General features: G+C 36.7%; 1 protein-coding gene across 1 annotated transcript; it reads left to right on the top strand.

Annotated features, from left to right (window-relative positions):
* Positions 1 to 25,059: 25,059 nt before the first annotated feature.
* On the top strand, positions 25,060 to 69,603 carry Rpn10 (regulatory particle non-ATPase 10). Its single transcript, XM_081762723.1, has 9 exons — positions 25,060 to 25,216; positions 29,336 to 29,476; positions 32,297 to 32,408; positions 37,489 to 37,644; positions 41,380 to 41,511; positions 45,535 to 45,621; positions 49,542 to 49,656; positions 56,331 to 56,483; positions 69,166 to 69,603. The coding sequence occupies exons 1-9, from the start codon at positions 25,191 to 25,193 to the stop codon at positions 69,420 to 69,422; spliced, it is 1,179 nt and encodes a 392-aa protein (XP_081618849.1). The 5' UTR covers positions 25,060 to 25,190; the 3' UTR covers positions 69,423 to 69,603.
* Positions 69,604 to 72,089: the final 2,486 nt, after the last annotated feature.

The raw sequence follows: 72,089 nt of genomic DNA, 5'->3' as shown, positions 1-72,089 counted from the left end.
AAAGTGTTTGCAAATATGATTTTTGTACAACAAAGACTGTGTTTTCAGGAACAATTTTAGTCACGCCTACATTTCACGAGACTGGTTCTGTATTGTCGCCTAGATTGAAAGTCATGGACCAACAATCTTCCTTTTGAGAAATTTGGCAGTTAAGATTACAAGTAGAAAACTGCAATTCCCTATTGAAAAGCGGGGAACTGTTTTGGTACGTCTCTATGAAGTCTCGAATCACATTACGAGACAAACTTATTACGTATTTAAGATTATAGTCAACTGTTTTTGTATGGAATGTGTTTGGTCCTTAACAAATCACCAAAACCCAATCAAGTGTCTTGCCTTTGGATAATAATCTCAACCAGTGTCAAATCAGAGCAAACAGTTTAGGACAAGATTATGAATCTACAGGGACCGAGTTGATGAAATTTGGATTCTTGCGAACAAAGACTGTTTTATGAATTCCTCAGAAATATCTTCACGGATTTGCATTTTATGAATGCTGTGTTGCCATCCGGATGTAAACTGGTACCGAACAATGTGTTAAGAAGATTTCAAGTATGGATTTTGTTTTGTGTTAAGCACCAAAATGTTTCTGACAATTGAGATGGTGCCGCACACATTGAGTACAACGTGTTTGCTTTTCATCAGATCATCAGAAACCGCACGGGTGTCTTCACCTCTGGACTAGGAAAGAAAACATGGTGTCATCATGTACTCTAACAATGTGTATCTGTTTTAGAAATGAAAAGAAAAAGGAAAGATAAAGGAATAAATACAATTGAGGGAGCTTTGATTAAGTGGGGTGGCTGAATCAATAGATGGATGGGGTATGTCTACCACCAATCTTCCTAGAATCTCTAGGAAGATTGGTGGTGACTGGATGGGCAGGCAGGGGAGTAGACTGGCGGACAGGACGGGTGTTTGGGCCGCTGGGCAGACGGTCCGGTAAGGGGGAGACGGGCAGACGGATGGGTTGACGGGGCCTTGGAAGAGGGGAGGATGGGAGTGTGGGTGTTTGGTCGGATGGGCCGATAGACACAACATATACACGTACACACATCCAAATGCCTACATTCCTCATCATCACAGACACAGATGCAGCGAGGACCCCGCGCTGCGATCCGGATGGGTAAGTATTGTAGCATTTACAGACTTTTACACAATAATTTATCTTCTTCGGATAATTCTTCTGTTTCAGATTCTTTTGCTTTCTTCAATATATGAATATGCCAGCTACACATTGATAACCTCATCACTTTGCGGTGCAAGTTTCGGGTGCGGGAAGATCACACACACTAACGTCATATGCTCCTGTGCATTTTTCCTTGTTGCCTATTATGTGCCTTTTCTCACACTATTTTCAGCCTGTTACCACAGGGATTCCGCCTCCCACCAATATAGGGGGCGTTCAGAGCACAAGGTAATCAAGGAATAATTACTAAAGTTGTGAGAAAAATAGACGAAGTTTGTAATGAACATTTTATTACATGGGAAAGTTTATGCTGATATTTATCTTATATGAGTTATTTACAATATCTCGACATGAATCTTTTAAGCTCTGAAAGAAGCTTTAAAAAGAGATCTTAAAGATGAAACACCAGGGGTGTAGCCAGCATGTTTGTGTAGGGGGGGCCCGTCGTTTTTGAGGGGGGGCCAGCTACAATGTACAAAGCCAAAAAATATATTGCTGCTAGTCTGCAAAACTAAAAACACTATTTTAGCGTATTATTATTATTATTATTATTATTATTATCCATAAATTATATTCAAGATAGTTTTTATTATGCTTAATCCAGAACTACTGCCCGGGACCAAACGCTATACTTTTGTGCATCACTATAAAGGTAACCAAGAAAGTTCTGTCCCTTTTCGTGGAGGTCTGTGTTCAATTGGACCTCACATCGTGAGTTGAATGCGAGTGGAGATAAGGCGAAAGTCAGTTGTTGTTGTAGGTATATCCAACATACTACCTGGTTGTGGCAATTCAGACACACCGTGAACTTGCATAAAGACAGAGGGAACATGGGACTTCCACAGAGCGTCATAGGAGCATGTATGTTGAACGAGTTCAAATGGAGGTCAAACGCCGCTGTAGCGGGACAGAAGATATGCCAGGCCTTTGGTGAGGGTGTCGTGATGACGCAGACATTGCAGCGATGGTTTAACAAGTTTAAGGACGATGACGAAACACCCGAAAACACCACGTGCCAGAAGACCAACACATGTACAAAGAGGAACTGGGACTACAATTCAGTGTGTGGAGAAACCATTCGGCAGCACATCCAGCAACTTGTGAAGCACTACAAGTTGGGTCGATGGCTCTCATATTTTGACTCCGGGTCAGAAGGCAACGCGGCAGTCGCCTGTGTTTATTTACTTTTTCGGAGCCATTTCTGGACAGGGCGTTAACATGTGATAAAAAGTGGGTCCTATACGAAGCTCCACGGCGTCGTCATCATTGGTTAGTGTCCCATGAACCGATTTCAAAACAACCGAAACCAGCACTGTACCAGAAGAAGGTCCTTCTGTGTGTTTGGTGCATCGTGCATCGGGAACTGCTACCAGCTGGTCAGAGTATCAATGAAACTGTGTAATGTCAGCAGTTGAGCTGTGCTCAACAAAAACCCAAAACTCTGGAGCCATCACTTCTGAATTGCAAATGTGTCCTCGTTTACGGGACAACGCTAAGTCCCACGTGGCTAGGATGACTCAGGACACCATTTTTCGCCTTGGATGGGAAACAATATTGCAACCACTATATTCCCCGCGTATTGCACCGTCCGATTATCATCTGTTCCATTCTTTGGACAATCACATTAGAGGACGCCATTTCAAATCCCTAGTAAAAGTCCAAAATGCACCTGATACTTTCTTCGTTTCACGGCCCACCACGTTCTACCGCGATGGATTCCATGGCCTTCCAGAACGTTTTCAGAAGGTCGTCGATGCTGATGGGGACTATTTTTCATCTTCCAGGTTAGGTGACATATCGATGTTCGAAGGCGGTGAGTGAAAAAGCAACAACACGTTTCTTGGTTACCTTTATGACATTGTATACAGAACCTATCTACACAAGATTGATTTTCTTTTGAAATTTCACTTAATTTTTTTACGGTTTCCTGACAAATATACTTATTTATTATTCATGACTAAAAAAACATAATTATTTTATTACACTGACGAGGAAACGGTCTTAAGTGTAAACAACTGATTTGGCTGAGGTCCGGATATGTGTTACGGGGGACCAAAGTAGGAGACACGTATTTTGGCGTTTGGGCCCATACGCAGAAATTTCCGAAATTCGGGACCCCAAAGTGGCCCTACATGCTATAACTAGGAAGCGAATGACGTTACTTGTACACAACCGATTTGGCTGGGGTCCGGATATGTATTATAGGAGACCAAGGTAGGAGGCACGTGTTTTGGCGTTTGGGCCCATACGCAGAAATTTCTGAAATACGGGACCCTAAAGTGGCCCTACATGCTATAACTAGGAAGCGAATGACGTTACTTGCACACAACCCATTTGGCTGTGGTTCAGATATGTGTTACGGAAGACCAAAGTAGGAGAAACGTATTTTGGCTTTTCGGCCCATACGCAGAAATTTCCGAAATACGGGACCCCAAAGTGGCCCTACATGCTATAACTAGGAAGCGAATGACGTTACTTGTACATAACCGATTTGGCTGGGGTCTCGATGTGTGTTACGGGGGACCAAGGTAGGAGACACGTAATTTGGCGTTTGGGCCCATATGCAGAAATTTCCGAAATACGGGGCCCCAAAGTGGCTTTACATGCCATAACCAGGAAGCGAATGACGTTACTGGTACAGAATGTTGGCTTGGGTTGGAATGTTATAATATATCCAAAAGTATGAGACTTGTGTTTGTTGTTAGGTCCCACAAAAAGAAATGTCGAATGTACCGGGTCCGATATTGCTAGATTTTCAATAATGCCATGAAGTTGGCGTATGTGGTACCCATGCAATTCTGAACAGATGTTCAGCTGGCACGAGCCGTCGAGGGGGATCTGCTGACCACGAGGGTGTCAACGGAGCGAAAGAATGTTTGCGTTTTTCGCTTGTATTTCTAACTTCATGGCCTTATTGAAAATCTAGCAATATCGGACCCTGTACATTCGACATTCCTTTTTGTGGGACCTAACAACAAACACAAGTCCCATTCTTTTGGATATATTATAACATATTCCAACCCAAGCCAACATTCTGTACCAGTAATGTCATTCGCTTCCTAGTTATGGAATGTAGGGCCACTTTGGGGCCCCGTATTTCAGAAATTTCTGCGTATGCGCCCAAACGCCAAATTACGTGTCTCCTACCCTGGTCTCCCGTAACACACATCCGGACCCCAGCCAAATCGGTTGTTTACATTTAAGACCGTTTCCTCGTGAGTAGAAATAAAAGAGAGAGCGAATGAAACCCAAATTGAATAAAAGCATTGTTTCTCACCAAATTTTCCATCCTCTATGTCTTTTAAAACACTTGTTAAAGCATATAAAAATACACTGTACTTACAAATCAGTTTAGTACTTTGTTTTATGGCTGTATTTGTAGTACCTTGTTAAAACGTTTGTCTTCAAACTGTCAAATATAAATCGCAGTAAATTGTGTAATCTGCTGTCACAAAAAGTATCCTATTTTTCGATCGGTATAAGGAAGAGATACTATATTATTTTTCGATCGGTATGGAAAAACAATATTTCTCCATGCTATTTTACCATAAATTATTAATTGTCAATAAACTTTGTTACTTTTAAATGAATGAAGCGAAATAATTTTACTATGATGTTTTAAAAGTTGGTCATTTGGGGGGGGCAGGAAACCATTTGGGGGGGCCCGGCCCCGATGGGCCCCCCCTTGGCTACACCCCTGTGAAACACGTCCAAAATGACCAAAACTGGACTTCATTCCCTTGTGCATCAAACGCCCATATGGCTAGTTGTCCGTGTGACATATCCTGCAAACTACATTACTCTTAACTTTGTACACGAGTGTAATTACCTTCCTCCGTCCCCATCGCTGAGAAAAATCATTGTTTTCTTTTGGAAAATGTTTGAACTACATGATTTCGTAATAATGTTGATTTCTTCATTTTCTTTTTCGTCTTTATTATTATTTTAAAGATTTTAAGAAGTCTTTCTTTCTCAACAGGTACTGGAGGCAAAGGTATTACCTCAGATAAGTACTTCTATCTAATCCATCATCACCATCTGTTGCTCAGACAACATTTCTATTAAACAGTTCTTAAGATTAACTGAAGGTGATTTCTTCTGCAAAGACTGAAATTTTAAATCCTTGTTCTGACTTCAGTGAATACGTCCTAGACGTAGACAACCTCAATATCAAATCAGAACACAAACTAATTGTAACTTTTATTCAGTCAAGTTAAAGTGTCAAAGCCAATGTAGACATACATCAATCGCACCAGTCACAGAAGATAGTGGTAACATCTGAATACAAAATGGAATAAAAAAAAAAAAACAAAGTGTTTGCAAATATGATTTTTGTACAACAAAGACTGTGTTTTCAGGAACAATTTTAGTCACGCCTACATTTCACGAGACTGGTTCTGTATTGTCGCCTAGATTGAAAGTCATGGACCAACAATCTTCCTTTTGAGAAATTTGGCAGTTAAGATTACAAGTAGAAAACTGCAATTCCCTATTGAAAAGCGGGGAACTGTTTTGGTACGTCTCTATGAAGTCTCGAATCACATTACGAGACAAACTTATTACGTATTTAAGATTATAGTCAACTGTTTTTGTATGTAATGTGTTTGGTCCTTAACAAATCACCAAAACCCAATCAAGTGTCTTGCCTTTGGATAATAATCTCAACCAGTGTCAAATCAGAGCAAACAGTTTAGGACAAGATTATGAATCTACAGGGACCGAGTTGATGAAATTTGGATTCTTGCGAACAAAGACTGTTTTATGAATTCCTCAGAAATATCTTCACGGATTTGCATTTTATGAATGCTGTGTTGCCATCCGGATGTAAACTGGTACCGAACAATGTGTTAAGAAGATTTCAAGTATGGATTTTGTTTTGTGTTAAGCACCAAAATGTTTCTGACAATTGAGATGGTGCCGCACACATTGAGTACAACGTGTTTGCTTTTCATCAGATCATCAGAAACCGCACGGGTGTCTTCACCTCTGGACTAGGAAAAAAACATGGTGTCATCATGTACTCTAACAATGTGTATCTGTTTTAGAAATGAAAAGAAAAAGGAAAGATAAAGGAATAAATACAATTGAGGGAGCTTTGATTAAGTGGGGTGGCTGAATCAATAGATGGATGGGGTATGTCTACCACCAATCTTCCTAGAATCTCTAGGAAGATTGGTGGTGACTGGATGGGCAGGCAGGGGAGTAGACTGGCGGACAGGACGGGTGTTTGGGCCGCTGGGCAGACGGTCCGGTAAGGGGGAGACGGGCAGACGGATGGGTTGACGGGGCCTTGGAAGAGGGGAGGATGGGAGTGTGGGTGTTTGGTCGGATGGGCCGATAGACACAACATATACACGTACACACATCCAAATGCCTACATTCCTCATCATCACAGACACAGATGCAGCGAGGGACCCCGCGCTGCGATCCGGATGGGTAAGTATTGTAGCATTTACAGACTTTTACACAATAATTTATCTTCTTCGGATAATTCTTCTGTTTCAGATTCTTTTGCTTTCTTCAATATATGTTGAATGTGTCCTCGTCCTCCTGTCTCCGTATCTAATAGCCTTTACTTCTTTATAATCTCTCTCTCTATGATAACAATCATTGGCTCCTTAATTGTTACATTTGTTGTATTACTTGTTTTTACATTTGTTCTTTTACATAATGTGATAATCATCACTCGCTTCTCAATTCACACTTGTTCAATATTATTCCTTTCCCCTTCCGCAGCTTCCATTGGAACATCTCTCCATCAGAATGTAGAAAAGAGTGAAGAAATGAAGAAAACAGGTGTCACTGTTGGCCATATTGAATATATATTCTACTAGAATGTTATGATGGGAGTATAATGTCAAAGTCTGACTAGTATCGAGATATGAGAAAAGGTTGAAGAGGGGGGCACGTCCCACACAATGTCGCTAGAAAGAAGTCAATAGATACAATAGCTGTAATTTAAAATTGTGCAAAGCAGGAAGAAAACTGGAATGAAGGGGTGATAAAAGGGTGGAGACAGTGTGGTGAATCAAATTAACAAAAAACATAAATAAATAAATTAAATAAATAAATTACTTAAATAGATAAGTTATAGTAGGTAAGAAATATAACTAAAGCAAACAAGTTAAATATAAATAAATAAATAAATAATTATAACTTTTCTCTATCATCATCATCATCATCATAATCACCGACTACATTGTCTCCAGTTTCCTTCTACCCGAATCTTTTCTCTTTCTGCAGTTTTACATATTACAGTCGTTGGATCTACCTGCGTCTCTAGTGATATTCTCAGTGGCGTGCTTCATCTTGAATGTGTTCTCTTCTCTTAACACCTACTCAATACTTTGATCTTGCCACACCTCCTTCCATACTAACCTTTTAGCATAGTCAATATGGTCATAGTGACAATGTCTAGTAGTCTTCCTTTTCTTCGGTCTTGGATGCACCCTGATGACGAGGAACTGAATCTTGAAAGCTAGTGTACTTTTTGTTCATAAGCATCACACCTACTTTTTACGTCTACAGATCGCACAAAAACATTGTTTATACATCAGAAGTGGCTCGTGAGGAAAGTCATTGGTAGAAGTTAAAAGTTTTATGGCCTGAAACTCAGAGAATAAAAGTTGTCTGATGTATTAACTGTTGTATACAACAATTAGTACATTAAGAAAGTTTTCTTCTTTTATTTTCAAGTGAAAAAACTTAATTTTTACCGGTGCGACTTCCTTCACGAACGCCTCTGTTCACACACCCACAAACAGTTAGTATTTCTTTACCAGTTCTTTCGACGAAGAAGAAAGAAGAAGAAGCCTTACCACTACATATTATCTGTCTGTCTGATTGGGCGCTTGTGTTTCTGTCTGACCTGACGCTGGGGTTCTTGATATCTGTCCTGACGCTTGAATCCTAAATGTTGATTCCGACCTGATGCCCTTTGTGCCCTTATACCCGTCCCGAAGCCAGCCTTCTCCTCTGCCTGCTTTCCCCCTATCTATCTATTCTTTCAGCCACCCCATAAAGCTGATGGGAAATAATAATAATAATAAAAAAAGTTGCTTCTTTTTATTTCTTGATGCCTTTTGCAAATTTGAAGCCGATAAAAATGCTGAATGGAGAATATTTAATATGGAATAGGAGCTAATGATAATCTTTAGTTTCTACAATGATTATTTCTAGTGGTAATTTGTTTTGTCAAGGATCAGAATGAAATAAAATGAAATGTTTAACGCTCCACGATTAGACTAAACGAGATGGATGATTAATGAAAGTAAATTATTGTCGCTAGACAGATAAGCGTAGTTGTCTTAGATTACTTTGTTTACGTATACAAGACACTAACATTTATATGCGCCTTATGAATTCTAATCGGATCAGAGACGCCCGAAGAAAATTTTCTAGGAGGGACATCTCCATGGTTGTTATATTACGTCTGTATTTTTGGTATTTAATGTACGTAGTTTACTATATTGCGTATACATTTTCGTGAGCCAGGGCGGCGGGCCCCTCCTGTCTCCCCTTCGGGCTCCCATGAATTGGATGGTTAGCAAAATGTGCCAGATTTTATTTTTGTAAAACTGCCTAGGTATAATTTATTTTCAAGCAATATCTTAACCGGTTTCTTTTTAATTGTCCGTTTCTCCTGACTTTCTGCAACGCTTCGTAACTGGTTTTTATTACGCTATTTCTTCATATTCATACTTGAATTGCTAGTATCTCATGCTCTTTAGCAAAGTCATGGGCGTGCCAGCAGGGGGGGATGAGGGGGACGCGTCCCCCCAGAAATTTTCTAGAATGGGATTGTCCCCCCCCCAGAAAATTGTATAGCAGGAATTCTTCCCCAAATATCTCGGCAAAAATGATAAAATACTGGAATGGGAACGTCGATTGTCAATTAATAATTCCTGGAATTGAAAGGAATTACAGTTTCATTGAAGAAAATTCTGTAACAACTACCAAAGTATATAAATGAAGTACAGAAAGTAGCGACACTATATTAGCTACGTCGAAAACTACCATAAAGCGTTCACATATTAATTTGCAGTATTAAAATGCTACGTTTATATATTTGTGGTCAAGAAAAGTTTACACTGTATGTTTGTGGCAAATTCTTTTAACAATGGTATTTCGAAAACTACAAGCTCTGGAAAGATGCCGTTTTCACTGATCGATTGCAAATTTTGTGAAGATTGTTTAGTTATAATTGAATATTTTTTTAATGGACGTTATTTCTTTATTACATTTTTTAGGAGTACGCGGAAGTATTGAAAATTTAAAAAGTAAAGCATCATATCACAACGAGTTATACATCAAAACACCGCACATTTGTATACGAGGTTAGTATATCTCTCCGGCATTTGTTTCATGGTCAAATGATAATGAAAAACGAAGCATAACTATTTCTCCAGTGTAAGATGAATCTTTATTGTTTGGAGTATTTGGCCCAATGAACACCATATAGCCTATCACTGATATTATAATTAATTGTGTGTGTGGGCTAATATCTTTATGAAAATAGTAGATTCTAATTGAAAGTACGCAATTCTTAGTGTGCCTTTTCATTTTGAACAACTACCACTTTGTGAAAGATTTACAACTTGGTTCCAAGGCAAAAATATTTCGAATTTGACATAGTACTTATCAAAAGTGTCATGCTCTTTCAAATATTTCTGCCTTGAGATTTTATTTTTGTCTTCCAAGAAAGCGGTAGCTGCAAGAAAAAAAATTGTCGGTTTCTAAGTATCTAAAAAGATTCTTTTCCCTCTACACTTATAGCATTACAAAGAGAAAAGAGAAAATGTGGAATTATTATTATTATTATTATTATTTTAATTTAATATACCGACTCTTGTTGTATCGGCTTCGTGTAAAAATACCACCACTATTGTGCCAACCTGGACAATCGATGGAAGACTTACAACACTGTTTAGCTTCGGAAATATAACTCAAAACCTGCCTAAAAAGACTTTTTTTCTTCGTGTGCGGGTAACCTAGGTCTCTTTGCGTGTTCTTTCTAATGTATTGTTCAACTTCGTCAACTGGGCTGTGCGCAAGTGCGCCACTGTTTTTGAAAGGACATGTTTTGCAGCGTGTTTTCTCCAATAATAACGTTATTTAAACAGCTGTGTTTATGTGTGTTACTGTGAATATAACTTTGATATGAAGTTTTTCATCTCTTGTTTCTGTTTAGTGTTGTTTTATTGTTTGAAATTGATCAATTTGTCATAGAAAAAGAAAAGAAGACAGCACGTGGGCCAAAGCAATGCCATTGTTGAAGAAAAGAAGAGATAAATTAATTCAAATGATAGTTCAGCTGATGGATTACAACCTGAAACTGACCACGGAAATTCAAATCTTGTATCGGTCACCATCACCATCAGTGCCTATAGAAGAAACCTCTCAATCTCCACGTCTATCAAGTGGTTCATATTTTTCCCCTCCCTTCGAACCTTTCAAAGCCCAATTAGACTTTAGTGTTACCTACAAATTTTCCACAACAGCCTCTAAAAAGGTCGTGCCAACTTGGTTCCTTCCGTGGCTGCACGTCGATCCAAACAAAATTAACGTAATTTTCTGTTTTTACTGTAAGACATCTTGAAAAACATTTTTAAAAAAGTTCTTACTAAAACCATGGAAGACGCTTTCTATACTGTAGGATTTTGCAACTGGAAGAAAGCTAAAGAGAAATTAAGTATATACGAAACTTCAGAATGCCATAAACTGGCTGCACGCTGCACCCAGAGAAAAATTCAAATAGAAAACCAACTAAACAGACAAATTTTAGATGAACAACTGAAAACCAGGAAATTCCTTTAAAAAATGTGATCTCAAGTATACGTTATCTTGCAAAACAATTCACATTTAGAGGACATGATTCCCGGTTCAGGAATTTATTTCAGTTGATGAGCCTTTGCTCTGAAGATTTTCCACAATTGAAAAGCCGGAGAAAGGGAAACATGAAGATATGTAATTTCATGGATGTTAAAATCCAGAACGAAATCTCGAAACTATGAGCCAAGAAATTGCTTTTCATATATGTAACAAAATCAAATTTCAAAACTCTTCTCTGTACTCTATCGTGTCTGATGGTTCCCGTGATGTGGATGGCGAAGAATAATTACATATTTGTGCCAGGGGAGTTGATGAACATCTCTGTTCAATGAAAGTTTTCTTGTGTTCTACAGTATATCAAAAAACTACTGGTGAGTTTATAGCTTCAGTTATTCTGGATGAGATGGTGAGACTCCAGTTTTCCATTGCTCAACTCAGCGGACAAGTTTATGATGGCTCTGGAATTAGTGTTCCATCTATTATATGTAAATAGCAACTTCTTGCCTTATACGTACATTGTGGAGCTCACAGTACTAATCCTATGATTAAGGGTGCCTGTAGTGCGTCAGAAGTAGTGAGAAACTCTTTGCAGTGGGTGTACGAACTATGACTACTATTGTTGCAGTCACATTCAGTGAGGTCACGATGTTCTGCTCTAATCGAGGCTAATGCTTGTGGTCTCGTCTTAAACATTGTAAACATTAAATCCTTGTGTCCCACTAGGTGAATTTGTAGACTTAGTCTAATAACGGGAGTTGTTTAACATTATGAAGAAATTCTCTCTACGTTGGAAAGATGAAGACTGACGGAATTGTCAATACATCTTCAGGATCAGCAGCTGGGCTTTTGCGGCTTTTTGAAGAAGGATCTACGTTTCTTGGGCTCATATGACTAGATATATTATCAGAGGTTGAACCTTTTTAACAGGACACTTAAAGATCCAATTTCAGTGTCAAAATGGGAAACGATACAAATCATAAATGAAAACATGAACTTGAATATTATGCTTAGTCACTAATCATAAGTTAATTGTACTGTCATGAAACCTACAAATTAATATCATCGCCCTGGAAATGCCATTAATTATAATAAATATTGTCAACAGTACCATAAATAGGACTTTTTGTGTTGCTGCAATAGAACCTGTTATCACCATTGATAGGATTTATCTATCTTAAATTGCGGCACTTTAATTCATGTTATGTGACATTTTGAAAATTAAGGGGTGTGTGCAATGACATCAGCCTTTCTTTAAATTTGGCCCACAATGTTGAGTGAAGGGTACTGTCCCCCCCCCCCAGAAAATTTTTGGTGAGCATGCCTATGGCAAAGTCCACATTTTTCTCCATAAAGTTTAGTACAGCACAACAAAGGTGCGTTTTGTTCTGCAATTAAGTTTTGGGGAAAATGAAATAACGCCATTAATGAGAAATGGTGTGGACTATTGTTTGTAGTTCTCTGCCATCCCACCACACCACTTAAGGTACAGTTAAACAAGCAGGTTATGAAATTGTCCCCCTAAGAAAAAAAAAGGTAAGGTAAGGTAAGACGTAGGAAGGGAAGATTCGTGTTACTGCCGAAGGTCATGCTGTATGTTGTACTGGTGTGGTAGTTCAATCTAAGGTAGACAGGACAGCGACTCGAATCTCTTTCCTAGTCTCCGAAGAACACCCAGATTGGGTTGGTGAAGGCGTGGGATATATCAGAGGTATTGGTGCACCTCATGGGAAGTGATATTGCCTTAACGCTCTGGTATCGACACTGGATAAGTTATTAAACTTCTATTCAATAATCCAGTAAATATGGCCGGAAAATAGGCTTTAGTCTATGCCAAATTAGTCTGTCCTATTACCCTTCTTCAGAAATGGCGGGAGATCTCTTTGAGTGAAAGGAGAAAGCAGACTCCGAATCGAACCGATCACTGATTAACTAGTAGGTTTTCCTTTTAAGAAGATTCGTTTTGTTTACATCTTTATACACCAACGAGGTTGTGATGGATAAGATTTACTATTAATGTTAGGTTCCGACGAACGACGACTGGGGCTTGATCCCATGCAGTTAGTGGATGTGTCCTCCATCATGTATCATCATTATAGGCCGTTCTCCACCACACTATCTCAACTCCCACGAGAACTGGACTACAGGACCACGCCAACTGGTAGGAGGACATCTGTATCCGTGCACGCGTGGCAGATGGGTCTCTCGGATTAACACACGGGAGATGCCTTACTTGGCACATCCATCTTACTCTCCAGATGGGTCTCCCTACCAATTACATTTGTTTCCAAGCATGAAAAAAAGACCTTTATAGAAAACAACTGCCAATAAAGTAATTGACGTTGTGAATGTTTGATTTGAGAAACAAGAAATATACTGCATGTGACGAGTACATTGTAGATGATGTTTATATTGGTACTCCAAATTGTGAGTTGGTATGTGTGTGTGTGATCACTAAAAATTTTAAGAACTAATTTTTGTTATTTGTGTGCAAAAGGGCTATATTGAATAAAATGTGAAAATGTGTATGAGACCTGGAAGCCTCATCATTAAGTCTGATTCCTGAAGGCAACAGACTGGTTGCTGGAATCATACTAGGAACATAACAATCCCTTTAGAATTTCTAGAGCATATTAGAGGTGAGTGAAGTTAATCAATCCTTACTAATATACAAAAGAATGTGCGTCTGTCATCAGATGTAGAAAAAGTCGCCTAAAGCCACAGATAAATCTTCAGCAGATCTAATCGCGTATGAAGCTGTTTTTTTTATTTTGGACATGAGAGGATATTAGAGTAACGCTACGAATAGAGTATTTAAGAAAACCTCAAGTTAGACAATTCAATTTACTCTACTGTGTTGCAGGCTGTATGCTATTTCGTCCATACGAAGATCATGTACTTCTGTTGGTTTAATGTTTGTTACAAGTACAAATGTCAATAAATGTATTAGTGTTGCCACGAGACGAGATATTTCTCGTGTCTCGTCTCGTCTCGTCTCGTAAACGAGACAAGACACGAGACGGGACAGAACCCTTTTACACGAGACACGAGACGAGACAGACTACTTGTCCCGTCTCGAAAACGAGACGAGACACGAGACGAGACGGGATGTCTCGTGAAATGTCTCGTCTCGTCTCGTGTCTCGAAAATGAAAATGCTGGCGGGAAGGGCCAAGATTGATATTGTCAGTGGTCATATAGATTGCAAAAGGAAATTCCCCTTTGTGAGAAAACATGTTGAAAAGTCTTCACAGAAAAGTGTCCTCTGTCTATTGAATGAAACAATCGTGATACATGAGCTTCCAGGAATATCATCCTTAATGTCTTGTCCCAATTCCTCTTGCTGTAAACTGAGGAATTCTCATTTTTTTCATTTCTGGCTGGAATGATGAAAAACCAAATCAAAGACAGGGAAGATTTTTACAAGGTCAAGAAACCGAACTACCACCACCATCTATTCAAGTTGAAAACTGAGTAAGGTCTACACTCATTACAGGCTGTAGTTGAAAGTTCTGGCTGAGATGGCGGAAGAGAACAGAACAGACTACACTTGTCTTTATTCTCTGGAGGTGGTATTCTTTTTGCTATATGAACCGAAAACGGCAATTGAAGTATGTCATCTTGCAATTAAAATTTTGTCTTCTCTCTCTCTCTCTCCCTCTCTCTCTCTCACACACACAGATACATATACACATAAAAACACACTTTTACCATTTTACCAATCGCTCGCTTATCATACAGCAGTCATGTTGTAAAATTCACCTCTTCTTTTGGAAGGCGGGCGAAGGACAAAGAAAGCAAAGATATTATCGACGAACCCTTCAAATTGTTTGCTTTCAGCAAATTTATGATACTAATAATAACACTTTAGGTGAAGAGGTTTCACAGGGGGACCTTCGTTTTGTTACGCGGAAATGTTTGATCTGACCAGGGTGTGAAATTGCACTCTGCTTCCATGTTGAGAGGAGGGGAATACTTCCCTTTCCTAGTGAATAATATTCATTAGGACCTGAATTATCTTCCGAAATGGTTTCTTACAGAGTGTAAAGAACATTTGATATAATATTCATGGAACTCCGTTGAAAGCAGAAAATATCATGAGAATGATCAAAATTCGAACATTGAAGAACATAATTAACAGAAAAGAAATAGGATACCCAAACCATAATTTTAAACCTGCTATAAAATATATATCCTATATTTTTACTAATTCCTTACTCCCATGAAATTATCCTGGGGAGGGTATTCTCTCCAATTTTTTCAGACTGAAATCCTTTTATCCCGTACGTTTCCCCCCCTTGACACAATACGAAAAAACAAATGCTGTTAAACTCCATACACATGACCCTTCCGGGACTCAACCTGGGGCCTTCAAGCCGATGGTCTATCGCCGCAGACCGCTCGGCTTGGTCTGAAGATGTACGTTTTATGATTGGGAATAGATCACGACAATATAAGAAACTTTAATCCAAAATGGCCACCCAAAAATCAACTTTTTTTTAGACCACTAGCTAATCTGGGTGTACTGTCATGAGTTTGTTACACAAACGGGACAACCACCACATCGTAGCACATACCCCGCGGTTATGGGAACAGATTTGAACCATGGAGGTGAAGACTGGCCCCAAGCATTCTTTCGTCCGATGTGTCGTTCAGCTTCCATTACTATGTCACTTTAAGTAGAGCTTACTGTGCAGTAACATAAAAAATTTCAATCAAATACTTTCCATTACTCAATAAAATTATTTCGTTCCGACCTTTTTTTTAAAAAAAAATAATTGCAACAAATCTAAATATGCTAAAATCGAAAGTAGTTTTTGGATTGGTATGGGTTAACACTGTGAAACTTAAAGGCTGGAATGAAATCAATGTGTACACACATATCTATCTCTCTATTTATCTATTTATCTATATATCTATATATATATACACAGACACTACAAAGCAAGTGGCCTGATAGTATACGATAGTGTCAGAAATGGTGACACCTTTACATCGAACTTTGCTTGTCGTGTAAACATTATTTGACATTAGTGTCTTCATCTTCAACGTACTATTAGCAATTTACTTTATATTCGTGTATTGAAACTGGTGAAACAAATTTCAATGTTTCAGAATGTAAAAAAAAGAAGCCAGGGTCGAGAAGCCTCAGACAACTAACAGCAGAGATATATTATCTTGTAAACTATTTGTCCTTGCCTTGTGAGCTTATTTGAATTTATTTTTAAGACCTTTAGGCAACTTTGGCCGAATGGATGATGATGGGAAAATTAGTGGAATGAAGAAGTGGTAGGATACTAGACAACTTCGGGAAAACACACACATTCGAAAAATGAAATGAAATGAAATCTTTGAGTTTTACGTCCACGGTTATGCCGGTTAGGCTAAAGGAGACAGTGATGATGAGTAATGAATGAAATGGTGGAATGAAGAAAATGGGAGGAAACGGAAGAACCCCGGGAAAACCCACGCGCACGATGTTTGTCCACCACAAAGTTCACTTGGCGGGGCTGGGATCGAACCCGAGACCCCAACCAATACAGGTGAACGCTCTACCACTTAGCCACCGCGGTCCCCACACACATTTAATGTTTGTCCACCACAAAGCTCACATGGCACTAACCGAGATCGAACCGACTACCACATACACCAGAGGTGAAGGCTTCACGGTGTAGTTACCGTGACATTTGTTGTCTTGTGTGTTCTGGGTAATACTTGTAACTTAGTTGTATCTTGATTAGCATGGTGCAGCCTGCTATATTTTACTTTCGTTCCCATTGTATGCTGCTATATTTTTTACGAGACAAGACGAGACAAAACGAGACGAGACGAGACGGGACGGGACAGAGCCTCTCGAGACGAGACACGAGACAGGACGAGCACATTTTTTCGAGACGAGACACGAGACGAGACATGCTTTGCACGAGACGAGACGAGACAGCCTAAAGTCTCGTCTCGTCTCGTCTCGTGGCAACACTAAAATGTATAGGTCTAATATTTTTTGAAGATGAAATAACATTTGTGATGAACATACAGTGGCGTATTTAGGGGGGCTTCCGGGCTTAAGCCCCCCGAAATCTTACTTACTATAGTAAAGTATATCAAATATATAGCAGAATTTTTACATTTTCAGGCAAAGCCTCCCCCGAAACAAAATCGTAAATACGCCACTGACTCACACAGACACACATATTGACAATTCAAATCAGAGTACAGTTAATATAAAATGTTAGTAATAAAATTACTTAAGAAGTAATATGAGAATGCATATTAGATAATCATAACAAAAATTGAGCATTCATGAATAATGCAAATAGCGATACGAATACAAACGTTTCAACGACATAATCCCGCCAACTTCTGTACCTATCTCTTTAAAAATTAAAGTGGTTAAGGAATAGATTTATTTTAGTTTTAATAAATAAGTGTACACTCTGGTCAAAAGTGTTAATGATTATTCCATTATTGTAAACTATATAATGAGTACGATTTACTAAATAAGCTTTTAATAGAGCTGTGAACTGATTGAAAAAAAAAATAGATAATTTTAACATCAAAATTGAATGTTTATCAAATGCTTTAGAAAAATCAAAAATGACGTGTCAACATTATATGCATTGTAATACAGTGCTAAATGTATGAAAAAGGACGAAATAAATACAATATAATAAAATACAAAATATATGAAACGTACAAGTGATCTACGTAATACAGAATATATATTGTTTATATGTCATTAAGTTGGAAATAGTTGACTTTTTTGGGAAGAAACAATGCTGTCAAATATCAATATATGATTTAACATAAGCAAAAATACGATTATATAAAATATGTTCTAATAATTTAGACGGAGTACATAAAATTGCAACTAAAGTCTATTCAATGTAAGAAACACACTTGGGATAAACAAATGACGTACTACAAAGAAATGTAATTGGCTGGAGTTATAAATATAGTTCCGTGATTGAGGTAATTGCTTATTTGTAATTAGTTAAAGAGAGGAACTATTTTTTCACATTGTTTCGTATAATTAACTTCACACATTTGTTAGACGAGACAAAAAAATATTAATTTACGGAGCAAAATATACTACTACAAATTACTGACAAAATATATGCCATATTCTGTGATTTTTACCTTCTGTTATCGAGAAAAAACAATCGTCACAGTGTTGCTAACATGAAAACTGATAAGTATCTATAACAACAAATGTTAAACACTTGAGAGAGAGAGTAGATAGTAAATGTAGTAGAGAATAAACATTTATATAATATGTTTCGGTACAAATTTAATATATTTTGAATTGCTCTTAACAACCATAATAAAGAAAAACCGTTTTAAAAAAGTGTAATGGCTGTCCTTAAGAAACGCAGAGATTGCAACAGTCATTTTGTCCCGCCCCCAACAGTCACCTTACAATTTGCAAACATGGCGGCTACATGTAGTGCTTCTGTTCAATGTCAAGTTATGAAACATCCAAAAGGAAAACCATTGAAGAGCGGGGAAAAACGAATTGTTTTAAACGTGTTCAATAAACTGCTGGAAAACAATCCTACTGTGTTAGTGAATGATATAGTGAAATTAACGGCAGCATATACTGGTGTCTCTGAGTCGAGTGTTGTGAACGTACGTAAAGAGTTCAAAGAAACGGAGTTGTTGAAAACACCGGGTAAAAAGAGAAACAGACTGAAAACAGAATTAGTGAAGGCGGATGACTTTGTGAAATGTGCTATTCGGAGCAAAGTGCATAATTTCTTTCTAAGAAATGAACTACCTACACTAAACAAAATTTTGAGTTCTGTAAATAGTGACCCTATGTTGCCTAGTTTGAAACGAACTACGTTCTACACATTGTTGTTGGATATTGGTTTTCATTCAACTAAAGCGGGCTTTTAAAAGTTAACCGTTCATTTTTCCATCTTTCTTTTCGCTGTACAGTTTGCTGTCCACACCAACAATGTTGTTTGGAAAACTTCAACGTAATGTTTATACTTTTTTTTAGTAACGTAGCACATACAGGCCCGTATCCACGGGGGGGGCAAGAGGGGGCCGGGCCCCCCTAAATTTTGGCTGACCCCCATAAAATTTCATGATAGGCTTGCAAATTAACTATAATATGGTGATGAAGTGTAATATGATTGGCTCGCCCCCCCCTAACTTCTACCGGACACCCCCTAAATTTTGGGGCTGGCTACGGGCCTGAGCACATAGTGAATCAACTAATATGTAATCTAATAGTGAAGTAATTGTAAGTGTTGACTACCTGAACTCCGTCACGGGATCGATATTTAAAAAGCGGGGAGTAGAAGCGCAAGCACGAAATTTGAATTGAAAGTTTTTAAATATTTGGTCTACGATTTGACCTTGATGCCAGAAATCGGAACCAGCGACAATCTATTTCTCGTATGATAGGCTAATACCTAGAACTTTGCTTAAAAAGAAAGTAAATCCGGTTTAACTGTACTGATAATTTTAGTGGTTTTCATAATACTGAAATAGGTTTTGTTTGCAAGCTGTGTGTAATAACGCAAAGTGGAAGATTTCAATATGAGTTTAAAAATGAACATATGGTTGTGATCATAGCTATTGCTCGGGCCTAATTATTAAGTAAATAAACCTTAGAGAGCTACGGATACAAGAGTGAGTACATTTAAACACATTCAGAACGGTTAGGTGTGATGTGGGCATGTCAGACAATATATACGTACATAGTTCTCCAGATTAATTGAATTAATAAATCTCTTATTTATTACAGATGTCATGTTTATGTGGGGGGGTGGTAAGACATTATTTTCTCATTTTGAATTATTGCATCTTCAAACTTTACGTCCTGTAAGCCTAATTTTATCCCCCCCCCCCCCCAATATAGATTATCTAATTCGCACACTGCAGGAATGAAATATTATATTTTGAAGATCATCATAAGAACTTTTCTCACACCACTAAATGGTGCACATTGGGGTTACCACTGTGGAGTAACACTGAAAGTTATCCCACGACGTAAGTTTTTGGCTGCTGCGATGAGAATCCTTAAAAAAAAAATGATAGTAGTATTTAATAGAACGAACACAGGCAGTCACGATGTATAATCCAAAGAGTTGATACGATCCGTTAACTAATTACGCACATGGTCAAAAGACCGGAGAATTGACTAAATGAGGCTAATCGCTGAGAAAGTCCTTGTGCGACTACTTAATAACTTATGCCCCTTTGCTTAATTGTATAGCGAATTAAATTAGTAAGTGGCTGCGTCAACACACGGAGAAGAACTCCTCTAGTTGAGATGCTCGGGGTATGAGCTGACCAATTAAACCCTGTTCGGCCTAAGCTCTAAACTGCGATAAACAAAGCCACGTGAAACTAAATCTCGCTGGCTTGCTGTTGGCCTACCGACGCTTGTACTCCTCCGCAAAATAGTTCATATGATTTTATTATTACTTTCACTTTGAAGCTCCATATAAAACTACTACATAATTATAAATGACAAAAATATAATACGGATTATCTAATAATACTGCAGTCTAGTGTGGTTAATGAAACAATACAAATAAACACTAAGCATGCGCAGTAATTATGGCGCCAATTCAACTGTGAAGGTGTATTCTGCTTTTAAGTCTGAAAGATGGCAGACATGAATCCCGGTTCAGCGAGTGTTGTGATGAAACATCAACAAGGTAAACCTTTACTCACTAAGCAACAATTGTTTACCAGCGAAATTCAAATAGGGGTCTATATAATTTTTTTAATCTTTCGAGTTTTTTCTTTCTTTTCTGCCGCTGTTGTAAATATCTGGACAACACACGACAGTATTGTCAAAATGCACGTGTATAATTTGCTCCTTCCGATGGGGAGTGATACATCACTAGCCAATAGTATTTGTGACAAATGGAAGGATACAAATATTTTGTTTATCATAGTTTAGAGCTTACGCTGAACAGGGAATAGTCAATGCTGGTAGTTCATTTTAAAACGTAACCGGGTTAAACCACCTATATAGATATACAAATTAAATGTTAAAAGAATTTGCGTTGCAAAAATAAAATAAATCGAACAATGGTTTTTGTCCTTTCAAAATATACAAAGTATCCCCAAAAATTACTTATATAACCTGGTAACGGTTATGGTGGTGAATTTCAGCCGCGGTTATATATTTAGCCCACAGAAATTGAATAACCGAGCGGAATTCTTCGCGAGACCCGTTTCTTAAACGAGTCGCCATTTGTGATTTGTGTGAGTAGGTGGCGGATAGTTAATGCTCTGCACAGTTGCAAACTCCATGTAATACAATTTCCGCACACTCCTCATTCATTTATAACAGACGGAACATAGAAATATCAATCTTGTAATCTTAGTTTATGACCCTTCCTCGTAACTCTTGAATGTAGGGCTATAGTTCCCGAAATGTTTAATTGAATCGGTTTTTTTTTTTTGAAACGACACATGTCAGGAAAACTAAGTTTTGAGAAAAATAAGAAAAACTATTCTACACCCAATTTTTGAAAGTCTGAAGTCCGCAAAGTACCGAATATTACAAAATGTATGGATTCAAGTATATTAGAAGCATAATAACTATTTTCCGATGCGTTATGTTAACACTGTGGTATTTTTTTCATCCTGACATGTGCTGTTTTACAAACAAACTAGGATTAATGTAAGTTCTTCAACTCATAATAACCTCTTTATTGTACATCATTACAATACAATCCCTTGTACAATGTTATTGGGAGGTCACTTTTCAGGCCAGTTGACAAGCTCATCATAAAATTCAAGGTACTCGTGTGGTATGTATTGCAGTACCTTCTTGATATCATTTATTTTCTCAGTACTGATGGGAAGTTTTGTCTCTGGGTACGCTGAACGTATTGGTAGGGTAACATGCAGTGGGTGTCTAAGTCCAAGTCGAAATGTATGCTTTACCAAGCTGTCGATGAACGCACTAGCAACGACAGTGTCGGGTGCATTTGCTGAATATACAAAATGCGAAAACTGTAAAATTTGGAAGGACTGTTTTTCATCACGTGGAATACCAGGCCTACTTGATTCTACAAAGTATTTTTCTTGAATAACGAAGGCTACCAAGACTTATAATCTATGATATCAGATACATCAGTCATTTTGACAACAAAACTTCACTCTTTGTTCGAACAGATTATTATCTCCGCATACTCTTTTGGTACATAAAGTCGATCATTTCTTTTCAAAACTCTTTTAACCATAGCAAACAGTCGATCATTCGGCAAGTATGAGTATTCTCGCTGCGGAAAATACTGATTTACTGACTGAAATCGATCTAGGTGAACTAACGCTAACAGAAACCTGATCACTGTATGATTCCTGTTTTGACCTGTACAACTATCTGAGAAAACATGAAGATGTTTTACTGTGGTAGGAACGTTGTCATTGATAAAATCTAACACAAAAGATACAACTTCATTAGGTCCCTTGCGTCCTTGTCCTTCGTGGTACGTATAAAAGGTAGTTTTGTCTGTTCCCAAGGGAGTTACACAGAAAACATTCACTGTTAGTTGTCGCAGATAAAAATATCTTGAACGGGTATTTCAGGTAAATACACGTTTTGCATAAAGTCAAATGAGATGGCTGCCACTGAACTATCTTGAAGGCACTGCTCTGTAACCTCTTGCATTTTCCTGTAGAATTTGTTGGCACGTCTCTTGTGCACCTCCAGTTCAGCACTTGCAGCTCCTTTTGCATTATCGTTGAGCGTTTTACTCTTTATCTTTACAGAGAGTTCTTCACAGCGAGAACAAGTGTCCACTTGAGGGCGACCAAAACGCAGTTTAAATCTCTCCTTAAAGACAGTACGATATAAACTGTATGAAACCTTTATATTAGCATGTTTTTCAAGGAACAACTTATGCATTAATTTTAAAGTAAGCTTTGCACTTAAATACTGCACATTTTGGTTGGTGCAATGACCTTGCTTTGTAGGGAAACTACTTATGTGATTCATAATGGCTTCTATTATTTCATCTGGCTTTGCATTTGAAGGAGTAGATTTACCTCTCTTATCAATAGCGGGCTTGTTCACTGCGACAAGGTGACAAATACGACGTAGCCTACCTGCAGACAAACCTGAAATGCTGATAAATGCTTTTTTACATACAGTGGTTCTGCCGTTACTTGTCTTTACACTGTACACAAACGTATTGTCCTTCGGTTTTTCATTTTCACCATGACGAGGGAGCCTAGTCTTGACTTGTTTTCATGACACAAAGCCCTGCAAACACGCATCTTGGTCGTCTTTAGTGCAAAAATTGCGAAACTGACGAAGAGCATCTTCCCTGTCACTTGCACTCACACGTTGAAAGCAATGGCTGCGACCCTGACAGTCTCTTCCTGCTATTATTTGCGGTACAAGTTTCCCTTTGTAATTGGTATTACCTTTCAGTCTCGCCTTTTTAATCTTTTCTCGCTTAGATAAAGGACGGGGTTCTGCAACGTTTTCCTGCATACCTGCAGTCATACACACTACTTCCGACATGTTTGCTAAAACTACAACAGTTGACAGTCTACAGCGCAATTTCCCGTCAGTACAACGTTTCAAGGAGAAAGTGCACATGTCGAGGACATGTGTACTTTCATTTAAAAACGAAAATTTTAATACCAATATAACAAGACAAGGAAAGGCTTGACATGTGCACTTACCTCACAAACTATTTGTTTACGTATAGCAAACATAGTAATGGTATTAACTCAATTTCGGCCAAAACTTGACATGTGTCGTTTCAATAAAAAAAAAAAGATTAAATTGTTTATCAAGGCTACATTCTTGTTTTTAAAAAAAGAAACATGTAGTGAATTAGAATCTCTTGTTGTAAGACTTAAATAATCAAAACGTACCCAAATTTAGTCTCCTATTTCACTGGATAGTTCGCTGATCTATTTAGTTTAAATAAAGGTCATAGTCATATGTATAACAAGCCGCGGAGCGGATGTCTGTAATCACAGATGATTTGGTACACGGAGTCGACGAAAAAATTCGCGGAAGAAAAACATTTCCGTTGAACACAAGAAGATACTATCAGGCAGTGCGTTGATTTCCTCACACAGTATAATGAGCAAGTGGTGAGTTTTTAACACATATCATTACACGCGACGAGACAAGGAGGTCCAGTATCACCCTTAAATCAAAGCAGTTATCTATAAAGTGAAAGCATTCAACATCCCTAGTGAAACAAAAAGTCGAACATTTAAAGACCACTCGCAAGATCATATGCAGGGTTTCTGGAAAAGACAAAGATTTTGCTCATCAAATTCTTTGCTCAGGAATGAAACAATCAAGAAGGACACAAACTGTACGATGAGACACTGCGTCTTCCGATATAAAACAAAAGAGAGGGAAGCTCTCAAAATTGTCTTGGTTCACGATACATCCCTTCAGCCATGACTTAACACCAAGTGATTTTCGCCTGTTTTGTTCATCTGAAGAATTCCTTGCTGACAAAAAATTTCAAAGAGGAGGATGATATGAAAGAAGCAGTGCAGATTTAGCTATCATCACAAGTAGCACCCTTTGTGGCAAAAAGATACAAAAAATGATTTCCCGTTATGACGTCTCAATAATGACAGAACCAATCTGGAGATAGTTTAAGCTGTAGCATCATGAGGGAAGGAAATAGTATACAAATAATGTTCTGATTATTTTTAATTTTTCAAAAGAATATCGGTACTTTAAAAAACGCACCTCAATATCAAATTTGTGGCAACAGCTCGTCTATCTCAACGATTAAGATAATTATTTTTGCTAAGAGATATCCAAATTTCTAACATCAGTTTTACCTAGGTACATTATTCTGTTAGGTATTTTTGTTTGTAGATATACATAATCATTTCCCAAAGTAGAAATGCCAGCAAATTTATACTTCTATTAACAATTTTAGACACTGAGCCTTATTCCGTATCGATCTTCGCAAAATTAGCCGATCGCAAAGCAACGCATAAAGTGCAAAAAGGAATTATTACTGCTATGCCGATTATCGCAAACTAGTATGCAAAATATGCCTTGCGTTAACGCCAACCGTTGCAGAACGAAGCTCACTGAGGTAACTTTTGGACACCGCTTATAGTGAATACGTCGAGGTTTGTGAGTGACTAGTGTATGAGGCTGGCTGTAACATCTAGTTCCGTCACTATCTATATGTCACGTGACCAAAATGGTGCTCGAAAGTACGATGATATGGTAAGTTTTGGAATTATTTATGTATTTTGTCCATTTCAAATGATTTTTTGATGTATCTTTCAACTTATGCTGAATACAAAGAGCACAATTGACAAACACTGTATAAAAATAGGTGGTAAAGCCTGTGAATTGTTAGTTGTATAGTAATTTCTTCAACGCTTATTGTTATTCAACATTCAAATAAATTTTTAAGGTAGTGAGCACTACATTTCGAAAGTGAGCAGTTCGTAACAGTCAATCTTAATTATTACTACCTACAGTAATTTTCTGATGTTAACAGACAAGTTATTTTGTAACTGTACAAGGGTAAAATTTAGTGCAAGACAATACAATATGTCGTCATGAAAACTCAGCAAGAGCCCAGTAATTTATATGGTAAACATGAGATGCATCTTAGAGGCGAACAAAATGACTTACAGGTCAAGTTCAGGCAGACGACTGGAAATAATTGTTGAAAAATCATAATTCTTTCATTAACTTTCTACTTAATTGTCCTCCAAAACATTTATGCTGGGCGACATAGAAGTACCCCACTATAGAAATAGAGGCTTAAGTTTAGAGTTGCCCCTCCAGTCTGAAGTTGCCCTTGGACTTTGCAACATACAAAAAACAGTGCTTAAAGTATTAAACATTGTTACATTTCACTTAATTTCAGTACTCCGTGTGTTTCACAAAAATTTAAAAGGTTTTCTTCATTATTTTTGCGCATCCGTTACACCTGTTCGCCATATTTTACAACTACAGTACCATGCTGCTGAAACCTTCCGTAATGCTTCCGCATCCGGCAAATAGTACTAACTTCCACATATCTTTTCTCGTATTAAACATAACTCTCCTGCCGAACTTACATTCCTAAACATAAATAAAAACTTCAAATTATCATTTCTTACCTCATTTCTCCTGTAAATTTTCCTGATTTTTATAAAAAGCGGAGGGGTAACTCTAAACTTAACCCGAAATAGATGATAATCAAGGTGTCCACGGGAGTAATTGTTGAGAAATTACAATTCTTTCACGATTTACATACAAGTACAGCGTCTGGATATAATGCATAAAAATTACAGTGCATAAGGTAAACCAACTTGCGGTGACCACGAAAGAGCACAGATGTTATCTAGGTCTAACGGGCAGGTTGTAGAACACTGGTACCCCCATATAGATTAGCAGCTAGGTTGGTTCCTTTCTATACTAAATTTTAATATTTAATTCACATAGTATTATCGAGCGAGCGTGAGCGAGTGAAGGCGGGTTAGAGCCCCACAGGGCACGTTGTTTTCGGTCTTTATTGCAGCTAAATGGGGACCTGTGTTCTAGAACCTTGCCAGGTCTAACTCAGGGTAGGGCGAAGCTATCGCGCCGGAGTGCGTTCGAAGGAAGCAGACGCTTCAGCAACGATGGTACTGTATAAATGTAAGCAAGGGTAGTGAAAATATATGGATTTTTGCAATGATATGAATTCCAATAGCACTTATCATCGTTTCATACTAGTAACGCTATAGGTCTACTTGTAAACATAAAATACATATTCTGTACACTGTGTAGAAATACACCGTCAGTGAAAAATAGTATCTTATACAGTCATCTTTTATATGCACCCACTTTTTTTTATCCGTCGCAAAGCATTTGTAATGATTTTACACTAGTGAACGTAATACAGCTCTACTACGCCGCATTTGATTCTGCCGCCTGCAAAACTTTTTTTGATCACCATGTCTTTCCATGCAATGTACTGAATTTTACCTGTATATTTTGTGAAATGTAATGTGCATAAACTTGACCAGCACCCAAAAGAACATTGTCTTCTTAACTCAGAAAGTTCACAAGTATTTAATTATTTAACAAAAGGCAAACTTTACGAGGCAAAGCGTAAAATTTGGGGAGTTAACTTAGTTGGTCATGTTCGTTAATTAATTAAACCTTGAATTCGGCTGTGAGCAGTGAGACAAAGACGAGTTAATTATATTTCTGAAATAAGATTACCAAAAGGAAAAACGAAAAAAATAAAAATTAAGTGTTTTAAACAAGGAACAAGTCGAGGAGTAAACCAGTGCATGAGGTTGTAACACTGTTTTTATAAACTGGGTCAACTTTAGAGTTCCTGCTCCAGTTGATATCCGTACGCAGACACGAAAACTGGCACTGCAAGGTAACCAAAAAAAAAAGTATTTGCCGTTTTTGATATATCATTAATCATGCGCTCACAGAGACGAAGCGAAATCACGCATGTGTCTGCCAAGCGATCGGGAGTGAGTATGACTATCGACCTTCAGTAATAAGGCACTTTGCGCACATATAACAGTCATAGCTCGTCCAGTATCGAAAAGAAATGACACACCGCCAGGCATTGTTTCCAGAAATTCCGTTCAGGAGATTGAGCCTTTCGGATGAACCTCGCAGTGGACTACCACATGTGTTGGATAACGAGGCACTGAAAGTAGCCATTGAGGAGGACAGTGGTCTAACGTATGATGAACTTGTTTCCGCTGAAACAGTTAGACTGCACTTGCATGGAATAGGGAAGTCATACAAATTAAGCAAGTGGGGGTACCCCACACATAATCGGCAGCCAACAAGGAACAGCGAGTGACAGCCTGTTTGTTCTTGGTCACTCGGCACCTGAACACACCTCTCGGATCACTTGCTCACTGATGACTAAAAGTGGGTCCTCTATGATGCTCTCAGGCATATCAGACATTAGTTGTCGCCACGTATCCTTGTTCCTCACACCTCAAGACCACCTCTGCACCCAGGAAAGCTTATGTTCTCTGTATGGTGGAATTGTCAGCAAGTGGTGCACTACGAGTTCCTTCCACCTGGTCACACCATCACTGCTAACCTCTGCTCTCAGCAGTCACAAAGGATACACGGTGCATTGCAGCAGAAGGAGTTTGCATTGACGAATCGCAAGGGTGTGTTGTTCCTGCACGACACTGCGAAGCCACGTGTGGCAAAGAGGGGCCGTGCAAAGAACGACATTTCAACTATTTGACATTAAACTTCACTAAAAAACCAGTCAGATTTCCGTTGTATTTGATGAATGAAGGAAATAGCCGATTTTATTTTACACCAACAACTCTCCTCTCTAGGTGAGAATGCAATGATATTGAATTTACACTTATGTTCAGTGGAGCTTGATAACTACAGACTCGTTATCAAATAGTTTGTTTTCCATCTTCCAGCGGTTCTAAACTTGCAATAAATTACAAGACGTTAAGGTTTTCGTGTTTTTACACAACTATATATCATATAGAAAATAAAGATTTTACTTACCTTGCGTTGATTTAATGTTAATATTCCTGACAATTTGACTTCCTATATCCTGGAAGCTTTCTCAAAGGAAATTGGGCCTTGAAGATAGATCGAGTTGTTATTCATATCTTTCCTTTTATATCCTTCCGTGCATTAATGGATTTGAAATTTTGTAGTGAGCATAGAAATACGGAATCCATTATTACATGGAAGAAAACAGAGGAACGATGTGAATAACAAATCGATCTATCTTGAAGGACCAATTTCCTCTGAAGAAGCTTTCAGAATATAGGAAGCGAAACTATTAGGAAGATTTAACATTAAATTAACGCAAGATATGTAAACATCTTTATTTTTTTAATACAGGATATTATTTACAATACTTTATAGGTGTGAGAAGAATTTTTAGCAAGTAACGCCGATCCACTGAAATAGACGTGCGTTACTGTAAAAACTAGTATGCGTCAATTCATTTTGTTAAATGAGGACAAGTTTGGTTTGATCTTTTGGAGTGGTGACTAAATCTTATTTATCAGAAAGCTCCAATACAGTTGTGACAATCATTTGTGAAATATTTCAGTAAGGTATACGTAAGGTTGCACTAGAATACAAGTGTACAGAGATATAATTAGATGGCTGAAATTCCTGGCTTTATTTCTACAAGGCTATTTTATATGGGAAAGGAGGGGAAAATATGTATCATATTCCTTTTATGCTTCACTTGTTAATTATTTTTCAAAAGGAAATTTATTTCTAGAAAGAAGAACATATTCTAACGATTGTTAACATTATTATTTTGATGAATTTACGAGTAATGTTTTTCTGAGTATTATTAATATAAACATGATGTATATATGTTTTCCTTGACAGTGTTGACAACAGCGATTATATGAGGAATGGTGATTTTGTACCAACCAGGCTGCAGGCACAGCAAGATGCAGTGAACTTAGTCTGTCATTCAAAAACACGAGCAAACCCTGAAAATAATGTGGGTTTGCTTACATTAGCAAGGTAAGTTGCTTTAAATTGGTTTGTATAAATACCTAGAATCATTATGAGGGTTTTTGTGTGTGTGGGGGGGGGGGGGGGTTTCATTCTTCAAGCTTGCTATTATATTTGGTGTGATTGGAAAGTTTTAAGGCTGTTCATAATGTAAGAATTAAGGCTATTTGCGCTAAGTAGTTCCATGCTGATTGTACACAGCAACTTCTATGATGTTTCCACTTTTGAGACCATTCTTGGAAATCCTCCGTTTAAAGGGCCTTAAGAATTTTATCCGCATTTGCTCAAATGTTTTCCATCTTGCCAATCCTCTTCACTTTGAAAAAGTACTTACTTCAAATGCAGTTGGACTTAGCCAGCTGTGAACGTTTCGGCAGAAAGTTGTTGCATTGTTTAGCATAGATCCCTTTCAGTGTAGAAGGTCCATCTGTGTCGTTAACACAATCTGTAAATTATAGAACTGGAAAGAAATAATTTGGATTGAGTGAGATACGTAATTTTTGGTGTTCACCTAATGTGACTTACCCATCAAGTTTCATTACATTTGTAGCATACAAGGAGCATAGTGATTAAAATGTGGCTGTATCTCTAATTTTGGATTTTGAGGGAATGTTGATGATATCCTAGTTGTAGTGTTGTTATCAAAGTAAGTAGAGCAATGTTGCTTTTACGTATAATGTTTAAGGAGTATTCAGTTTTTTACGGAGAGCCAACTTCTAAAGGAGCAAACAGAAAAGGATGTAATGTGTACAACATATGTTCTGTGTATCTTATTTGAAGAATTGAATTCAAGCAATCTTGTACAGAAATTGAAGGTTTTATTGAAGAGTAATAAATTAAAGGCGAAGAAAAAAGTTTTTTCAACCGAAGTATGTTAACCGTTGGCTTAATACACAGATTTCAAATATACCGGTCAGAAAATAACAGCTTTCTAGGTAGTTTCGATTTTGTCACTTTTTGTCGACTAGTTGCGTCTATTAATAAAGTAAAATTAAACATAAGTGTAATAAGCGTGACTGAGATGCATTGTTTCTTCACTTACATTATTTAAAATTACGATATTCAAAAGAAGATAGTCAACGAGATGTAGTTCCACAGATAATATTAGTTTTCTGAAAGGAATTGTGTTGAGGAAGGCAATAACATTTTGCCAAAACATTTACTGTTTGATAATTCTGAGTGCTTTTGGAGTGTTTTATATATATATATATAATGAATATAGAATATGAATGCTATTAAATGAAGTGGCAGTCTCTTCCCTTTTGAGTTGACTTTCAATTTGGAGACAGGTAGAAGTCGGGAGAGACTAAATGTGGAAAATAGAGTGGCTGGGGTAGCACAGGAACTTAGAATTTAGACAAATATTCAGAAGGCACAACGTTCATGGACGTTATCGTGATATAGATTTTAATTCTTGGTACGCCATAGTGTAAGTCTCTTCGTGGACACTTTTATAGTATGGTTAGTTAATTGCCTTATTCATAGACCACATTCAGTTTAGCTTATTCATAGACCACAGTGCTGGTGCATCTGAAGAAAGAAAAAAAGAAACAGATCGAATGTAAGTCTGAAATTCACATCTTAATATATAAACTTAATAGAAGTGTAAATAAAATTCTTATTTATATATTAATGAAAGGAGAAGGCAGCCGGATTTTTAACACAGCAAATCTTCTCTAGGTGCGAATTCAATGATACACAAAAATTGAAAAAAGTGGATGACTGGGCCAAGACTCGCACCCAGGAACTGCCGATGCATTAGCTTTCCAGAACAGCCATGTACTCTCTGACTCCTGAAGTCTGTGCTCTTTATTTAGACCACAGATTGTACCACAACCTAGCTGTTATGCTTAGACAATCCAGTGTCCATATTCAGTACAGCTCTGACGGTTGTATTATTATTATATATGAATCACTAATCGAACAATTATTCTGAAATAGTTGATGGAATGAGAATGTGAGAGGAAACGAGAGAAACCCGAAATCCACGGACATGATATTCTCCACAAACTCGTGGCGTGGGATCGAACCATGGATACCTTGTACCAGAGTTGAACGCTCTACCGCTGAGCCATAATACCTTTCTGCAGTTTTTATGAAGAGAAACATCTTGTTTACAGGGTGCGGAACATAATTTATAAAAGGGAGTATGGAGACACAGTAGTAGAGTGCCCACCTCGGGTGTGATGGGTCTCTGGTTCGATCACCGGTCATGAGAATTTTTGGTGGACAGCATCATGTCCATGGGTTTTCTTGGATTATTTTTTGTTTCCTTCCACATTTTCATTTCAGTAGTTATTTCGTAATCACTTTATCATCGTCTCTTTTTGCTTAAAGCATATAATCATGGGACGTAAAGCTAGAAGTTTCATTTTAATACTTATAAGAATTTTATTTATTTGCTGTTTTATTGGTAGAGAAAACTCGTATCTCAAAAACAAAACACTACTTTACAGAAGAAAGAAAAGTTTGAAAAAGTTGGAGATTAGTTGAAAGTCAGCGACTTTTCTGATGGAGAAGCCAATTACGATAACAAACCGACCTCTACATCAAAAAAGTCGCTTACTTTTAACTAATCTCCAATTCTTTCAAACGTTTAGTTCTTCTTTTGTCAGGTTGTGTATTTTTGGGATACGAGGTAGCTGCAAGGTACCGTCGAAATATGAATCCAATTATGGTCCAGTAAAGTACAAATTACGGACTAATTATATTATAAGGACGTTTGAATGTGCTAATTGAACATTGAAAATATTTTGGTTATCTACGATAACTTTCGAAAATTTTATTCCGCTGTGTATATACAATATATACAATTTGTCTCTTCACTAGTGTTGAAGTTCTTGCTACACTGACAAGTGATGTGGGAAGAATTCTGTCCAAGCTGCATCAGGTTCAGCCGCAAGGAAACATAAATCTCCTTACAGGCATTCGTATAGCTCATGTGAGTATGTAAACATTCATTTGTTTTCCTAAAGTACCTTATATATTTGTAGAATAAAAAAAAAAAAAAATTACTCTGAAAAATAAAACTGTTGGCTACTGCAAAGAGGAAAAAATTTATTGTTAATTCTATACAGGTACACTCATATCCAAAGTTATTGTCGCATGTCTATAAATATGTTGTTGTAAATATATAATTTGATAACGAATTCGATCGGTATTTCTTATAATGTTAGTATGTGTATAATCGGCAAAGACATGTAGGTGGCAAATTTCATGTCAAAAGAACAGTAAATAAGAACAATAAAACTTTCGTGTCCATTTAGCAACATTTTGTTTTACTCATTCTAGTTTTCGTATTTATAATTCTTTTCCTATGAAATTTGCCACAAATATACATTTCCCGATTATACACATAGTAACAGTATTAAAAGTACCCTGCAAAATCATTATCAAATTATATTCTTACAAGAAGACAGTTATAGATATGCGACAATCATTTTGGACATGAGTGTCATACCTTGGCTATTTTTATACACAATCACCAAGAAGCTCCAAACATCTTTGATATCTTTGAAATAAATTAATTACTGCTCATTCGAGCATAACACCCCTAAGTTTACCAAAAAATAATGAAAAAAATTGCGGTTTTTGAGATCTGCTTCCAAATTTTTCGCCAGTAACATGTCAGTTTTTTTTTTTAAAGTCCTGAAGAACTAAAATGAATACTTTCAATGATGAATCCTGAAGTTTTTAACGCTGAATTTGACAGTAGTTAAAATACAATGTTTCCTGATGTAGGGAAATCATATTTCTCATTCGAGAAGAGTAACATAATTGAAATTTTTTCAAGCTCGTCCTATTCCTCTGAAAAATTCAGTATTTTCCTTCTATCAGGATAGTTGGAAATAAAATTTGTGAAGCATATCATATGTTCTCTTTTAAAGTTTCCTTCCTAGTGCAATGCGTTAAGAGAACTTCAACAAATTAGAGTTACGTTTTTAATATTACAAACAAAATTGGGACACACACGTTTCCTGCACGAAATTTATAAGTATTTCATTTTTACTTTCGAGTGATGACAAGAGAAAAGAAAGTATGGTGATCATGAGAAAAATTCGAATTCGAGATTTCAACGGATTAACACGTTTCATGACCCCTACAAGCCGAAAGCGTGATTTTTTTAAATGTCTGTTCGTCCGTCAGTCCCAATGTAAATATGCCTAAAGGCCATACCGTTCAACATATCCGTACTAAATATTAAAGTTTTTAAAGGATTTTCCAGTGAGGGGGAGGTTCGAATTTTCTTCCCAATCTCAAGTTGAAATGTAGTTTTACTGAAGGATGAAAAAAAAAGTGTGATTTTCTCTAAAACTGCCCTAACGATTTTGTTATATTCATATATTAGTACTTCATTAACTACCCTATACTCTGATGTCGATTGCTCTGAGAAATTTTACGAGGCGTGGTTTATTTTGGGGGTGATTTATTTTTTCGGACGATTCTCTCAAAATCGACCCAGACAATTTTGTTAATATTTCATCATTGTTTCATTAATAACCTGGCAATATGACATAACTCGTTTGTTTTGAAAAATTTCCAAAGGTGGCTTATTTTGGAGTAATTTTCGAACGATTTCTTCAAAAACGACTCAGGCGATTTTCTCCATATTTCGTAAATATGCATTTCACTAATAATTAGGTAATGTTGTATAAATTACTTCTGACGTAAATATCCACAAGGGGTAATTTAATCTTGGGGTATTTTGTTCGGGCGAAGTTTCCCGAAAACGCCATATAATTTTGTTCGTATTTCACAAGAAAATATTGCATTAATAACTGCAGCATAACATGATTTAGGTTAAAATAATGGAGCGAGAAAGTTGAGTGTGGTGGCCCATATCTTTTATTATCGTATTGAAATGTCAAGCTCACTATTCAAAAGTGCAAGTTTCAATAGTTAAGAAAATCTTATTTAAAAATATTCTTAATTGTAAGTAAAATGAGCACGAAGACATCACAAAAGAAGTTTAATGTTATTTATATGTCTATTGTGTAGCTGTTATCTGGTTTATGTGTGAATTAACATGATATTGTTCTTGGTGTATTAGTACTATATTATATATATGGGTGATTCCACGAAAAAGGGAAATTTTCACTTGGAAAATTTTTGTTCCGTTCATGGTCGTCTATTTCGATAAAAATTTCACATGCACTTACTACTACTAAGTACATGTTAATTAGGTGTTCAGCAGAGCTGAATCGTTATTGGTGTAGTAAATAAAAAATAATAAACTTTTCAGCACCCACGGAGTTGAGACCATAGGTCACGGAGTTGAGATTAGTTAACACGGAGTTGAAAATTGCTGTGGAGTTGAGAAACGTGATACATCTTGGTGATAAGTTTTGGTTTATAAGTGATTAAGCTTATAATTTACATAAAAATTGAAATAATTTTCCAATAGTTTTTGTAAGTTAGAATTATTCCCTTATGTTGAATAAAATTCTAACAAACTAGATGACACGTAATTTGTTATACAAAAATACTCCACAAAATACTGCAAACATATGAAAATATATCTAATGAAGGTTCCAATATTGAGTATATATATGTATATATATATATATAATGAATATGTGACGTAAATAAGAAAAAAAGAAATACGCATACACTTATCGAGTATTGAAAAATTATTGCGCTTTCAATATGTTGACTATCATATGGAGAGAACAAACTTTTTACATAAGCTTACGGAACAGACGAAGTAGTCACTAAACCTGTCTATTGTCTACTTCATTTGTTTTCTGAGCTTATGTAAACCGTCTGTCTTCTCTGTGTAATCAAGTCAACACGTCGAAAGTGCAATACTTTTTCAACATTTGGTAAGTGTATTTGTATATTTAGTATATATACAAGGTGTTTCAAAACAATACACACATCGTTTGGGAGCTGATTCCTGGCACCAAGATAAGATGAAAAGTATAGACAACTGGGTGCACAAATGCTTCCTTTCGGAGTTATAGGCTGCCGAGAACATGAAAAAAAAATGAACTTTAAAGGTCCATAGCTCCAAAACTATGAGACCTGCCGTAGTCGGGTCACGACTTCACTTAGGAACTAATATGTGCACTATCCAAAACTATGTTTCAGAATCCTGAGGTACTCACGAAGCAATTTTTATAGAGGGAGTTTGGCTACTGGCGTATAATCTGAAGTACTCACCGACTACTTTTATAAAAGTTGTTGTGGAAGTACCGCAAGATTCTGAAACATGGATATTTGGATAGCGCACATACTAATTCCAAAGTGAAGTCTGACCCGACTACGGTAGGTCCCATAGTTTTATGCTATGGACCTTTAAAGTTCATTTTTTTTTCATGTTTTCGGCAGCCTATAACTGCGAAAGGAAGCATTTGTGCACCCAGATTGGTCTATACTTATCTTATCTTGGTGTTAGGATCACCTCCCAAACGTTGTCGGTATGTTTTGAAACGCCCTGTATAATGCATACTAAATGACAGTGTAAGGCACTCATCATTTCTGTCTTCTTTGGATAATTCGATGTTCTTTGTTAAGTAGCCCTCATTTTCCACTCCAATGAAGGAAATGTCTTAAGGAAACAGGGAAGGGCTGTTCTAGTCTACAAAGAATGACAACTGCCAACGCTTTTTAAACGTCAGGTTTAGTAGGCCAGGAGAAATTCCTCCCGATCCGCGTCATAAAATTGACTGTCCGTATATTGCCCTCAGACTCTTCGACAATCCCTGAAAAGAAAACAATTAGTTGATCATAAGATTGAGACGTCAATAGGTCAAAAACAGATACCATCCATCTTGACTTGACTGAAGTTTTACCTCCGGCTACCTTACAGCCCCAAGTCTGAACTTCCGCGAAACACTCCTTAAATGGGTTAGAACCCACCAGCCGGCCTTTGAGTGTGAATGACACGTGGTCAGCGTGTCGGCTCCTACGTCCGTTGCGATGGTCTGCGCGATCAGGTTTCAGTACATCTCTACTCAAATGAGTTTTTCAGTTGCCTTACTGTGCGAAGTAAACACCATTAATTTTTCAGCTTCCACCGGGAAACAAACCCAGAACCACGCACGAAAGGCGAGCATACTAGTCACTAGACCATAAACGAGCTTTATTTCTATCACTATATTGAAAGAACAAATATTTAGAAGAGCATGAGCATAAACACTATAGGATTATCAACTCCGTGAATTTGTCTCAACACCGTGGATTCCTTAGTTTTCAGATGGATATGGAGTTGAGAACCATGGAGTTGAGAAAATCGAATATAATTTATCTTTACCGGCCCACTTTTTGACCAGTACATGTGAGTAATTGTGTACGAATTTCCTACGTTAAGGCGTAGGTTCCTCAAGGGAAAGAAGGTATATACCATACAAATACATTCAGTAATAAATACCATGGTGTTGAGTATCAATTAATATACGCACCTGCTTTCCACACACAAAAATATTTTTCCTATAGCTTTTAACACATGCACACAACTTTTTCTGTTCTTCAGTCAAACATGTCTGCCTTGTCTTCTTGTGGGTATTGCCAATGTGGACGACCATGCTATCTGTTGGAGCAATGACATTTTTTTCTCATGCCATGGAGTTGAGACGAAATAGAGGTGACAGAAACGAAGCATAGTCAAGCTTTCGAAAATAATCGTTATAAAGGTTTACTTTCCACAAAACCGAAATATTGAAGTGTTCTCTTCCATTTAATTACCATTAAATGATGTTCGATTTGCGACTTCAGTTGTAATTTATTGATTAAAATCAGTCAACTGTAGTCTGTGACAGCCCACGGTGTTGAGAAATCGGGTAATAATTAATTTTTTACGTATGTTTCGTGTTATATTTGCAAACTGTTATACATGGCATACCTACTTTGTGACGGTTACTACCAAACAAAATAAAAATGAGGTAATTCTTTCTAGTAGTAGTTTGAAGAAATGCCCGTGACAGAAAATTTCCCTTTTTCGTGGAATCACCCATATATACATTAGCCTAGTCGGGTTTATATAATTAAAAAAAAATAATGTGTATTTTATTTTTATGTAGTTGGCTCTTAAACATCGCCAAGGGAAGAACCATAAGATGAGAATTGTTGTATTTGTTGGTAGCCCAGTGATGACAGAGGAGAAGGAATTAATAAAGCTCGCTAAACGATTGAAAAAGGAAAAAGTCAACGTTGATATTGTCAGCTTTGGTGAAGAGGTAAGCCATTTGACGAGGTTTTTATGAACATTTTAACACTTACCATTAGTGGATGATTTTACCACTATATATTTTCTAATTGTGTTCATTCACAAGCTTAGTCAATTATATGAATCATTAATAAATTCCATTTATTATTATTAGTCATATTCTGCGGAATGAAGACCAAGAAATACGTTGATTTAGTGACTTAAGAAAATAATGTATACCACATATTTTTAGTAATTTCTAAAATACTATTTATTTTGAAGCTCACAAATTTTCAGGTTAGTTTTGATATTATATATTTAGATGTACTTTTTCACAATGATGAATATCTCAAATACGAAGCGTTCTCGCCACTAGTCTAGTGGCTGGCCAATGTGTCTTTGGTGCTTGTGGTCCCGAGTTTAATTCATGGTGGGAGAGTACGAAACATTTAATTTCACAGTCACTCACTTTCATTAATCATCCGTCTTCTTTAGCATAAAGGGCATAACCATGGACGTTAAAGTAAAAAATTGCATACAAAGTGTAAAGAATAGAACTAATTTTAATCGGATTTCAAAAGAGCTGAAAGACTGAAACATACGTACACACACACACACACACACATATATATATATATAGATAGATAGATAGATAGATAGATAGATAGATATATGAGTGATGTAATGACGATGTGGAAACTGTTCTAAGTTCACAGATATTTTGTGAAATGTAAATTTTGATGAAAACCTTAACTATTTGGTCTAGGAATTAATTCGTGCGGTTGGTACGCACACATTGAAGCTGTAGTACAAACACAAAATACATAAATACCTTAAGAAAAATATTGTCCATCGCTAGCCACCACTTTCGCCCATCTGTCAGGCAATGTACGGATTCCGTGGCGAAAGAAGTCCTCATCCTTGGAAGCGATCCAGTCAGAGACCCATGTTTCGATATCTTCTGAAGAAGTAAACCGCTGTCCAATCAAATCGTTGTTCATGCAATCGAACAAGTAGTAGTCCGAAGGAGCAACGTCTGGTGAATACGGCGGGTGGGGTAAAACTTCCCATCCGACATTTTCTAAATAGGTTTTGACCGGTTTTGCGACATGTGGGCGAGCGTTATCATGTTGAACAATAAGTTTATCATGTCTGTTCTCCCATTCTGGTCGTGTTCTGGCCAGAGCTTGCTTCAAACGCATTAATTGTCGTCGATAACGTTCTCCATTCATAGTTTCACCCGGTTGCAGCAGCTCATAGTACACCACACCTTTCATATCCCACCATATGCACAGCATAACCTTTGCACAGTGAATATCTCGTTTTGGTTGTGATGGACCTGGTTTCACCCAGGCCTTTTTTCGTTTAGGGTTCTCGTAATGGATCCACTTCTCATCAAGCGTAATAATTCGATGCAGAAACCCCTTTCTGCTCTGTCGTTGAAGCAGCAATTCGCAAATGGTTTTTCGTCTTTCAACGTCTCTGTCTTTCAATTCATGTGGAACCCAATGTGACATCTTTTGAATCATTCCCATGGCTTTCAAGCGTTTGGAGACTGTTGTTTGATCAACGCCTAATGCTGCTGCAAGTTGTTCCTGCGTTTGACACGAATCCTGCTCGAGCAATGCTGTCAATTCTTCGTCTTGAAATTTTTTTGTCTGTCCAGCTCGCTCTTGGTCTGCCAAGCCGAAATCACCACTTCTAAACCGTGCAAACCACTTCTGACACGTGACTTTTAGTCGCACTTTTCTGCATATTAAAGTAATGCAGCAAAAACACTTTATCAGGCACAAATTGCGCCATGTTCACTTAACTACAAACTGGTGTTGTTGACGCTTTAATCCACTGCCCTATACTACGAACGATACGCGATGACAGGGGTTTGCAACACATGTGTGGATACACGGAACTGTGGGACGCTCCGTTCGTTGCGCCATCTCTTGTCCACCCGCACGAATTAATTCCTAGACCAAATACATCCAACAGCCTGTTTACGATACCAATTTCGGCTACTGTGAGGGCCGACGTGCATTTTTGCTTTTTAATCTGAAATCTACATGTATAACCGAGAAGTGTGTGTGTACTTTGATTTTCATATTTGCAGTAGAGCTGACCGCATTATTGGAGTCCTGACTAACCGCGTTCCTGTTTAACCGAAGTGATCCTAAAGGAAAAAAGAAATGCCAGAGCGAACGACTCACGTTCTAAAATGGCGTACGTTGTGGTAAAGCCGAGGGAAGGCGGCAATTGGTATAAATTAAGAAAAATGAGAAAGAAATCGAAAAGGTTCGAACACTCGACCTCGGGATCACTATCATGAAGCTTACACGCACGGCTGTGTCGTCGTATTGCAGAGAACTTAGCCATTCTTTCTCTAGTTTTTGTTGTTTATAAACCTTCACGGCAAGCACGTTAGCAATGGAACAGCTCCGCAACCATACGTACTGCTCTGCTGTCAGTAATCATCATCAAAATTTCAGGACTATTTTATGATATAATCTTGAAAAATACTGCACTGTGAGTTTTCCGTGTTAATTTACTATTATTATTATTATTATTATTATTATTATTATTATTATTATTATTATTATTATTATTATTTTAGTCGTCAACATAAACTAGAAGGATTTAATGTGCTGTACAGCAATTACTGTAGGCTTATTTAGATACATCACATTGAAAGAACATATTCCAATGCCAAATAAACGATTCTTCAACACTGGGTCTTTCAAAGCGCCTAAACGTTTTAAAATAACAACGTTGGTAGAGTAGAAAATCATTAAATAGAAAGGTAAGCATACGAGACCTCTTTCTTTGGAACGAGCGAACCGAATTAAATTTTAGACATCGTCACACTGCATATCAACTGGAATAACATCATTGATTCCCTCACGGTTGTGACCAACAACAGTGAAGGAATCACAGTGGTTTAAGACTTACATCCTGTGAAAACTCATGCTGGAGTCCTCAAGATGTTTGTGTCTAGCTAATGGTAATATGTTAATGTACATAGTTATTATCTGTGTAATTAATTCCCATTATTGCTAAAAGCCTTTGTCTTGACAATGCTGGAACAAAATTCAATAATTAATTGAATCTGTTACAGGGTAGAAAAGAATAAGAAGAGTAAATTTCTTAGTTTATTTGTAAGATAACTCTTCTAATGACATCTTTGTCATCACCAAGACGTATAGGACGAGTTTTACAGTTTAAAGTGGGATCTGAACCACTATAGCGCGTTCAGTGGTCTTCCATCGGGATCGAACCCAGAACCTCGTGCACCAAAGGCTTCTTCAAGTGCTTACATTGACGAAGAATAAGTCATAATTACCTAATTGTTCTATATGTGACATTCTTAATCCTAATACTCGCTGTCTTCACTCCACCTTCCAATTTTAAATTTGCCATACGACCTTTTGAATCGGAAGACAAAAGATCCTATCCTTGGCTTACCGACCGTATCAACTACACCACATAAATAGACTAAGAACTTCATGCTTCAAGCATAATATTCTGACAGATCTCGCAATAGACACCAGAATCAGTTCAGTTCATGTGGTACGAACTACAGTGAGGTTGTAATATACACAAAGCAAAGCTATAACAATTTGGTAAAAATTTTTCGTTTAAGATATGAATTTGTATCTTATTTTCAACAATAGAAAAGTAATAAGTTTGTAGAGAACAATATGCAAACTTTCTTTCAAAGTCTATTCGATTATTGGAGGATTATTATATATTATGTTGAACTTTTCTCTTTCCACAGCAAGACAATGCTGATCGTTTGACTTCCTTTATAAACACACTTAACGGTAAAGATGGTTCTGGTAGCCATTTAGTTGCTGTGCCACCTGGTCCTCATTTGTCGGATGCACTGAGATCTTCCCCAATCATTCAGGTAATGTTAGTTGTTTGTTAATTATTTTTTACTCGCACTAATATGTACGTGAATATAATTCTTTTCTATGTGTATAATTTTTTTTTTTATACTTTCTATTCATCTGGCACCTATACTGAGTGTGAAAGGTAGGGTATGATAAGGAAAGATTTTTCCCTATCTGATGAAAACGAATAAACTATTTTTTGTTGGTTTGCTTTTCATTCTCACTTCAGGATTCCGTTTCTGTAAATATATACTGTATATATCAGGATTGTTGGAATTTTCCTCTCCCCAAAATTCCCCAGTCTTTTTTTTTTGGGGGGGGGGGGGGTAAAACCCGCATAAAACCCAGAAAAGCCCACCTCAGAAAATATACTTCAAAACATGGATTGAAATAATAAGCTTAATGTGATCATAATTACTGCCTTTAATCATATTTATTAGTATATGCCTAGTATCATAATTGGCTTAAAATGTGTTTCTCACCAGAACAGAGTACCACTGAAAAGAATTATGCATGTCGAATTTTGTTTGCACTCGATCAAATACGCTGTAACAGTGTTCAACTGTAATCTATTATCTAAAAATGAAAAGAATCTTGTTTGTGCTCACATTACGGGGGAACGATTCAACTGCTTGAAATGAATTTTCGGATGTAGTTACCACGTACCTCAAACTGAGTTTTTAATCATGTTGTACGAGAGAGCAGGGTCGAAATCTATGTGAAGAACTTAGTATCTCCTCACAATCGTTTCAAGTTTATATAAACTCCTCATTAAAAATAAGTGGACCCTTGTCCGAGTGTTATTGAGAATTTTCATTTTAAGTTAGGAAATGGGACCACTTTCTATAATTTGAAAGCTATGTTACCTGTTGTTTTTGATCATATCACGCGAAAACGGTTAAGCAGTTTGAAAATAAGTTTTGAATACAGTACCCACTTTGAGCAGGGTTTTTATTACATTACTTCGATTCAAGGGCGCATCCTTGGGGAAGAGGGTAGAGAGGGTTTAAAAATCATGTAAAAAAAATACAGTATGTCTCGAGCCAGCCAAGTTAGGAAGATGAAACTCGGTATATAAACTCCTCATTAAAAATAAGTGGGCGTGTGTCCCAACGATTTCGAAAATTTTTGTTTTAAAGGGAGGGGCAATTTTCCATAATTCATTTGAACACATTAAAAGTAATGGTGCTTGTTGTTTGTGGTCGAATCACGGGGAAACATTTGAACAGTTTGAGATGAATTATGGAACATAAGTTATTTATATATTTATTGTGTTACTTTGCTTAAAAGGCGCATGGTAATGGAAGAGGGTTCTAAATTTCAAGCAAAATTATAGTATCTCATGAGCATGTCATGTTACTAAATGAAATTCGGTATATAAACACCTTATTAAAAATAAAGGGGCATGCCATTTCCAGTTTTTGAAGAAAAGAAAGAGAGCGTTTTCAATAATTTCTTTGTTCACATTTAAAATGACAATGCCTGTGTGTGATCGCCGCATGGGGAAATGGTTGAACAGTTTGAAATGAGTTTTTCAACATAGTACCTACCTCAAACTGGAATTTTATTATGTAACTTTCCTTAAAGAGCGTATCCTAAGGGAGAAAGGGGTTCAAAATTTATGCTAAAAATAGGATATCAGTTTTTATTACAACACTTTTATTGATATGCGTATCGTAAGGGAGTAAGGAGGGTTAAATATTTTCCATGAACCCAATTCTCTCCGTGCAAAAAATGGGCATTTCAGCTAGTATGGAGTAAGAAATAATGCGACTACATTTCCTTTGTTTTTGTACTGCATGCTTGTGTATTTACATAAAACTTGCTTATTGATGTAAACAGGTAATAAAATTACTTTCTCCATGTGTCAGTTAATTACAAATCATAAACGTTTCACTAGAGAATAGAAATTACTTAAGATGTACCTCTATCATCTCAACACTAACGGCAATCAAGATCATGAAACTCCCTAATTATTCTTGCGCATCTGGTGGAGTATGTGAAGCACAGTGTTATTATTATGTGTCACAAAAGCACTCAATCGTAAAATCTGTTGTAAGAAAGCAAGGCAACTGAAAATTAGAAAAAAAATCCATATTCAGTTCTTAAAGAAGAATAATATTTTATTTCTTCTAAAAAAACATTCATTCAATAGACATTTTTATCTCAGACTCCTGAACTTGAGGCACTATCCCAGTATTTGCCTGGCGTGCTTTGCGGGAAACTAAAAGAATCTTTAGTCAGGATGGCTGGCTCAAAGATTTGAATCCTGAGTGTAAGAGGGGATTTTATTCCCATTGTGTATTACATAAAATTATCCAGTACTTTGTTATTCTAGAAAACCGTGTACGTACTTCTTAGAAATCAAAATATAAGTGAGAAGTTAGAAATGAGATTGCTCGGCTTTTAGCATCTGTGGCCATGTTAGTCTGTCATGTATGAGGATGACGTCTCTAGCCGATCACACTATCCGAAGAAAGGGTAGAAACAAAGGATTGAGGTCGGCCTGGGACGTGTATGTTAGGTACCATCCCGGCATTTGCCTGGTGTGAATGAGGAAAACCCAGGAAAATCTCACTCCCGAACGAGTGTCACCACCGGGAAATATAAACGAATGTCCACGAAATGCGGATGGGCTTCACGAATTTCACGACATTTTTCTTTCTTTATTATTTTAAAGCTTGGTTAAATTTCTCATGATTATGCACCGTGGCTAAGGGGACTGTGATGAGATGGATGACAGTGGTGGAATGACGAAAGTGGGAGGAAACGGGGAGCCTGAGAAAACCCATGCACACAGTATTGTCCACTAGAAAGCACAGTTGGCGGAAGCAGGGATCGAACTAGGAACCCTCGCCAGAGGTGAATCAATGCGACCCCATGAGGAATTTCATAGTTTCGTTTGTACAATAGAACATGAATGCTCATATGGTATTTTAAGTAGGAATATGGCTTTAAATATACGTGCAAAATTTAATAAAACTCAATTTTACCCGATAAAACCCACTGGGCTAGGCTTTTTAAAAAACCCTGGGTTTTTCACAACCCTGATGTATATATATATATATATATATATATATATATATATATATATATATATATATATATATATATATATATATATATATAATTTTTATGAAACGATTCGTTACTGTCGTAAACTCGTGAGTATCAAGTTTATGAAAATAAGGATGTAAAGCGGATGTTTTGTTCACTGCGGTTGAAACAGTAATCTAAGTTGTGGATTATGAACACTAACAAGGAATTAAAATCAGTTATGATTTGAAATTCTATTGTAATATTTCCGAGCCCTATCCTGAGTGTAAATTCTTTTTACTGGAGAGGAAATGGTTACCCGGGATGATGAATATGACTATTCATAGGGCAACATCTTCAACAATGTGAGTAAATCAGGTTCACAACCGTATCAGTGTTGAGGAAGAACTCAGCGCTGTCTGATGTGATGTACACGTATTAACAAGAAATTCGATACGAGACAGAAAGGCAGGTTATTATTTATCATAGTGCTATTAAATTTATTCGAATATTCGTTATTCGAAAAATGTTTCTATTGTTAATATCCAAACATTCGTTTTAATCGAATAATTATCCGAATAGCGATTTCAGTCAAGTATTCGGAGAATCCATGATACGAATTTTAACAGCATTAGTGTCAAATAATGCAATTGTACCCTTTATTTGTACAAAATTTGCTTAATTCTTCTCAAGTAAATTACTTTTTTTTTTTTTTAATAAAGAATATATTTGATTCGCTAATGTAATTGAAGAGTGAATATAACATAGCCAGCTGGGTATTGAACTGATGTCTCTGTCTTCCCGTGTTGACGCGATAACAGTTATGCCACGTAGTACTTTAAATCAACCACATATCTTTTACCCTTCAGGTTAGTGCTCAGCAATTTAGATCATGTGAACTGCACCATAATGTACAAATGCTGTGTTTGGTTGTTTAATCTGTTTCACATAGACACATACAATTTTTATTATTTTATGATACGATATTCTGATTTTTTCAGGGAGAAGATGGTTCTGGTGGCATGGGACTTGGAGGATCAGGATTTGAATTTGGTGTTGATCCTAATGAAGATCCTGAATTAGCATTGGTAAGTTCTCTTTCTAAGACGTTAGATCTCAAGTTTTACAGTGATAAATTAAGTATAGTGTGTAGTGATATACAATTGTCGTTTAAACAATATGGATCTTACATCTTTTGTAAGAGAAAAGTTATCACTCATGTATTCAATATATGTGCATCGTCGGAAGACGTAGGTTACACAGGTATTTTAGGTTTGAATTTTGACCACGATTGGATTACTAATCTAAATATTTAAGATGATAATGTATGTTTGATGAGGTTCCTCGCTCTCCTGTTCCTTGTTTCGACGATATTCAAAGCAAATGTTCATTCGAAAGTTTGAGTGGATAGCATGATAAGTGAAGTTTAAGAAAGAAGAAATGATACTATTACTTCTGACTATTTTTATATATTTATTTATTTATTTATTTACTTTAACGTCTCGTGATTATGTTTCGAGTCTTAAGTGAGGCTGTGATAATGAGGTGAATGAAAATGGTGGGTTGAAAGAAGTAGGAGGAAACGGGAAAACACCAATAAAACATACATACGGTACCACAACACCCACGTGGCGCGAACTGAGATAGATCCCATGCATCAGAGGTGAGCTCTTTACTACTGAGCCATCGTGGTCCTCACACTCAGTTTCCAGTTCAGTAAGGTGTTTTTTTATTTATTTATTTATTATTATTATTATTATTATTATTATTATTATTATTATTATTATTATTATTATTATTATTATTATTATTATTATTATTATTATTATTATAGAGCATTATGAAATTAAGTAGGAAATATTTGAACTACATATATGGAAATAATTAACCAAATGAGAAAAAAATAATCCTAATAAAATGCAGCCTACTTGATTAATATTTTTATCGTAGTACTCCGTATTTTGCATATTTTTCGTGTAGTGCAAATAATCATCGCGGAATCGATGCATATAACTCGTTAATTGTCAAAGATGATGGAGGACATCTGCGCCGGATTTGCTGCTCTAAAACTGATGATAAGAGTTTAATAATGGTCAAATCGGGTATCAAGCAGATCAGAGGAATAAGTTCATTTTGGTGTTCTGCAAACAACACCTTTAAATAGGACTGGCTGTATGTGTGTGTTGGCAGATAGATTGTTATCTTGGAAGAATGTGTCATTGTTAAGAAACGACGTCCGTACAAAGGATGCACCTGGTCAACTAACATGTCCATATAATCACTGACAGTAATTCTATAGGACCAACATAGTCCCACCGTCAAATTGCAGCTTATACCAGCATAGTACCGCGGCCATGGTAGGAAGTAGGCATTGCGGAGCATATGGCTCTTCCGGCATCTGCCATACATAAATTTTGCATGTTGTTGGAAATAAGGAAACAGTTGTCTTATCGACCATATTACTCTCTTCCAATCATCAATGGTCCATTTTTTCCGTTCTCGGCACCATCGTTTTTGCTCTACAACGTTGTCGGCGGTGATCAGGTTTCGAATCCGAATCCATTTCTGATGTCGAAGTTACGCACCTCTCGTCGAACTTTGCAAAAACAGATCGTTCCAAATCCTCGTTGAGTTCTGCTGTCAATGCCGCATTAGCTGTGCGGTCGTATATGACAATCCTTTACATTGTTTCTTTATCTCTCTAATTAGGAGAAACCGCGGTAGCTCAGTGATAGAGGGTTCACCTCTGATGCGTGAGGTGCCTGGTTCAATCCCAACTCGCGCCAAGTGGGCTTTGTGGTGGACAAACACTATGTTGGTTTTCTTGGAGTTCTTCCGTTTCCTCCCACTTTCTTTATTCCACCATTTCCCATTAATTTCTCATCACCGTCGTCTTTAGCCTACCCGGTATATCCGTGAGACGTAAAACCGTAAGATTTCATTTTCATTTCTGTCATTAGACTTTATGTCCTCTTTGATGATGATTTGCCACATTTTCTGTATGTCGTTATTACTTCGACACCGCTGTCAGTACACCAAATATATTGGCAGTCTTGGACATACTTGTTCCAACTTGCGTCCACAATTTGCTTTTTCTGAAAATTGAAAAAGGTCTCCCATTTTATGGCACCAGTGTTTGTGAAGTACTACTATATATACACTACTCGTTACCAACCAACGGCATTAACACAAGACTGTTGTAGTTCACAAATGTGTGGTCTTACTAAGCCACGAAGATTAGTGTTGCAGTACATAGGTGTTTCCATTATATTGATAACTATTTGCACAGTGACTTGTAAAAGTCAGTGGAGATAAAATTACTATTTTGTTGAGTGTCTGCCGTGAGCAACTTGCATTTATCAATGTCAGATTTGCCTACTATTTCATCCTGCCCTCCCTTAAGTTCTAATTTTCTGACCTGCGTAATGTTCCTGTAATCACCATAAATTCTGGGTCAACTAAATATTTTGAATATATAAGCGTCTATTCTTCCTCGGTAGTATGCAGGCTTATTCCGTATTATAGAGCTGGTGGGACTTTGAAATAAGAATCAGTTTAAGTTGAAAAATAACTCTTCGTTGCTGTAGTAACACAGCGGCGTTGCAATAACGAAAATTGATGGTCCCTTATCCGCACTCTGAAAAGTATGTTACGGTGCACTTACCTAAATACGCGACACAATAATAAATTTATGTCTCTTTGTTCAGGTGTGTAAGATGGACGTAACAAGATTTCTAGGAAGTGTTTACCTGACTAGTAAAACCGTTATCCATGTCTTATTCATCGAAGAAATTTAGCTGATTTTCAAAAACAGAAAGACATAAAATTTATTACTGTGCCGAGTATTTAGCTGAAGTGCATCTTAACAATTATACATTTTTGAATGTGGGTACTGGACCTTCAATATTCGCTATAACATCGCTGTGATTTACAATTACGAAGTGATTTTTATAGTTTAAAATGATTTTATTTCGATTACATGGTTCCGCTGGAGTTGAATGTTTTTAATTTTTTGTAATCAGCTTTTCATAAGATGAAATAAGGCTGCATACTACCGAGGAAGAAAACACGCTTATCTATTCGAAATATTTAGTGTATCCAGGCTTTTTGTATAACGTAAGTGCGATATTTAACAATGTACTTACCTTTGCACCCTCTTTTTAGTTTGTATTGATATTTCGACTCATACGGGAGTCACATTCGCAACCATTTCTTACCTCTTGGAGGATGAGATTCCTATATTCTTATCATTATTTGTTTTTGTCTGTCCTGTAAAGAAAATGAGCCCAAAGAATTCCCACACTACATTAGTTTCAGAGAATGTTGGTTGTGCATCCTTGTAGTTAAGGTTCTGAAACTAGTAAGAGAATCATTTTAGTGAACACAAATAAAGAGTTTGCGCAAATAACTATAAAATTAAACTACAATTAAGAACATGTGAGTAAAAGGGTACACGAAAACCAATGAAAAGGATCAATTACAAAATTAACTTGTTTGTCTTCGAGTTATTACTGGAAAGATGTTAATCGGAATGGAAGTGCTAAAAGTGTAACTAGATTTCCGTGAAAAATGTGATCTGAAATTGTTTGGGCTCATATTCTTTACAAGACAGACAGAAACAATTAATTGGCGGACACTTTCAATATCTCCTGTGATGTGCCTGACGAACGTATGTTTGTCTCTCTGTGCACGTCGATATCTACCGCTTCGAACTTACTGTAGCATGCTTTCAGCCCTCGGTAACTCGGCCAATATGCTATATGACCTTTTATGCTTACCTCAGTGTTAAGAATCACCTTCTGATGTTTGTTACATTAATTAAGTTATACCCTTTTTATAAGATGTAGCCAACAGTATCTATCAGTAATTATAGGTGCGATATAGATTTTATTTTTCTTTCTTACCCTGAAACACCGTGCGAGAGCTAATGAAGGAATATGATTTATGAATTGTTGTGAAAGTAGACAGTGAATGTATGTATAAGCAGTGTTTTCTGGTTGTTTTCTAGGCGTTGCGTGTGTCTATGGAGGAGCAGAGACAGAGGCAAGAAGAAGAAGCCAGAAGAGCTCAGGCTGAATCAGCTGCTCAGGCAGGAACAACCACTCCAGCACCAACTAAAGAAAGTAAGAACATAATGATTTTATACAATCTGTTTTTGAATTCGTTTCTGTTACTGGTGGAAATGCTTTATAATTAACTTGGTACATTCTCTAGAAGGATATATAGAGAACCTTATTTTATATTGGTAGGGTCACCAAATTATAAGCGTAAACTACAATAAAAATTTTAGATTAATTTGCTTAAACTAACTTTTCTAGCAGAGTGATACTTTCAAGATCAGTGTAAATCTCATATTTTATTTATTTATTTATTTTGGAATATCTCATTCTTCTTTCAAATAATAATGAAAACAGTATTTTGCTACTGCTATTTTCGATAAAGTTTACATAACTCAGTAGCACCGAACAGTATCGTTTGTTATGTTAACGTGTCTACTTTTTGGTTATCTGATCTAGAAATCACATGTTTAACATAGAAGTAAGAAAAAGGAATTGTTGGCAGCATAAATTCAACCACGATTAGAGGTATTGAAACAGAACGTAATCTACTGTGCCACAAAAATTAATTACAAGGCCAGGTTATTTTCTTTTTTACTTTTTTACTCCTCTAAACTTCAAAATACGTAAAAAATTTGTTTCTTTTTTCTGTGTGTTTCAATTTACGTTAGTAGATTGTCAGAGTACTACCCATTCAAAGCTTTCAAAAGCTAAGTCACATGTTTCCTGGATCAATCGACATGTTTCTCTTTATACAACAATCAAATAATACTATGAAGTAAACTCCGAGTACAGTAGATGTTCAACTCTGTGAGTGGAAAAACTGAAATTGTTGCATATATTCTCTCTGCCGAATTAAAGAGTTAATTAATGAATAGTAACCCAAAGCAGCAATACAGTGGTATGCACGTGGTCCCGGTTCGATTCTCAATGGGAGAGCACAAAACATTTAATTTCACAATCACTCACTTTCATTAATCATCCGTCTCCTTTAAATAAATAAATAAATAATATAATAATAATAATAATAATAATAATAATAATAATAATAAACCTTCGCTGCTAACATTTCGAACGTGGTTCGAATTTCGAGGAACGCACAGTCTTCATTGTTATTAAAATAAGAAATTTAAGAAAAAACTTTTTCCTGTTTGTTTCTCTTCTAAAGTTATAAGCATGCGAAATTCAGCTTGTCACATCAACTGTAAATACCTATAATTTTATAGCAGTGAGTCGGTTCGCGTAGCTTTATATATTAAGAGATTAACTGTACTGTTTCTGTATTCCCTGACACCTTCTTTAGCAGATGGAAAATTCACTAGCTATCCATCTGACTTCCCATAATTTACTCTTGCAATATTTTCTTCACATGAAAATGTTAATTCACTCGCACTAGAATCTTCTTTTTAAATTATACATGGATTATTGGTGTTCAAAACGCAGTAATGAAGTGTTAGATGCAATAAATAAGAGTACTCGGTGAAAATTGGAATGGTGATAGAACTTCACAAGCTTAGTACACATACAAATTATTTTGGTGTACACACCTTTGGTTCCTAGTTATTGATAATCAAATTTGGGGTTCGACTTCGTGAAAAATTATTCATTATATGTGGTATGCTATCGACGACACTAATCCGATCTTGACGAAATTTGGCTTTATTGTAGACCTCGTGTAGTTTAATACGTACATGAAATGTTATGGCACACAAATCATTGGTTCTCGGGTTATTGATCAAATTTGGCTTTGGATTTAGTGCAATGAAGAAATTTCACTAAATCACATTGATAAAACCCATCCGATATTTATCAAACTTGGTACAGTGATAAAGGTTAATGAGCTTTGTATATATTCGAGCATAGTATGAAATATTATTTTATACAGATCTTTAGTTTCCGAGTTATTGGCCGTTGAAGTTGGGTTGATCTCATTGAATTCACTTGTTGGGAATTTCTTGATTTCACTGAAACGCAATTGATAGAATTTATCGCACCTTGACCAAAACTGGAATTTGATGGAACGTGAAGAACTTAGTACACATGTGAAATATTATGGTTGCAGGCCTTTGGATCCCGAGTAACTGGCCATCCAAGTTGGGGCTCGACTTAGTGAACGTTCGACTATACTAATCCGATTTTGACCACATTTGGTTTGGTAGTAGGCCTTGTGTAGCGTAGTATGTTCATGGAATATTATGGTATACAAAACATTCTTTCTCGAGTTATTGACCACCAAAATTTGGGTTTGTACTTAATGAAGTAAAAAAAATCCACTAAATCATGATCGATAAAACCCATCCGATCTTTGACCAAGTTCGGTATGATTGTAAAGATTGAAAAGATTTATACACATTTCAGTATAGTATGAAATAATATTGTGTACAAATCTTCAGTTTCCAAGTTATTGGTCATCGAAGTTGGACTTGATCTCAGTGAAATGAAGAAATTTCATTGAAACGCGATAATAGATAATTTGGCCTTGAGTTGGGGTTTGTACTTACTCGAATCCAAACTCCATGTTTGATAGCCAGTAACTCAAGAATCAAGTGCCTGCAAATCACGATATTTCACACACATATTAAGCTTGTCAAGGTCTACCATTATTTCAAATTTCGGTCAAGTGGAAACCTTTAGTTCCCAAGTTACTAGCTACCAAATTTCGGACTTGGACTTAACAAACCTGTTACGGGAAGTAAGTTCATTGGGTATTACAAGATTTGTTTCAAATCAACGAAGGACGGCTTTTTTCCCCTCTATTTACTAATTTATAGAACAGAACTTATGAGGGAACACGAAACAAGATCGATGTAAAATATAAATACTCTGTCTTATTCTTGAAGTTGTATAAAAATATAACTCCATTTCATAACGTCAATTTTGGAACGAGGAAAGATACAATCCATCTACAGAATTTGTAGTGTATTCAAAATAGTTTTCGAGCGGTCTCGGGTTCGATTCCCGGTGGAGGCATTCGGTCGAAAAAGTGTAAAATGCTTTTTCAGGCCAGTCAGCCTGAATGAGGTTTTCCTGGGTTTTCCTCATTCACACTAGGCAAATGCCGGGGTGGTACCTAACTTACAGGTCCCAGGCCGCTTCCTTCCTTCCCCAATCCTTTCTTCCTTTCCTTTCCCCGGATAGTGTGCTCGCCGAGGGACGTCATCCCTCAAACGTGACGGGCTAAATGGCCTTAGATGCCGAAAGCTCAGAAATCTAAATCCTAAATCAAAATAGTTTTCCTTTCAGAGTATAATGAAACTAGGCGTCTGTAATAAACGATAAATTATTAAAAATTGCCCATTAAATAGCTTTACTATAATGTGGAAATGCCGAATGTAGGGGATACCGGAACTGGAAAGTAATATTCCAATTTTAACTTAGCAGCGTACACACACACACGCACTGAGAGAGACGCACAAATGGAAAAATCTCTATTCCCAGAATTACGTCTCCCTCAAGAAATTTCTGTATTTGTATACAGATACAGTACAAAGTAGAGATCTAGTATATAGTAGAGATAAAGATCTAGTATATAAAAAATACATACTAGATCATTTCAGTATTTTTTCCGCCCATCTTCAGTGGAAGCTTTGCCTCCCTTTCCTCCGAACTGAGTCACCGCTTTCCTGAAGCTAAAGTAGCTTAAATTGCGATTATATGTTCGATTCGTTAGTAGGTAAGTAGTGTCATATCTGTTTCTTGGGAAAATAATACTCGTAGTAAAACTAAATTATTTCTATAACGGGAGAAGTGAGTAAGGATAACGTAAATTTAATTATTTAGGAACATAGAGCGTTTCGATCAAGGATCTTATAAAATAGAGGATCTGCCCTTACAACAAAATCTTGAAGCCATACGTCACAGTTTCACCACCCCTACTCTGCCCACTCCGTCCAATAATATCGCAATGTTTTGAGCCAACAATCATGGCGGAGACGAAAGTAGCCAATCAGACGATGGCGAAAACGAGAGTAGCCAATCAGACTTGCCGATGCTAGGTTGTTTTGTGGCTTCATTAATTTAATAGGATGAAGATACATATAGGCAGATCCTCTATTTTATAAGATCCTTGGTTTCGATACACAAGAATATTGAAGAAAATACACAGAGATTTGTAAGTCTTTTTTGTGTCTCACACTCAGCAGGCATCGAAGCGAGTCTCTTTTTCATTTAAAATTATTTTTTTAATATACAAAGTCTCTATCAGTCTCTTTTTTTGAAACAGTCTACTAAGTCTCTCTTTTTTTTATCCTTACGTAGTCATGTTTGGATTGTGGCCAATGTACTAGAAAATGTCAGTGATTAAATAAAAGAAAATAATAATGATGATGAATAGAGAATGACATAAATACAAGGTAATAAATATAGTCAATGTGTGTGTGTGTGTTTGTGTGGGAGGTTGCAGGGATTTCTGTCTCTCTAGAGGGAGGTTGTCGGGGAGACCCTTCTGTTTGTCTTACCTTTTTTGTTAACTACAAGGGAATTTGCAGCAGGTTACCACCTCTCTTTATTTAACAGGGTTCCCATCGATCTGGTAAACTGGGAAAGTGAGGGAATTTATCTAACTCAAAAGTCATAGAATTTGATCATAGTCATAGAAACCTTTAAAAACCTGGAAAAGAAAATAATTTTAAGTATGGATTTATACTTCTCAAATCCAGTTTCTAAACCTTTATTTCGTTGTAGCAGACTCTTTTGGTTTAACATTCCGACTTAATGTTACGGCTTAACGACTATATAAATGTTCATGCAGAGTCAACCCGTAGCAAGAGGAAAATATAGATGTCTTTTTACATTATATGTAGAATCGGAAATGTAGGACTGCAAAGAGCACAAGGACATTAAGCTCTTCAGAAAAGTGTTGAAAAGAAGAGAAATGCTCTAATTACATCATTTTTAATGCATAGTCAAAGAAGAACTGAAATTTATCCAAGTGCAAAGGTTTTATATATATGTGTATAATGCTCCCGAGATGTCAGATTATAATGATGTCATTGCATCTTTGAAAAAAAGCCAATCTCCATCCAGAACCAGAAACAAAAGCTTTGTTCTGTTGGAAGTCTTTACAGCTGAGTTGTCTTTATATATGTTCAAAAATTAATGTCTTGGATCATTTGTGAAGATGGAAGGTAGATAAATAAATTTTTTATTTCTGAACTTAACCGGCGTCTTGATAGGGGTAAATCACTAATGTGCAGTCAAAGAAGTAGTAAAATTTATCGAAGTGCAATGGTTTTGTTATATATTATGTTACATATATTATATATAATGTTCCTGAGATGTCAAATCATAATGATGTTGTATTTTTGAAAAAAAAAAAAAAAAAAAACAATCCCCATCCAAGACCATAAATAAAAGCTTTCAGCTTTCTTTATAAGCTCATATGTTTGGAAATTAAAAATGTCTTTAATCATTTGTGAAATTAGAAAATAGGTAAATATATTGTTTTGTTTTTGGTCTTCGGAATCTTGGTAGGGGTAAATTACTATGAAAAAAGTTACATTTTCTAACTTATGACTGAAAGTTGATTTGTGAAGTTCCTTATCAGAGGCGGGTTGGTCTACAAAGTGTCTTTTTTTTGCTTTATTTAGTCTACGAAGTCTCCTTTTGTGCTTCATTTGGTCTACAAAGTAGCTATTTTCAATGCCATTAGATGCTCTGATGCCTGCACTCAGTCTTCTGTGGATGCAGACTTGTAGGGGATGAAAGAAACATATTCGATGAGAAAATATCCTGGGTCAGAAGTTTTTGACCCATAGTTAAAGTACAGAATCTGGATTCCGTTTTTTTGAATCTGAGTTCAAGATTTAAATTATGAATACGGATCTGGATCTAAGATAAAACTTTAAGTCTGAGATCCGGGTTCGAAATCTAAGCGTGGATCAGAATCCCAGATCAAGGAAGTGAATTAGAAAGTTGAAATTTTACGTGTAAGCCTAATAAGTACCACCACACAACATAATAAATTTGCGAGGCTAAATCAGGCTGAAGACTTGTTGATCTACTTTTGTACATCGCTCACGGGATGCTTTTTTTTATTTATGGAAAAATTTTCTTCTTTATGCTTGTGTTTCTTTTAATGTTTAAATTGTATTAATTGCATATGTTTCTAGAATTCTGTACATGTAATAGCTTAGGTAGGTTTATATATTTATATTATTTTTCTGAGTTCAAAAGTGTTAATATTGTCATTCCTTTTCTTCAAATTTTTGTTGTTAGTATTTACTTTTAATATGCACGATTATTTTTGTTCTGGATTTCAGTACGGTATGTCTCGGGTGAAAGCACTGATAACGTACATATTTTTTTTAAAAAAAGTAGGTTAGATTTAGTGTTTGTCATTTAACAACCTGTTTGAAGTAAGATTTTTTTTTTAATATATTAATTTTGTAATCCTTTGAAAAACCCTTAAAAGTGCAAATCAAAATCATTTAGATCTACTGTTTTAAAACGCAAAATGTACGTATCGAATATTTATACGTTGAAATGTTAAAATCTCATATTACCCATCTTAGCAAAACTTTTTTTTTTTTTTTTTTTGTTTGTTTGTTTAATAATGATACATGCTTGTTATTATTTCAAACTTATTTAGGCAAAAAAGCATTTTAAAAAATCTCCAAGGAATTCGTTAAGTAGAGCTTCTGCTATATTAAGTTCTGCTTTATATACAGTTTGTTTCAATAATGAAGTTACAGTCTTGTTTATTTGGAGAAATCATAGGATGTGTTACAATTTTATTTCAGCACCAAGTGAGGAAGCTATGTTGGAAAGAGCTCTTGCGATGTCCCTAGAAGGTGCTGACACCCAGCAAACCTCGCCTGCTATTCCAGATTTCGCCAATATGACTGAAGAAGAACAAATTGCCTTCGCTATGCAAATGTCTATGCAGGATGCTCGTAAGTATTTTTCTTTTAGAAACATTGTGTCACTAATGCTCTGAAAAGATTGCAAATAACACAAAAAGTGAAAGTTATTCAAAAATCCTGTCTCGTTCTGATTTTCCTTATGATTTCTACAGGCTTGTATACCATTCGTAAAGGACCACTCCTAGGTTTCCAGAAGGGGAGGGGGGAGTTGGAGAAAGATACTGTTTTGTTACCAAAAACGTAGCGTATAGAATAATAAGTGTTCTCACTTCTATTCCTTTACCATTGGGAACGATGGTCTTGCTAAACTACAGCGCGACTGTCGGTACAGATCAGTTTTCCGTACGCAATAGTGGTAAGATATTTCGAAGTGATTACATTATTAAGTGATTTTGTGTGTTGTTAGTTATCTTAAAAGATAGTTATTATTTGTGTGACAATGCAGGAGTGACTTTTTGCTTTTTCTTTGCTTTTTCTAAAAGAAAACTAGTAAACAATGCCAGCGTGTTTCCTCCCGGCAGGAGCTCATGTGGTTCGGATTCCACGTTAATCAGTAGGTCCACGTCTCATATAGCCTAGATGTAGAATGAAACGTTAAACTCATAATCATCATCATCGTGTTTTCTGTCGGTTTGTTAATCCTGTTACGGCGGGAAGGTTACCGGTAAGCATTATTTTACTCCGCCAAAGGACGAGAATGAACTTCGTAAGTGGGCTAAAGCTGTTCCACGAAAAAAACAGACTTGTCGCGAAATAGCAGCATTTGTGATTCTAATTTCTCTGAAAGTTGATACATTTATTGTGAATGGAGAAGTTTAATTATTGAGATAAAGATGGAAACAGACCAGGCGCAGTTCCCCACATTTTCCCAGGCCACCCGTAATATTTGTCAACACCTATCAATTTTCGAAAACAGCCAATGTGTCGCACAAAGCAAGAGCCTATTGCTAAAAGGAAGAAAAACGAGGCCCTGTGTAATATAAACCTGACAGAATATGAAACAAGTGAGCGATTTGAAACATCTGCTTCTTGTTTTAACTAGAAAAAAGAGCAACTACTGATGCAGGAAAAACAATAAAATTTCTTAGAAATCAGCCTGTCTTCAGCTAGAGCTAAAATAAATAGTTTAGAAGATAACTCAAAATTAAGAAATGCCACTGTAGGGATGATACAGATAGTAGATGCAAAAATCTGTAGTAGATGCTATAATTTAAAAATGTAATCCGAACAGTCCAAAAGGAACGAGATACAATAATGAGTTCAGTCTAGAGTGCTTATTATTAAAAATAAAATTCCCTCAGGAATACCATCATTGTATGCGGCATCAAAAACAGTAATTTACTATTCCGATGTGCCTACGCCACTGCCATGATAAGACCAAATGTACTGGGCAGGGCTTGAAAAATCTTGCTTGTAAGTACTAGCCAAACTATTTTCCAGTCACTGTTTATACTCGCCAAATGTATTTTACTTTCCATGTTTTTACTCGCCAAATGTTAAGAAATACTCGTCACTGGCGAGCAGGCGAGTGGATTTTTGAAGCCCTGGCAATGGATAATTAGGATAATAGTTACAGATTGCAATTCGTTCGCAAAACTGAAATAATTTATGACGAACCCAATATTTCAAGCTTGATTACCACTACAGGTTCCCACTTATTTGGCGAGCACAAATTCCCTGACATTTCCGTATTTTCCAGGTCACGAGTTGCAAATTTCCAGGTCTGTATATAACGTAAAAAACAACTATATTTTTTCCCGAGCAGGGAATTCCTAATCTACTATGAATACTATATATTGTTCGTATGTAGCTAGGGAAGTATTGTAAAATAAACTAACTTATTGTATAAAATATACCCTACGAAATAGCCGGGTAAGGCAGACAGAGAAAAATGTCTCTGACAAAAATTTGCACTTAAAATTCCCTGACTTTTCGAGGGCTTTTTATGATTAAACTGAATACCTTATCTCTTCTAGGTAGGTTGGACCTCTGCATTAGCTTTTTTTCCCCTTTTTTTCGTCAATTGATATTTTACCCAAAGTAGGCTTGTTGCCAATATTGGAATATGATTCTTTTTATTATTTATCCAAGTTGTTTTAATCATTTGCTGTTAATTGTTCTTAGTTATGTTATTCATTTACTTTGATATGCGTCCTAAAGTTGATTGTAAAAACATACGTGTCGGAAGTAGTATGTGATTCCAGTGGTCGATACAGTTTACATTGTCCCTTTACAATATTACCTTCCTCAGTTACGATAATAATAATAATAATAATAATAATAATAATAATAATAATAATAATAATAATAATAATAATAATCGTATTTACGTATTTATAATAGTAAAACATGTCAGTGTAACGCTAATACAGAATATTAAACAGACAAACTAATAGATGTCGCTAACTACACCGCATGCATGATGCCAACAGATGTCGCTAGCATGCAGGCAATTTACAGATTTAAAACTACTGTGAGGATACAGCGGACTGAAGGCTTAAGTGCAACAACTAGTAATAATAATAATAATGATGTCACATCATTGAAACGTCTTACTTTTCTTTGCTTTATACATTATAGCAACGAATTAGCGCTGAGTCGTATGGTTTATTCCGATCCTCAGTTTGGTTGCGTATTAATTACTGGTGCCTTCCATTTCAATTCAGGCAGAGCATGTACCATCACCATCTCAGATATTGTTGAAACTTTTTTTTATAGCAACTAAACATGTTTTTAAGAGGCCCATATTTTTTTGTTTTGTCGAAAAAAATTTTCCCGCCAAGTAATGGGCCAAGACGGGGAGTACAATTTATGAATTGTAGAAGACATGGAAAATGGTCAACTTCGGAGCCTCACCATTCGGCTATGGAGACAGGTAGAGTTATAATTCTTGTTCTGGTATGTACATAGGGATATAAATGAACCATATTTTATTATAGTTTGGTTTGCGCATGCGTATCTTTTTGTACATAAATTAACAAATGAACGTCAATGTATCTGAAAAGTCGAAGTTTGCGAATTTTTTTCGAGCACTTCCGGTTCGAATTTTAAAATTCTGTTTTTATGGTTGGTAAGACCTGGTTACCCGCTTTCCGGAAAAAAATTTCTATCGCTTGTGTGTGCAACCGTTTTGTCGCAAAAAATTCGAGAAATTGTAAAATTTTCAAAAATCGCCATTTTCTCGAAAACACCATCTTTTAAAATTCTGAAATTTTGTCAGATGGTTCAACTTTACATGAATAATAAACACACCAAATACCATTCTCGACCAATGCTTCATGAATTAACTGCAGCCTTTTAAAGTTAGGGAAGTTTCGTTAACTTTGATGTCACAGTTAGCAACACTGGAATAATAAAAGTGCAATGATATGATGATGTTTGTGGTTCACATTCATTAAATGAAGAATAAAAGGTTTTCTTGACTGTTTTTTTCATTATTTTGATCAAGAAGGCGCTCTGAAATAGTAAAATGAGCCCCCCCTACTCCTCCGTTTTCTTAAACCGAAATAATCTGAGATGGAAATTACGATTACGAAACACACAAATTTTAAGGTTACTTGAAATGGCCATCCAATAAATTCTGATGATCTACAAAAAGCCTGAACTATTACCTCAGTGATGATTTGGAATGCTCCAGACAGTCTCAATTATGTGCGATGTCATTACAGTGATCGAAAAAGGACAAAAAGTTAATAAAAAAAAAAATCGAAACTTTTTTTTACGCGTTCCAAAGAAATCTACTGATTTTTAAACAGAACAATCCCAACATAAGAATGGGTCACTCGGAATTTTACAGTATTCGACTAAAGTGGGTCAGTCCGCAACCTGCTAGGGAAGTGTGTATGTGTGTGTGTGGATTGTGCAAATTTTAAGTTAGCTGCTACTGTGTTGCTACAAATCAAAGATGCAGCCTGTATTGAAGCTGTCATGAGTGACCTATTTCCTTTAGTAGTATGATCCGTAGAAAATGACAACTGTCTTCTTCAAGAATGTGGTGAATGTCCTGGAGTGGAAGGAATAAGTGTGGACTCTTTAATCATTGATCCTGATGAAAATGAAAGTGTTGTGTATGCCATATGGGAAAACAATTATCTCGTTAAAATACTGTGCCACTTTCTGTTTTGGTATCGTACATTGCTGGTTTAACTGTAAGAATAGTAATTCATGACTACATCAAGAAAATCCAGAGAATTAATTGATACCGAAAAGCACCGTATAAAATTTCAAAATACAAATTCTATTTTACTTCATTTGGACTTCGCTGAGAACTGGACTGTTATTCTGCAAAGTAAAATTCAGAGTTATCACCGGAATATGAAACAAATGACAGTTTTGTGTTAATAAACGACGATAAAACACATGATTCGGCTCATGTACTCATAGCCATGGACAAGGTTCTAAAAATACTCGAAGAAAAGCGAAAATATACTTTATAGAAAAAGGTTTGAATACGAGAAAATAAGTGTCTACAATTTCCCCAACCGTGTCAGTGATTTCTGATGGTGCTGCACCCCACTTTAAAAATCGCTTTCAGATGTTCGAGATGCAGACAGGTCCGATAAAGCAGTGGTTTTGCAGTGAAACCTGCCATGCAAGGGTCTGTGCGACGGTATTGAGGGGGGAGGTGTAAAGAATGTGGTAACGAGGCATAACCTTAAGCAAAAACAGATACACAGTATTAAAACCGCAGAAGAATAAAATGAATTGAAATCTTTAAGTTTTACAACTCACGCTTATGCCGGTTAGGCTAAAGAAGACGGTGATAATGAGAAATGAATGAAATAGTGGAATGCAGAAAGTGGGAGGAAACGGGATAACCCCGAGAAAACCCACGAGCCCGGTGTTTGTCCACCACAAAGCCCACACGGCGCGAGCTGGGATCGAACCAGGGACCCCAAGCACCGGAGGTGAATGCTCTACCACTGAGCCACCGCGCCCCAACTAAAACCGCAGAAGAATTCGTGAGTATAGTGCAAGTACAAACTCCGGGTATTACGCTCGTTTTGTTGCCTGGAACTGAATTCGACGACTTCCGGAATAAAAAAAGGGAAAGTTTGCGACCGGTAACTGGTATTCAACGAAGTCATCTTTGGCTTTCGGAAAATGGCAGTAACGGGTCACCATGAACTAAATTCAAGCTTCCCCCAAAATCGAACTTCTGCAATTCAAAGTGTACATTTAAGAAAGCTACAAAAAGGAACTTTTGTTACATACATATATGTATGATAACCAGTGGTGCGTAGCAGAAATATTATGAATAAATAATGAATTACGTGAAGTTGAAGTGCTGTTTATGATTTTACGTGGACCTTCAGCATTTGTGACTATCAACAATGTGCTACGCAGGGGCGGATCCAGGACGGATTTCTGGAGGGGGGGGGGGTAATACTGCTACTTAGAGCTACTTTTAAGAGCTCCAAACTCTGAGATCGGTTTTATTTATATATAAAATAAAAAAGTTTCTTCCCCTTAGATCCACTCCTGGACGAGTTGTGAGTGAGCCAACACCTATTGGAGCACCTGCACCGTTACATGCTATTAGCGAAGAAGATACCAAGCAAGCAAATGATTGGTCCACGTAAATAATAATAATAATAATAAAAGAAATCAGTGAAATTTTTATTTGTGTGTTTTGTAATCGTAATTTCCATCTCAGATTATTTCGGTTTAAGAAAACAGAAGAGTAGGGAGAGGCTCATTTTACTATTTCAGAGAGCCTTCTTGATCAAAATAATAAAAAAGACAGTCAAGAAAACCTTTTATTCTTCATTTAATGAATGTGAACCACAAACATCATCAAATCATTGCACTTTTATTGCTCCCAGTATTGCTAACTGTGACATCAAAGTTAACGAAACTTTGTTATTATTCATGTAAAGTTGAACCATCAGACAAAATTTCAGAATTTTAAGAGAGGGTGTTTTCGAGAAAATGGCGCCCAAAAATGGCGATTTTTGAAAATTTTACAATTTCTCGAGTTTTTTGCGACAAAACGGTTGCACACACAAGCGATAGAAATTTTTTTCCGGAAAGCGGGTAACCAGATCTTACCAACCGTGAAAACAGAATTTTAAAATTCGAACCGGAAGTGCTCGAAAAAAAATCGCAAACTTCGATTTTTCAGATAAATTGACGTTCATTTGTTAATTTAAGTACAAAAAGATACGCATGCGCAAACCAAACTATAATAAAATATAGTTTATTTATATCCCTATGTACATACCACAACAAGAATTATAACTCTACCTGTCTCCATAGCCGAATGGTGAGGCTCCGAAGTTGACCATTTTCCATGTCTTCTACAATTCATAAATTGTTCTCCCCGTCTTTGATGGCCCATTACTCGACGGGAAAATTTTTTTCGACAAAACAAAAAAATATGGGTCTCTTAAAAACATGTTTAGTTGCTATAAAAAAAAGTTTCAACAATATCTGAGATGGTGATGGTACAATTTTATATTTTTTTGCCTGAGTTGAAATGGAAGGCACCTACTACAGTGATCGGTAGAGACGAAACTTTTTCGCAATAATTTTGATATTTTGTAGCATTTACTATCACAGTTTTCGCATTTATTTCTTTTAAAATGTAGCACAAGGTTTTTTCTTTCTTTTTTAAATTATGGAACTTGTAAAGAGTATATTTTTGGTAATAAGCTATATATCTAATACAAAAAATGAGGATATACCTTGATTAAGTGCACATTCTGATGTATTCACTGAAATATAGAAATTAATGCAAAAATTTTAAACATTTTTTCTAGGATAACATGCAGCAAGATATTACCAATTCTTCTTTTAAGTTTGTTCTCTTGTCAGTAACAATCATATTATACTTAGAAAAGAATCTCTCGGCCTCAACACTCGAGACTGGCAACCATATTGAACGTAACGAACTGACACCAAATGATCTCTGGTTAACTTTTAAACTGTTTAAAAATGATACAATGTCAACGTGTTTATCCTCACTGTTGAGAACTTCAATAACTTTGCTTTTAAATTCACGGAAAGCAACCAACAGATCTTGAACATTTTCACCACAAAACACAGTCAAAGATTTAACACGTTCGCTGCGTTGTCACCGGTGGCTCGTACGATATTTCATTTCTGTGCGGTGCCATGGTATGCATTTTATTACCTCTGTGCGTTTCTGGTACAGATTTTTAACATTACTACCACTGACGGACAAACCTTCAACGAGAGACACAGTGACTGGTATAGCACTGAGATCCAAACTCGGTTTCACACTGCCATAGCGAACGTGTTAAACAAGAGTTCAGTTTTGTTGTCTACATCTTTATGAAGTGAAACAGTTTCTGGTCAAACAACTCGCAGAGCTTTTTCGTAAATGCAACTTTTTTTAAACAAATAATATTGGAAATGCGCTTTTTAGTTATTATTAGCAATAATTAACAAGAATTCCACTTTTTCGTTTTCATTCGCAGTTATCGCAAGTAATGCCGAATTTCGCAAAAACTCACTATAATATAAACGTGATTTCTGGCTCTGAAACGAAAAGCTTGAGGTTTCCTGAAATATGTACACATTTTTTTTAACGTTTCGCACATATCGTATTAACGTAAAAGTTTCGTCTCTAGTGATCGGTAATGAAAACTAATATTCCACGCCTTAGATACTCCGGGGCCATGGTGGCTCAGTGGTAGAGCGTTCACCTCTGGTGCTTGGGGTCCCGGGTTCAATCTCAGCTCCCGCCAAGTGAACCTTGTGGTGGACAAGCACCGTGTGCATGGGTTTCCTCGGGGTTCTCCCGTTTCCTCCCACTTTCTTCATTCGACCATTTCATTCATTACTCATCATCACCGTCTCCTGCAGCCTAACCGGCATAATTGTGGGACGTAAAACTCAGATTTCTTTCTTTTTTTTCCCTTAAATACCCCATTTCTATTATTCATAATACGCCTAGATATTTGACTTAATTTAAATTTAGCGTTCCTTTCAGGAGCAAGACTGTATTACACGTGGTTCTACAGCTTAACGTGGGATCCGAAACACATAAGGTCCCGCCGGGAATCGAACCCGGGTCTTCCACGTAAAAGGCGCGGACGCTAACCGCGTAGCCACGAACGCTTAGATGTAAGAAGACATTAATCAATAGTTAGATTTCAGTATAGAAAATGTTCATACGAACACAAAACTCAAACTATTTGAAATTAAAACTTCGTACGTTCTAAAATAAATATCGTTTTGGCCGCTAATATAGCACATCTTCCAATATAATATTTCGAGATGATTTATTGAAAAAATAAAAATACCTAGTTTAAAATATTACAAACACTTTGAAAATGAAAATATTATGTAATAAATAACTTACCAACATAAAGCTCTTTTTAGTGCATACGGTCTCAGATTGGATTTCCGGTGGGAACGCTCGATCAACAAAGTATAACATTTTCAAGCCAGCCATTCTGAGTGACGTTTTTTCTAGGTTTTCCTCATTCACGTCAGGAAAATGCAGGATACCTAACATACAGGTCCCAGGCCGCTTACTTACTTCCCTATCCCTTCCCCCTTTCCCTGGATAGTTCGCCAAGGGACGTCATTCCCCATACGTGAGGGGCGTAAGATCATAGATTATCGATGATGCCCAGAAATATGTATAAATAAATAATAAAATAAATTAAGCTCTCACAAGTAAAGGTCACATTTGGGTGAATCGAGTTGTTACCCGAGACATATATGTTAGAGTAGTACTAAGTGTGTTCAGTATGTCAGAGAAGTTTTAGATGCGAAGCTCAAAGAGTTTAGGAGATCCAGCCACTAGAAGGTCACATAGAGGCACATATTATAGTCTATTTCAGTATGTGACCTTACGATCCCTGATAACATTCCAGCTGCCAATGTCTTGAGTTCGAATCAAATTCGCTTCGAGAAGGAATTGCATTCGTACCGGACGTAGAGAGAGAGAAATGATCAGTAAGATCAGAACAACAGTAGGGTATGTGAGTGCAACATCTCCCTCTTACATGATAATGCCGGTTGTATCCATGGAAGGAGAAATTTTGCGTCCTCTGTATGTTTTGATGGTTGAAACAAACTGTTAAGTTCCCTGCAGTAATGCCAGCCGATCCGTCTGATATAATCTTAATTGCATTTGCTGGTAAAACAGCGAATATGAACAAGCAGGATCTTAACACTTTCTATTCGGACGTCATGTGGAAAAGCATTCCAAGTGATAGGAAGAAAATCATCCTGTTACTTGATTTATGGTCTGCAAACAGAGATGACAGTCTTTCCTCACAAGTGTGTGCCAGAAGGCTTTGCATTGATCAAACGACTGGTGGATGTAGTGGCATTATTCAGACGGCTGATACCTGGTGGATGTAGTGGCATGATTCAGACTCTGGATGTTCTATTCTTCCGTCCATACAAAGCTTTTGTTCGTTTCATCACTGATACAGCAATAACAGGAAGTAAAGTGAATATTTGGCATCCTGACAGGTTCATACAATTTCAGTCGTTCACAATTTACTAGTTCAGTGCTCCTCGTTTTCGCAACATGATTAGCTACGTTTTCCATAAGGCTGGATACTTGAATGAGGAGCCTGAAAGTTGGATCGTATGTTACGATTACAGCTTTGACAGAATTGTGAACGACAAATGTTTCAAGTGCGACTTGATTGCGTTTGTAGGTGTGCTCACTGTGAGCGAATTTGTGCGAGGCATGCACTCTTTTTTTTTGAACTGCATATTGATTGTAGTAGTTGATAACTTCTCTATGCAATAACAACCACTTCGGATTTTCAAAACAAACAACTCTCTCTCGTGTTTCTTCGCTTAAATACGCTGGAAATCTAGTTTAGGGGAAATAATAGGTATAAGTTTTTTCTCTTATATTTTGGCCTATGTATTACAACTACAAAATGTACCTCCATGTGACTGTCTTGTGGCTTTATTTCCTAAACCCTTGGAGCTTTGCAACTAAAACTTCCCTGACATATTGAGCACACTTAGCATTACTCGATTACATATGTCTCGAGCAGCAACTCGATTCACCCAAACGTGACGTATACTTGTCAGTCAGGTTTAAACCCAAAAAAACAGGATTTACCGTGATACATTACCGTTACCTATTCCCTATATACGTCCATCGTGACAAATCACACAATGGCACGGTTGCGGAAGAATGATACAGATGGCACAGTCCTGCGTGGTATTGAAATACACTTTTCTTAGATGTAAAGACCAGGCTGCGATTATAATACACTAAAAGTATCATACCACATTTAAACCAATATGATAAAATAGAACCTCGTTTTCGAATACTGTCTGACACTATTTACAGCGGGCTTAAGATGTGAACCGGAGAGATTATATTTTAGTCAATAGACCACAGTGATTAAGTATTAGTTCATGGATATTGATTAGGCTTGAGAGGGAGTCATCTTTATATAGAGAAAGTGCCAAATTACATCTTGAGTGAGCTTTTAATTACAAGCGGTGTTTCTAGGTCATCAGTGGACCACGTTTTTCCTACTTACCGAGTACAAAGAACTAACTAAGGTGTTCCATACCTCAATAACTAAATAACTAGTTAAAATTAGTGTAGCGTTTTGCACTTGGCAATGTTGAAAAAAAATCTACAGTGACGAGCTCGAAACTTTTTTTTTTTTTTTCATATATTAAAAGCTCATTGAGAACGCAATTTTATTTATATGTACGTATGTATCGTATATATTAAAGTTCATTGAGAACATGTTTTTGTATATATATATACATGTCCAGGGTATGGACAAAAATAAGGGAACACCTGAAAAATTGCACATTACCTGTATTAATAGCGAGTAGGACCAGGCACGCAGAACGGCCTGCAGCCGACGAGGAATGGAGAATACAGGTCGCGTGTGGTTATCAAAGGGATGTTGTACCATTCTTCCGCCAAAGCAGCTGCAAGTTGTTGTAGAGACGACGGTGGTGGGTAGAAGGCTCGCACCTTGGTCTCCAAAACTGACCACAAGGATTCAATGTTATTGATGTCTGTCGATTATGGAAACCATGGCAGATGTGACACTTCATCTTCGTGCTCATCAAATCAGTCCTGGACGGTGTGAGCTGTATGAACAAGGGCTCTGTCATCTTAAAGCACGGCATTACCATTTGGGAACAAAGTTTGCACCATGGGATGCAGCTGGTCACTCAAAATGGTTACGTAGTCCTTGGCAGTGACATGTCCTTGCAGGGTGGTGATGGGTCCGGAAGAATATCAGGATATGCCTGCCCAAATCATCACTGAAGCATCGCCACGCTTCACTCTTGGTAACAGACAGTCTGTATCGTACGCTTATGCTGCCATTCTCCACATATAAATTTTGCCAGCAGTTAGAAACATTGTAAAGGAAAACTCATCCGACTCCACTGCTCCATTGTCCAGTTTTTATTTTCGTTGCACTATAGTGTCCGTATAGCAGCATGGTCAACAGTCACGAGCGGTTTAGGAATTGCAGATCTGCCGTAAATAACCTGCTTGTGGCGTTCACTTCTGACTGTTTTGACGCTAACAGGGTTTATAAGTACTGTATTCAGCTCAGCAGTGACTTTTGTCCCCGTGGTATTCTGCTTGGTCACAATCCTACCCAATGTACACAATTCTGTCTCTGTCACGCAACACACACTTGCGTCCACGCTGATGCGGTTTTTCCGGAACACTCGTAGGCAGTCATGATCTTCGAGACTGTGACTCGTGATGCACCAAATATTTCCTCTGGTTTCGTCACGGAAGCTGCCACCATACGCGCATCCACATTTTGCCCTTTTTGAAAGTCTGTCAGCTCAGACATGATTCACGATAACCTGCACGAATCGATCGCTGAACTGTAACTGGCCCATCTGTTCAATTGGTCAAGTTGTATACCTCACCGGATGACACCTACCATTCAGACACAAAATCGTGTTTGAAATGGCTACTTTTTATACCAGATGTTTCCATATTTTTGTCCATACCCTGTATATCATGTATGTGAAAAGCTCATTGAAAACGTACTTTTGTTTATATATATGTATATACCATGTATTATGTTGAAATGTCATTGAGAGCGTAATGTTATTTATATATTTGTATGCAGTGGTACCTCGTGTCACAAACGTCTGTAGTCACGTACAATTAGGCCCACGAACACAATTTCGGAACAAATTTTGACTTGATCCACGAAAAATACCTCAGTACACGTACACGTGGCTTTGGCGCCATAGTTTTAGGCTCGCTAGCAGCAACAGTTGCGCTCAGGTTTGCGTGCTCTGCACATTGTTGTTGCGCTGTTCTTGATACATTTTTCTTGCTTTTTGCATTAAATTAACCTTGATTGTGGCTCTACGATCTGTCTGTGCCCAGCGACCAACAAGTTGTTATTATCGTATACATTTTTATATTACTATATTTGTATATTTTTGCCAAGAATAAATCCATAAACAAGTCAAAAGACCATGTTTCTGGAGCAGGTGAACGGATTAATTGTTGTTGCATTAATTTCAATGTTAAAAAAATCGTTCCGGTACGCGAACATTTCGGTTCAGGAATAACGTTACGGAATGGATTAAATTTATAATCCGAAGTACCACTGTATATCATATATTGAAAGCTTATTAAGAACGTAATTTAATTTATATGTACGTATATACTACGTATAATCAAAGCTCATTGAGAACGTAATTTCACTTAGATATACGAATATACCATGAATCTGTTGTTTATTCCCTGTAGAAGACCAGCCTACGAAAGATACCTGTGGTAGCCAGCAAGATGAAGACCAGACACCAATGGAAGTAGAAGGCGATGATCAACATGATGAAGATTTCGAGGTTATGAATGATCCAACATTTCTCCAGAGCGTTTTGGAAAATCTCCCAGGCGTAGATCCTCAGAGTGAAGACATTAAAAAGGCTGTTGGTAGCCTTACGAAGGATAAAAAGGATAAAAAAGATCCTCAAGGAAAGGATCAAGATAAATCCAAGAAATAAAATATTAAAGATTTTTTTTTTTTTTTAATATTACAAATAATAAGTGCTTGCATTAATGAAATATCTGCAGTTTCAGCTGGTATGTGATAATAGAATGTAAGTAATCTTTTTTTCATATTTCATTTGTCGGAAATGTTAAATATTAAAAGTAAAGTCATGAATTTTTGGTGTTCTTTTTTTTTTTAAAAAAAAAAAATTACAATTATTTATTAAACTTGTTTGTGAACTTTCGACCGGTGTGACTTAAAAAGAGAAAACGAATGTAAAAGAACAAGTTTGTGAGAGTATGATAACTATTGGACAAGTCATAAAGATAATATTGTTTTCTTTTGTATAGTATGGTTTGGCAAACAAGAGTAAATGGTAGACAATAAAAATAATAACTTTGTCTTTGTGTCATAGTAACCTTTTCACTTTCTCCATGAGTTGAGTGGTAGGATGTAGAGATTTTAGCCAAAATTGTCCATTTTAGCTTTACAATAAACGTGTACATACCTTTCCTCCTCAATCAATTTGATCTGTCAAAATGTTTGTGCAAAGCAATCCGGCCCTACATTTTCACATTTTTCAAAACATTGCGAAAGTCAAAAAAATAATACTGAAGTTGATTTACATAATACACTTAGACTTAAACACTACTATCTAATGAGATAGTTGTTATCGATATACACAATGTGGCGATTAGAAAACTAGATTTTTTTTCTGCAAAATTAGTTTGGGCACGAAAGTCGTTCACAGTAGTGAATCATTCGTGTGACGTTGGAAATAAGTGCAGAAATTTCCAACTCGAACGGTAACCAGGGTAGCGCATGATGTGGTTTAGTATAAACTGGTGTTGTGATACCTCGTCACCGTTTCAACAATGAAAAAAAGAAAGGACATAAAGTTCTATGCTCGCTTAGGGAAAATTCCAATTAAAATGTGTTGGATGTTGTTATTGCGGGACAACTGCCTTTCTCGTTGCCTTGTTTTTTGAATGGCATAAGAAGTTGAGTGCTGACTGGCAGGGAATCTGTGGAAGATTACGAGCGTCCAGGTCCAGATGTATCTGTCAACACAACTAAAATGATTAACAGAGCTTAAGATATCATTTTGAATGACCGAAATGTAAGTCTCAAGGTAATACCACACCTCTTTGGGGCAAATAATGAGATTGTTCACCAATTAATAATGGAAGATTAAAAAACAGAAGCTGTGTACAAGTTTCGTGCCCTATTCCTTAATGAGGAAGCAGAAACTGGAAATGACTATTCATATGCTATTGACCCAAAAGAAGTGTTCATGTACTACCACACCCCATGTACCCGCCGGATCTGTCCGCCTCTGATTACTTTTTTTTTCCACCAAAATTAAAAGCACCGGTGAAGGATTACCTTTTATGACAATGTTTCCGTTACCCAGAACGCAGTGACGAGGGTCTTGAACACCATTAAAGCGAAGGATTTCTAGACTCGATCGTGCAAAGCTGTGTGTGGACAAAGGGGTTTTCTGCTTTGAAGAAACCAAGTAAGTTAATTCCACTTTACAGAGCTAGTCTCATTTGCTAATTATCACGCTGTATTTTTTATACTGATGGAATGTCTTCAAATCAGTTATGACGCCATAGGTTTAGAGAATCAAATGGAGCAAGAATAAAGGGCATCTCGAAAACACGAGTTACTTTACCAAGTAATATTTTTATACTTAATAGAAAAGTACACAGATAAATTATATTATTTTTCTTTGATCTCTGCAATATTTCGGGGGGGAAAATTGGAAAGTGCATGGGATTGATGAGTGTAATTAAAGGGAGAATGGTAATCGGTGTTAACACATACTGGATAATAGACTTTCGGAGATAACGTCAAACTCAAAGGCATGGGCACAAAAATCATACCACTAGATGTGTTTATATCTGGAGAAGCCCGTGTAGTGCATATCTTAGCATGATCTAAGACCACTTATTGTTCTGTCTGGTAAGTGCAGAGCAGATATATGTAAGCATTCTGAGCAGTCATCGCCAACCTATACTCCAGAATATCCCTGGCGAATGGCCCTTGTTTCAAGAAGACAGTAGCTTAGTATGTGTAAACGTGATTCGATTAATACAAGGATGAAGTGGAACATTTCGTTTGGCCTCGTCACTCCCCAAATTTCAACTTAATTTAATATTTGTGAGGTAATTTGAAGATCAGAGCGCTCCAACCACACTTTCTGAACTGAAGAATGCCCTGCGTTAGACGTGTGTGTGTGTATTCCTTTGGAACTTGTTCATGATTTATTTGTCCATTTAGATACAAACTGTAAATCAAGTCAGAGGTGGTTTAGTCTGCTCCTAATAAATATGTGTGTGATGTTTGGAAGATCAGTGAATGAGAGCCACTCTGGTTTGTTACGTCGATTAAGTGTCGAGTGGCCTTCTCATAAAAGTTTATATCAGCAGTTAAGTGATACAGAACTGGAAGTACGATCTAAAACATAAAGTTGTAGAAAAAATTAAAACTGAAACAGTCTGTTTTCTTACATCGAATGAGAAAGCTTTTATGAGAAGGTCACAAAACATGCTTTTTCAAAACTACCATTGACCAATCCAGTTCTGGGAAGCAGTTTAAGTTATCACATCTTACGTGAAACATTATCTTCTACAACCATTATTTCACTGAGATGTAGAAGATAATACAAAGTGGG

This window comes from Thermobia domestica, chromosome 1 (genome assembly GCF_964235325.1).
Source record: "Thermobia domestica chromosome 1, izTheDome1.hap1.1, whole genome shotgun sequence".
NCBI classification, from domain to species: domain Eukaryota; kingdom Metazoa; phylum Arthropoda; class Insecta; order Zygentoma; family Lepismatidae; genus Thermobia; species Thermobia domestica.
This window is presented reverse-complemented; position numbering and strand designations above follow the sequence as displayed.

Coding starts and splice junctions, on each gene's coding strand:
- Rpn10 (XM_081762723.1), top strand. CDS start 25,191: ATGGTGCTCGAAAGTACGATGATATG. Junction 29,477..32,296: donor GGTTTGCTTACATTAGCAAG/GTAAGTTGCTTT, acceptor TCTCTTCACTAG/TGTTGAAGTTCTTGCTACAC. Junction 41,512..45,534: donor GATCTTCCCCAATCATTCAG/GTAATGTTAGTT, acceptor TGATTTTTTCAG/GGAGAAGATGGTTCTGGTGG.